General features: G+C 37.2%; 1 protein-coding gene across 1 annotated transcript; it reads left to right on the top strand.

Annotated features, from left to right (window-relative positions):
* Positions 1-43731: 43731 nt before the first annotated feature.
* LOC138884607 (uncharacterized) lies at positions 43732-44190 on the top strand. Its single transcript, XM_070165635.1, has one exon. It carries the CDS (start codon positions 43732-43734, stop codon positions 44188-44190), a length of 459 nt encoding a protein of 152 aa, XP_070021736.1.
* The last annotated feature ends 27899 nt before the right edge of the window (positions 44191-72089 follow it).

Raw genomic sequence — 72089 nt, 5'->3', positions numbered from 1 at the left:
ATTCCTGGGTCATGTTGTATTAGCGGAGGGTATTCAGGTTGATCCGAAGAAGAATGAGTCAGTCAAGAACTGGCCTAGACCAACATCAGCTACAGAGATTAGGAGTTTCTTAGGATTGGCGGGCTACTATCGTCAGTTCGTGGAGGGGTTTTCATCTATCGCAGCCCCAATGATCAGGTTGACCTAGAAGGTTGCCCAGTTTAGATGGTCGGATGAGTGTAAGGCAAGCTTTCAGAAGCTCAAGATAGCTCTAACTACGACACCTATGTTGGTTTTGCCCACAGGATCAGGGCCTTATACAGTTTATTGTGATGCATCTCATATTGGGCTTGGTGCAGTGTTGATGCAGTATGGAAAGGTCACTGCCTATGCTTCATGGCAGTTGAAGATTCATGAGAAGAATTATCCGGTTCATGATTTGGAGTTGGCAGCCATTGTTTACGCATTGAAGATTTGAAGGCATTATCTGTATGGCGTGGCATATGATGTTTTCACGGATCACAAGAGTCTTTAGTATTTGTTCAAGCAAAAGGAGTTAAATTTGAGGCAGATGAGGTGGTTGGAGTTGTTGAAAGATTATGATATCACCATCTTATATCATCCGGGTAAGGCCAATGTGGTGGCCGATGCTTTGAGTAGGAAGTCAGCCAATATGGGTAGTCTTGCTTATATTCCAGTCGACGAGAGACCGCTTGATTTGGATGTTCAGGCTTTGGCCAATCAGTTTGTGAGGTTGGACATTTCTGAGCCCAGCCGTTTGTTATCTTGCACGGTTGCTCGCTCTTCTTTAGTGGAGCGTATCCGTGATCGGCAGTATAATAATCCCCATTTGTGTGTCCTTAGAGACACGGTGCAGTACGAAGGTGCCAAGCAGGTTACCTTAGGTGATGATGGAGTTTTGAGATTGCAGGGTCGAGTTTATGTGCCTAATGTGGATGGGGTCCGAGAGTTGATTTTATAGGAGGCCCATAGTTCCAGGTACTCTATTCATCCGGGCGCCGCTAAGATGTATCAGGATTTGCGGAAACATTATTATTGGCGGAGAATGAAGAAGGATATCATTACATATATGGCTCGGCGTTTGAATTGTCAACAGGTTAAGTACGAGCATCAGAGGTCTGGTGGTCTATTTCAGAGGATTCAGCTTTCTGAGTAGAAGTGGGAGCAGATCACTATGGACTTCGTTGTTAGACTCCCACGGACTCAGAGGAAGTTCGATGCAGTGTGGGTTATTGTTGATAGGCTGACCAAGTCAGCGCATTTTGTTCCTGTGGCAGTCTCATATTCTTCCGAGAGGTTAACTTAGATCTATATCCGGAAGATTGTTCGTCTTCATGGTGTGCCCGAGTCTATCATTTCGGACCGAGGTACGCAGTTTATCTCACGTTTCTAGAGAGCAGTTCAGCGAGAATTAGGCACGTGGGTCGAGTTAAGCATAACATTTCATCCTTAGACGGATGGGGTAGTCTGAGCAGACTATTCAAATTTTGGAGGACATGCTCCGAGCTTGTGTCATTGACTTTGGAAGCTCGTGGGATTAGTTTTTGCCCTTAGTAGAGTTTGCCTACAACAACAGCTACCAGTCAAGTATTTAGATATCTCCGTATGAGGATTTATGTGGTAGGCAGTGTCGGTCTTCGGTTGGATGGTTTGAGCCGGGAGAGGCTCGGTTGTTGGGTACTGATTTGGTTCACGATGCCTCGGACAAGGTCAGGATCATTCAGGATAGGCTTCGTACAGCTCAGTCCAGGCAAAAGAGTTATGCCGACCACAAGGTTTGAGATTTGGCATTCATGGTCGGTGAGCGGGTATTGCTTCGAGTGTCGTCTATGAAGGGCGTGATGAGATTTGGGAAGAAGGGCAAGCTTAGCCCTAGGTTCATTGGCCCGTTTGAGGTTCTTGATCGAGTGGGAGAGGTGGCTTATAGACTTGCGTTGCCGCTGAGTTTATCAGCCGTGCAACTAGTGTTTTATGTGTCAGTGCTTTGGAAGTATCACGGTGATCCATCCCACATGTTAGATTTCAGCACTGTCTAGTTGGACAAGGACTTGTCTTATGAGGAGGAGCTGATAGCTATTCTAGATCGGCAGGTTCGTCAATTGAGATTGAAGAGTTTTCCTTCTGTTCATGTTCAGTGGAGAGGTCAGCCCGCTGAGGCATCGACCTGGGAGTCCGAGTCCGATATGCGGAGCCGTTATCCCCATCTTTTTCCCGACTCAGGTACTTCCTTCTTATGTCTGTTCGAGGACGAACGGTTGTTTTAGAGGTGGAGAATGTGATGACCCAAAAGGTCATCACTTGTGTTGCAAGTGCATTCAGTGTCTTGAGGCCTAAAAACCTCCCTTTTTCCCCACCTTGATTTGCGTGCATGGTCCGGACCTAAATCCGGAAATCCTTCTATGTGAAAATAAGAGAAATAGAAATTCTAGAGTTAAAAATATGATTATGGTTGAGTTTGGTCAATATTTTGAGAAAACGGACTCGTATCAGTGTTTTGACGATCCCGGGAGGTCCGTAGTAAAATATGGGACTTGGGCGTATGCCCGGAAATGAATTCCGAGGTCCAAAGCCTTGGAAATCAATTTTTGAAATAAATTATTTTACTGAATTATCTAAGAAATAATGAAAAGAATTAATGTTTGAAACCATTGTTATCGGGCCCGTATTTTGGTTCCGGAGCCCAATACAAACTTGTTATAGTATTTGAAAGAAAACTGTGAAATTTGGTGAAAACGGAGTTTATTTGACATGAGTTGGACTGCCGGTTGAAGATATGAACTTTGAGAGTTCGTGACGAAAATATTGAGTTTTGAGGTTTAATTCATGATTTTACATGTTATTTTGATGATGTTATTGCACGAGTAGGTTCATATGATGTTTTTGAGTTAGTATGCACACTTGGTTTTGAGTTCTGAGGGCTCGAGTGCGTTTCAGGTAGCTTCCGTGATGTTGTAGGCTTAAAAACATAGCTGTTGCAGGTTCAGAGAGGTGGAAGGCCTCTGAACAGACCAGTGTAGTCCGCACAAAGAGTAATGCTGCCGCGCAGGGGCTTGTGCGGACTGCGGTGAGGGATTTGCGGCCGAACTAGATTCTGTGCGGTCCGCGGTGAGGAACATTTCACTGGTCCGACTTCGGAAGCCTATATCTTTTGATCTACAAGGCATTTTGAGATGATTCAAAAACGAAAGTTGTAGTACTTCGTGTCTAGTTTCAATAAAGGTAAAGAATACATAATTTGGATATCTATAGAGAAAGTTATGGCCAAAATACTAGAATATATATTACTGTAGTCAACCTGGTGAGCGTGCGGCCACACTCCATTTTGTGCGGTCCACACAGGGGGTCTGAGAGGGGTATATTAACATAGGATTTTCAGTTATTTTTTATTTTTCAAAACCCCAAAAACATAAGAGGCGATTTTTCAAATAGCCTTTCTTCTCCAAAACATTGGTTAGTGATTTCTAAATCATTTTCTTCAATCATTAAAATCTTTTCACATGATTTCAACTCAAAATCAATTATTTTCATGGGGGAAATTGGGTGTTTTGGGTAGAACCTAGGTTTTTCAAAAATTGGGGATTTGGACCTCGATTTGAGGTCCGATTTCAAAACAAATCATATATTTGGGTTTGTGGGGGAATGGGTAATTGGGTTTTGGTTCGAACCTTGGGTTTCGACCATGTGGGCCCGGGGGTGATTTTTGGGTAAAACTTTGGAAAACTCATTTTCATGCATTATGGTCGATTCAGTTAGCATTTATTGATGTAATTAAGTAATTTGTGACCAGATACGAGCGCATTGGCGGTGGAATCAAGGGGTAAAGCTACAATTGAATCGTGAATTGTGTTCGTGGCATCAAGGTAAGTGTTTGGTCTAACCTTATCTTGAGGTATTAGGAGTCGTGCCCTATTTGTTAATTGCTTCTTGTTGAGTACGACGTATAGGCACGGTGACGAGTATCTATACGTTGTTGTCGAGCATGACCGTGAGTCTTAAATTGATATGTGTTATGTCCTTGAATGATTTTACGGATGTTCTGACTGGTGATTCTCGATGTTGAGCAAGGCTTTAGTTTATTTACGTGGAAATTAATTAAGGTTGAGTATTGGTGTTAGCTGAGATGAGTAGGGATTGAGTTGAGATTGGTTATAGCTGATTCTCCCTTGTCGGGACGTATATACTTCACTGTTGAATTCCCTTGTGGGATAGTGTAGTTTATTGTTGATCCCTTGCCGGGACTCGTTGTACAATTGAGTTTAAGGTATATAAAAATATTGGATCGGGTTGCACGCCACAACAATATTATATATATTGGATTGGGTTGCACGCCGCAACAATGTTATATATATTGGATCGGGTTGCACGCCCCAACAATGTTATATATATTGGATCGGGTTGCACACTGCAACAATGCTATATATATTGGATCGGGTTGCACGTCGCAAAAATGCTATATATATTGGATCGGGTTGTACGCCGCAACTATGTTAGATATATATTGGATCGGGTTGCGCGCCGCAACAGTGTTATTATTACTTGTTGTAGATTTTGAGTTGTTTCTCTCATATTTCTCTTTATTTCTGTTGGATTTGATATGTTCCCCGAAGTATGTACCCCCCTCCCATTTAAACTGCTTATTCCTGTTTATTTTTCCCCATATATTATGTAATTGCACAGGTTTATCTAGAGTCTGGTCCTAGCCTCGTCATTACCTCGCCGGGGTTAGGCCAGGCACTTACCAGCACATGGGGTCGGTTGTGCTTATACTACACTTTGCACTCTGTGCAGATACCGGAGCAGCACTAGGACAGTAGCACTTGGGGAGCTAGCCTTCAGTCCACAGAGATCCCGAGGTAGTCTTGCAGGCGTCCGCAGGCGCGATGTCTCTTCTATCTACTTATCTATTCTGTTTTCATTTGTATTTGAAAGAAACTGTATTTCTTTACTTCAGACATCTGTATGTAGTATTCATAGATAGTCCGTGAATGTTGTGACACCGGTTTCTGGGTAGAGACACATGTTGGCATTTCCATACTTATTTTGGGTATTATATTAATCTAAGTCTTCCGCTTAATTTTATCTTTTGCTATTATTTAAATGTTGATTATTTGTTATTACATGTTGTTAAAAAGGACTAAAACAAAAGAGTTAAAAATTTCTAAATTTTGTGGCTTGCCTAGCTTCTACGAGTAGGCGCCATTACGACTCTCGAGGGTGGAAAATTTCGGGTCGTGACATCACAGTCCCGACGGTGGAAAATTTGGGTCATGACACGCAGGTGAGGGAAATGGACTTGTTCTTGGTGAAGCTAATGTCCAAAGCCTCTTCTTCTCAAGATGACCCTTCTACTCCCGTTAATGATGCTCCCGAAAATGATACCCCTTAGTTTTTTTTTCTTTTCATGTTTACTCAACTTTTGGGAAGTTTATTTTGTTTTTTGGAATGTTGTTTTTGGGTTACCCCTATCTTGTTTTTGGGTTTAATGAAAAACAAATACTTCTGTTTTTCCCAAAGTTTAATATATGTGTTTTGGTTACTTTATGAGCTTTTATTTTGCTCTTTGATATTTGAACTTGCATTTAGAAATGCTTTAATAATCTATGATTTTGATAAACACAATTTTTATAAAAGAGGGACCTTTTATATAAGCAACACTGATGAAGATGAAGTCTCATATTCATTTTGGTTTAAATATATGAAAGATGAAATAGAAAAAAGGAAATAAGTTAAAGAAGTTTCATGCTTTGAACTTTCAAATAAATTTCATATATGATTTTCTCGTACATTACTTTCACAACTGCTTTCTTTGTAGCAGATTTTTTGATACAAAATCGGGTTTGTCATCCCGTGACTAATAGAAAATCGGGTTTATTATCCCGTGACTAATTTTCGGCCTTAACCTAAAAATTCGTAGTAACTTGGAGCGTATCTTGAGTCCTTATTGAGAGTTCACACCTTCTCAAGGTTGCTTCAAGGCTTTTTATCGGGCTTGATTTGTGATTTCTAGGCTTGAGTTTTGACTCTTCGCTTTCTTGCCTATATGTATAGTCCCTCCAGTGTTAGAGCTTTGAAGTATGAAATTTCGAACACTGGATTGTTCCTTCCTTTTGGTCCATTCCCTGAAAAGGAAAATACATACAGGACTCGGAGGTATATATTTAGATGATGACTGCTTAACCTTTTTTTTCCATCAGAAAGGTTGTAACCTAGACATGGAATAATTTAGTATTCTGCGTGTCTTTCGGGTCTAATATCATCATTTGGTACGAGTTAGCTTTTTGCCTATCATTTAAAATTGTTAGTGAACTTCAAAAGAACGAAATAAAATTATATCTGAGTGATACCTGACCGTGGGTACTTCCTTGTCCTAGAAATAATACTTCTTCAAATGAACAATGTTCTAATGTGATGGTAGTATGCTTCCATCCATGGTTTCCAACTCATACGCCCATTTTCCAGCGATGCCTCGAACCCTATAAGGGTCTTCCCAATTTGGAATTAACTTACCAGTATTAGTTGTTTTCATTGACGGAAACACCTTTTTGAGGACAAAGTCCCCAATCTTGAAGTATCTCAAATTTGCTTTCCTATTTTAATATCGTTCAATCATCTGCTTTTGAGCCTCCATCCTTATTATAGGAGCTTCCCTCCTTTCCTCGAATAGTTCATGACTCGCCTGCATTTCTTCTTCATTTGCTTCCTCAGTAGCATGGGTGTATCTCATACTTGGTTCACCTATTTCAACTAGAAGTAGGGATTCAGTGCCATCAACGAGCGAAAATGGAGTCTCGCCCGTACTTGTTGTTGCTGTTGTTCGATAAGCCCACAATACTCCTGGTAACACTTCTGGCCAATTACCCTTTAGCTCCTCTAATATTTTCTTCAAGCTATTAATAATATTTTTGTTTGTTGACTCGGCTTGCCCACTAGCTACGGGATGGTAAGGCGCGGATGTGATCCGTTTAATCTGCCAACTCTAAAAGAACTCTATGATTTTCGTGCCTATGAATTGTAGGTCGTTGTCACACACGATTTATTTTGGAACTCCAAAACGACAAATAATGTTTCGGCAAATAAAGTCCCTGACTTCTTTATCTCGAACCTGTTTGAAAGCTCCTGCTTCTACCCATTTTGAAAAATAATCTGTTAAAACCAATAGAAATCGTACCTTTCCTTTGGCTTAAGTTAACAGATCTACCATATCCATGCCTCACTTCATGAAAGGCCATGGCGAGATAACTAAATGTAACAATTCTACTGGTCGATGCATGTTGTTGGCATATCGTTGACATTTATCGCACTTGGCTACAAAGTTTTTTGCTTCTTCTTTCATTTTTGGCCAATAGTATCCCGCTCTTATTAAAGTCTTCACCAACGATCTTCCCCCAGCATGATTGACATAGTGACCTTTGTGTACTTCCCTCATTACTAATTCTGTTTGTGAAGGACCAAGGTACGGTGCTAAAGGTCCGCCGAACATTTTTCGGTATAAGTTTCCATGAATTAAGCAATATTGGGCAGCTTTTTGTCGAAGTACCTGGGACTTCTTCTTGTCTTCGGGAAATATCTTGTACTACAACAAAAACGACAAACTCATTCCTCTAATCCCAAGTTAAATTATTAAAATTTACCTCGTTCTTGTCTTGATCGAGTGCCGAATGAAACAAATGTATTACAATAGCATTTTCTTCGTTTGTTACTTCTGTAACAGATGCGAGATTGGCCAACGCATCTGCCTCTACATTCTACTCCCTGGGTATTTGAACAGCCTTCCATGATTGAAATTGCTTGATTAATTTCCGTACCCTTTCCAGGTATTGTTGCATTCATGCCTCTCTCACTATTTAAGTCCCCAACATTTGGTTAACTACTCGTTGCGAACCACTTTTGATTACAACCTATTCTATGCCAAGTTCTCGTTCTAATTCCAGACCTGCAATCACAACTTCGTACTCTGTTTCATTATTAGTGTTAGGATGACATATTATTGCTTGTCTTATGATTTCCCCTGATGGTGGAATTAGGACAATACCTAATCCCGCTCCTTTTACATTCAAGGAACTGTTAGTAAATAAAGTCCAAGACCCCGGATTATTTTGGTAAATACCTGTAATTCCTTTTCTACTTCAAGACCTAAATTCGTGCTAAAATCTGCTACGAAATTTACTAAAACCTGTGATTTTATTGCAGTTCTGGGTTGGTATATGATATCATACTCACTGAGTTCTATTTCCCACTTAGTGAACCTACCAGATAATTCTTGATTATGCAATATATTCCTCATGGGGAAAGCAGTTATTACAGAGATTGGATGACATGAAAATAAGGCCTCAATTTTCTAGATGCCATAATTAGTGCTAAAGCAAGTTTTTCTAGATAAAGGTATCGTGTCTCAGCATCTAACAAAGATTTACTAACATAATATATTGGAGATTGTTTACCTTTATCCTCTCGTACAAGTACCGCACTTACCGCCACTACTGACACAGCAAGGTATATAAGAAACATTTCACCGTCTTTTGGTTTGGCTAGAAAAGACGGATTTGACATATACGATTTTAAGTCCTTGAGGGATTGTTGTCATTCATCAGTCCATTCAAATTGATTCTGCTTTTTCAATACTAAAAAGAACTTAAAACTGTTTTCTGATGATTTTGAAATAAATCTTCTCAATGCTGCTATTCTTTTATTAATCTCTGCACTTCCTTTTTTATTGTGAGTACATCGGTTATTTCCTCGATAGCTTTGATTTGTGCCGGATTTACTTCAATTCCCCTGTTAGAAACAAGAAAATCTAAAAACTTACCTGATGATATGCCAAAAGAGAAAACCTAAAAACTTACTTGAAGATATGTCAAAAGCACATTTTTCTGGATTTAGCTTCATATTGTACTTTGCGGGGAATCTAAGAAGTGTCCAACAAATGCCGGAAATGATCTCCTGTCTGCGCCGATTTGAATAGCATATTATCAATATAGACTTCCATAGTCTTTCCCAGATTTTCTTGAAATATTTTAGTTACCAATATTTGGTATGTGGCTCTAGCATTTTTAGACCAAAAGGCATGACTTTATAACAGTAAGCCCCCCTATCTGTGATAAAGGAAGTTTTTATTCATCTATAGGGTCCATCATTATCTGATTATACCCTGAATATGCATCCAAAAAACATAACAACTCATGTCCTACAGTAGATTTAATTAGTTGATCTATATGCGGTAAAGGGAATGAATCTTTAGGACAAGCTTTATTTAATTGAGTATAATCTACACAAACTCGCCATTTCCCATTCTTTTTTGGTACTACTACAGTATTAGCTAGCCAGTTAGGATATTTTACCTCTTGTATTGACCCAATTTTTAAAAGTTTTTGTACCTCATCCCGGATCACCTGATTTTTGAAGGATCTCTGCTTCATTTTCTTCTGCTTGACTAGTGGATATGATGGGTCCTCATTCAGTTTGTGAGTCATCAGCTCCGGTGGTATACCTGTCATGTCTGAATGCGACCAAGCAAAGCAATTTGAATTAGCTTTTAAAAATTCAATTAATTTACCTTTCATTTCTCTTCTCAGGTTTACACCGATGTAAATTTTTCTGTCCGACCAGTGTTTGAATAGCACCATCGCTTTGAGTTCTTCGGTAGTTGTCTTAATATTTTCATTTTCTTCTAGCTCTTGAATAATGTCGGGTCTTGAATCAATGTCAGTTTGTGCTGGAATGCCTTCAGTTGAGGTTTGTACTGCAACATCCTCAACTGAACTCTGTAACTACTATTTCTTGCCTTCCACCTTATTCACCGTACTGGTAGAAACTACTGAATTGATACTCTCGAAGCTTGTTGATCTCCACGAATTTGACCAATTCCCCACTATGAAGGAAATTTGATAACTTGATGCAATATAGACGGTACAACATAATATCCTGAATACAGGGTCTTCCTAGGATTATATTATAAGCCATGTCTGCATCTATCACTTGAAACATTGTATCCTTGATAACTCCTTCTTCAAATGTAGCTAGCACTATTTCTCCTTTCGTGACAAGACTTAAATTATAGAACATGGAGTCTGTGCCTTTGGTATCACTTTGTCATTAGCTTGCATCTCATCTACCATTCTTAGTAAAATGATATTCACGGAGCTACCTGGGTCACTCAAAACTCATTTTACGTTAGTATCGTGTACAAGTAAGGATATTACCAATACGTCATTATGAGGAATCATCAAGCCATCCGAAGCTTCATCATCAAATGTTATACTCTCTCCTTCTAATGTTATACTTTTGACGTCTTCTTTGCTGATGTATAAGTCACACCATTGACCTCATCTCTGCCGGTTATTACATTGATTGTTCTTTTTGGAGATGGGATTTTAGGGGTTCTTGCCTATTCTTATATATGATTGCCTACCTTTCTCGCTGAACAGGTTAGTTAGATAACCTTGTTTCAACATATGCTCAACTTCTCTTTGTAGTAACCTGCAATATATTGTTCTATGGCCATGATCGTTGTGAAATTCACACTAGTTATTTGGGTTTCTTTTGTTTGGTTCTGACCTCATTTCTTTAGGCCACTGTACCTTGTCCCCCATACCTGTTAAAACAGCCACCAACTCGGAAACACTAACATTAAAGCTATGGTCTCTGATTCTCGCATGTGTGTTGGAATTGTCTCCTCACGCATCCCGTTCCTTTCTGAATCTAGATGAGGAATCTGCATCTTTTTGCCTTGGCCTCGATTCATATCATAAGTTTTCTTGTTTGGACAGAGAATCTTGACCTACAGGACCTATATAAGGCTCATACTATTTTTCCTAGTCCTTTTTTCTGATTTTGAACGTCTTGACCCTACTTTTTCATCAACCCTTGGATGTGCGACCATGTATTCCTCTATCCGCAACTTCATGTTGTATTTGTTATATACGTCATTCCAAGTTATTGCTGGAAATTCTTGCAAACTTTCCTTCAATATCCTCATGGATTCTGAACTTTTCTCATTCAGGTTGCTTGCGAACACCATGGTTACCCAATTATCAGGTACTCATGGTAACATCATTCTCACCCGTTAGGATATATCCACAAACTCTCTAAGTAGTTTTGTGTTTCCTTGTTTTACTTTAAAGATGTCTTCCATCCTTTTTTTTCAACTTTTTGAGCTCCCGAATGTTCTTTTATAAATGAATCTGCAAGCTCAGCAAAAGAATCAATAGAGTTTTCAGGTAAGAGAGAATACCACGTTAATGCTCCTTTCATGAGCATTTCACCAATTTTTTTTACCCAAACTGATTCGATTTCTTGCTTGGTTAAATTGTTGCCTTTCACGCCAGTTGTATACGCGGTTATGTGATCTCGTGGGTCAGTTGTTCCATCATAATTTAGAATATCAGGCATTTTAAACTTCTTAGGAATCGGCAAAGGTGTTGCACTTGGCTTCTACGACTGTTGTGAATATTTATCAATATCTACTCCTTTAATCACGAGTGATACGCCAGGTATTTGTTCTATGCGATCATTTTGCTCTTTCAGCTATTTCTGCAAAGTTAGTATCAAACTTTGTAAATTAGAATTATTTTGTGTACCTAACTTTCCATCACGAGATTCGCTGGGACTTCCTCCGCTTCCTGAATTAGCAAGCCTCGAGCATGGGTTTTCTATGGTCGCGGTATTGTTTGGAAGAGGAGTTGGTGGAGCAATTGGAAATCCCTAACAAAAGCATGAAGAGTGCTATTCACGTGTTCTACGATTAATTATTTTAAAGCATCTTGTTTGACAGTTTGCTCGTCCCCTTGATGATTATTCGTGTGTGATGTTGATATTTCAGGTGTCCCCTCTCGGGACTTTCGAGGAGATTCTTGTGGTGAAGGGATTGGTGGAGTTCCTCCCTCCTGTTGATTTAGATTGTTATTTTTGTTGGCAATTGACGTGATTGTTTGTCAGAAAGAGAATTTGCAAAGTGAAAAGATTATCAGATTCCCGATAACGGAACCAATTTATTTAATCAAAAATATGTTTCTTGATCAAAATCTAATTTTAGAAGAAAATGGGTCACTGATAACCAAGTTTTACTTCACTTTTACAATGATATTTAAGGAAAATAATAAGAATGACAAAGGAATTAATTGATGGACAAATTGACAAATCAAGATAGAAAATTTCGAGAAGGTAGAAAAGTAAATATTATATTTCAATAGTGCTTCAGATATATCCCTACAAATAAAATTATGTGCCCTTATATAGGAATACAATTGTAATGGGTTTTCCCACATAATTTGGGTGATTATAGGCATTAATGATATTGATTGCCCATTATCTCGGATATCTATAACTGGCATATTTATTTCTATAAATACCCTATAACTATTCTGATTCCCCTTTCTTATTTACTTCCGGTTCATGTACCTTTCCTTCTTTTTGTTCTTTATTCATTCCGTCCTAGTCTATTCTTTGCCAACTATTAGGCACGGTTCTCTTTTCTGTACCTTCTCGTGGGTGTTTCTCCTTGTACCTTATTTTCTCAATTATTTCTATCAATTGAGAATGCCACTTGTCTCTATATTACTATTCCACGTGTCATGCCATGTCAGCATTCCAATATCCCACGTGTAACGCCATTTCACCACCAATACATACTCGCCTTAAAATTCTGTTAGTTTAGTGGTTAGTTATCCGACGTTTGAGCTAATTATGTTGTTTTATGTGTAGGATCATTGGAAGACAAAGACGAGGAAAGGTTGTACGAAAAGAGGGCGATATTACAAGAAAAGAGCACAAAGGCACGAAATACCCAAGCCTGGCGCCAGGCCAGGCGTCGCCAACTTCAAGACGCACTCCATCGCGCGATAAGCCTCGCCTCATGAGGTCTCAGGCACACTACAAGCCTGGCCCCATGCGGTCAGGATCCCGGTGGCCATCTATTCGCGTATTAAAAGTACTCCAACTCAAATTTGGACTCAAGGACCTCGACCCTAACATATAAATACTCAATAAACGAGTTGAGAAAGGTTAGACATTATTTGGAGGCAAAAGACATTGTAAAGCAATTTCGGAGGAGATAATCAAAAAGTTCTTCATCCTTTCATCCTTTATTTGTAATTTGATTATGCAAAATACTTGGATAATTGTTACTACGAACATGAGTGGCTAAGCACTCTAGTTTCTAAGATTGTGGATGACATGATTATTAATGTTTATTGATTACATCTTCGTTAATTCAAATTATCATCTTGTGGTAGTTTCTTTAATTCTAATTTTAACTTGAGAATTGTTGTAGCTACTGATTCACCCTACTATCTATGCTATGCTTGTGAACGCCGTGTTTATATTAGAGTCGAATTAAAGAAACTTGTTTCTAAACCCGTGGATCGAGGAACGATTTCGTGTTTGGATAAGAATATACCTGACAGCCTCGCTTAGTTGAATGTCGTATTATTTTCGTTCATGATAGACTCAATACCACATGAATATAGGATTGACATATTATGAATAGACGAGTAGTATTGTGGGAACATGTTATTCATATAAATTATCCAGTCAATTAGCAATCATAGATAATCTAGATTACCGAATGTGATTATTGAACTTAATAGGATCGATAAATCGACCACAACAAAGGAATCTCCATCTTCTCTGAGTAAAATCTAACAACAAACTTTTGTATTACTATACATTTAGTTGATTTCTTTTTTAATTTTAGCAACAATAGATTAATATTAAAACAACATTCTTGATTACCTTGAATAGTAAATTATTCTGAATTACCTTAGTTAATGATTAATCTAACTCTCCGTAAGTTCGGCATTCGACTTTCGAGTCACTTTATTACTTGACGGCCACATATGCTTGCCTGTACTTGGAGAACCAACGAGTTTTTGGCGCCGTTATCGGGGACTTAGAAATTGATTGTTTAATTGAGTTAATTTCTTATATGTTTTCTGTCCAAATTTTGATTTGTTTGATTTACATGATCTCTTTGAGGCACTTGGAGGTGAATGTGAGGGAAGAAAGACAAGGATAAAGATAAACTCGAACCCTTTAAATATGAACCGGAAAGACTCTTCCACATAAACAAGAAAGCAACAAAAGAAGCAAAATAGGATGAGGAAGCAACTAGATTGGCAACATAGGCTGAGGGAATAGAAAATCAACACGCAATTGTTGAAATTTTGTAGCCTGTAAAAATGGCAGACAATCAAAAACTACCAGTGATCGCAGCTGCAAGGCCTAACCTTGCGAATATGACACATGCCATTGTCAAACCGGCCATCATAGGCCATTTTGAGCTCAAACAATATATGGTGCAACTAATACACTCCTAGGGTCAATATGTGGGGCTGCCACATTAGGATCCATAGAGGCACATTTGAAATTTTCTGGAGATCACACATACTCACAATTTTCCAAATGTCTCTGCTGATTATGTCAGACTGACATTGTTCCCCTTCTCAATTTTGGGAGAAGCAAATGAGTGGTTACAGAAGGAGCATGTGAATTTAATTCGAACGTAGGATGATCTAGCAAGGAAGTTCTTGATTAAATTCTTCCCATCTAGGATCCAATTTTTTGATTTTAGAATATTACATGACAAGGATTATAACATTACATAACTTTTATTCTAACCAATAGGGTTATAAATCTCTTTTGGTTTATACGATAACTCCATCTTTATTTTTTTATTTTTAAATCACATATATCTTAGTCACTAAAATAACCAAGGTTAAAAATGAAAACAAAAGATCTTCAAGTTTATTTAGTTTCAAACCAAACACAAGTTTTGAGATTATAAACTGTATATCTCATATAAAATGCAACGAACCAAACAAAATATTAGTATTAAATAATCCATGAATTATTAATCCCAGAATTATAATCATGGGATAACTCTTTCCCTGATCCAAATGACCCCTCGGGGTTTTGGTCTAACATATAAGAACATATTACGAGACAAAAGTCCAATATTTAAGTAGAGAAATGTTAAGGAGTGCGCTTATGATCAACTAAATTTCGATCTGAGCGTTACTGACCCTCCGGTGATTGTCATGTTTTGTTCGGAGATGAATCTAATCATATATTTTTTGGTGAATTAAGTAGATAAATAAAAGTAAAACTAAAAAGTATTGCAAATTCAAGCAAGAAAGGAGCATTTAATGGAGAGCATATTGTATTTTCTCATTTATTCTGTAATTTCTTTATTAAAAATTGTATTTCTTTTTTTTTGGCAATCCGCTAGGCAAGCGCCTAGGGCTAGTTTTTATATATATATATAAAATAAAATCAAAAAATACATCGTCAGGTGTTCTAACATAACGAAAGTGATAAAATTTGAATTTTACATGACGCCTAGTATCAATGTTGAGCATTAAACGCAACCTTGATATCACATTTGATCTAAAATGAACAATTCGAAGCCATTTGCTGCATCTTGATCATGTGCTAGTGCTTTTATCCAAAATGACCATTGCCTAGTTCATATTTGTCCTCTTTTACTGTAAAACAGAAGCAGCTGTCAACGAATCACATGCCGCAACATGCTGTACCTACGTTTATGCATTCCAATGTCACCATAAGCCTCTCAATTTTGCAGGACTGCTCGAAGCATCTGCTTCGTAGCTCAAATCACAGCCCTCAAAGTGTTAAACTTCTCGGACGATAGCCATTACAAAGTCTGTTTAGTTGATGGATTATGTCCCCATGCATGTATGCATTTTGGCCATCAAGCTCCACCATTTGCACCCACGCCTGCCTTGGCATTTCCAATATTGTCCATTTCCTCTCTGCTTGCATGACTTAGTCCCTTGATTCAAAGTCCCAAGATAAAGTGGTGTTATACATTGTTTTTCTCCAGATCTCTCTTTAAAAACGTGTGTTGTAATCCCCATGCTCATGCCTTCTTGTTTCCTTCAAAAAAGTTACTTTCACCCCAGCATGCGTGCATTTAAAGGAGCTACTCCTTGTTGTCTGCATGCATTTAAAGGAATAATGCGTGCATTTAAGGTGCTCCATCAGAAGCTGTACCAAGCTTCATGCGTTGCTTTATGTCCCAATGATCAAAAGCTTTAAAATAAACTTAAAAAAACCGTGCTTTTGAGTGTGGAAACCCAATGTAAATGCTGCTCCTCGTTGGCTTCAATGCTTTGCTTGAAAATCGGTCCAGCATAAGCTTTAACAAGAAGAAGGCTTAGCAAGTGGTCCCAAAGAGAATGCTTTAAAATTATAATAAAAGGTTGTGAGGCATGCTTGAAAAGCCTCTTATTTTTGTAAATTGATGCACGCTTCTATGGCTTTTGATTGCCTCAAGACCTCCTTTTTAGTATTTAATATGTAGCTTCCCAAGTATGCAGGCGTGCATATGCTCCAATTTAACAGGCGTGCAATGAAAAAAATAACAAGCTGCGAATGTATGGTCAGGTTTCCTCGAAAACGAGTTTTCCACCACGCTGGTTGATGAGCCCATGTGTGTGTAATTCTTCAGAACGTGAGCTTCCAGCTTATGTCGAGCATTTGGTTTGACTTATGTTTCCAACACGCATTCTGATGTTTGTTCCACTCGTTTGACCAGTTCTCAAGTGCCCTTCATCTTCTAGCATTAAACAATTAAAAACCTGCAAATCCTCGAAATTCCCTAGCATGCTGGTGCAACCTCCGATCCGAATGGCATCTATTTGTGTGCAGAACTTGACATTCCCATCATGTTTTCCATGCTCCCGTTTTGAGGAGGTCTCGATCCATCCCATTTTTCTTTAAACCCCCTTTCACCTGCTTTAATGTCCTCGTAGTGGATTGAAATCTTTTCCTTTTCTTTTTGCTTCTTATCTCCTGTCCACCTTCACCCTTAGACGTGGACATTGCATCTTATCTTCATTAACTAACCTCCTTCCCTTTGCATCCAGATGCCAGAATTGTTGGCATTCTATTTCTCCATGATCTAAAGTATAATTAGCCAAGTGATCTGCCAGCTTGTTGCCCTCCCTATGAATATGAGTAACTGTGTAATTGCCCCCATTTATTAGTTGCATCATTTTCTCTACCTGCTCAGATATGATCCATGGTGGTTTCCAGATCCCATCCATTATCTTTTTTAATAGCAATAAGTCAGTTTGAAGACATACATGAGAGTATTGTTGAAATCCGCAGAACCTTAGTGCTTCTACCATAGCCTTCGCTTCAGCTACTGTGTTTGTTGTCTCCTCAATCTCCTTCCCTACTGACTTGACTATGTCACCATTTTCATTTCTTATACAAAAACCTATTGAACTCCTGCCTGGATTTCCCCTCGATGCACCATCCGTATTAACTTTTAGCCATCCTGCACTTGAAAATTCCCACATGACTTTGGTAACCTTAAGTTTAGGAGTGAAATTTTCAATCATAGCTAATAGATCTTGCCATTTGTGAGGTACCATATCCATCCCAGTCTTTCTCACTTTCACCAATTCCTGGAGATTTGATGAAACTTGATAAATCACCCTGCTAGTTGTCATAGTATCACCATCCTTCATACTATTTCTTCTTTTCCAGAGTTCCCAGACTACACATGAGGGGAGTGCTTGCATTATTGGTTTGAGCCTTAAGCACACATTTGCAGTCCAACATTTTGTATTGTATTTCTGTTATTTTCATCATCATTATTTATTTGGCGATACACAAACCTTGCGGCATTAATTGAAAGAATTAAAGAGTTGTTAGTTAGGGAGTCTCCATGATCTTATCCAAAACATCCATTGCTGCAAAATTAAATACGATCTCTTCCCATACTTCACATGCAGCAGCTAGTCATCTGTATCATCTAGTTAATTGCAAGTATTTTTGTATTGGTGAAAGGAAATTACCATTTTAAAGTTTTTAATTAATTTACTTTGGAAAAGAAAAAATACTTCTCTCCACTAGCCTGCCCAATTACCAAACACTTGAATTGATAAATAGGAATTTTTTCGTTCCTATATAATATTTAAAACTTATTTACTAAAATTGTCCAAGTTTTGTATATTACCTCCATAAACAAGTTTTTCTTACAATTTATATCCAATCTATTATTAGTGCCTTAAATTAGAGGATTCTTTGCTTGAAAAATAGCGTAATTGAAGGGAACGAAGTTCCAATTGTCCTTCCATCTAAGTAAGGCTCTTTCCAATTGTGTGTTACCTATTTTAAGCCATAATTAGCGTAACTCTTCTCTCTCTTTGCCATAATTACCTATTTTAATAAAAGAATAATTTATGGTCCTTCAACATACAAATTTAATGCAATATTTGATATATCTACAATAACATACATACTAAAAATAAATTTTATACAACTAATTATTTAGTATACAACTTATTTACAACTTATCTACAACTTTCATACGTCATTGTTACCCAATTAAATACAACTACAATATTATACAACTTAAAAACGATTTTCATACAATATGTATTTTGTATGTGGTGTGTTCTTTTGCTTCTTCTTCGAATTTCAATATGAAAATCCATCCAAATCAAATCTAATCTTCACCAAATACCCTCAAAATAGAGATATAAACTCTATGAAATATTTCTAATCATTTGTAATAACACCTAATCCAAATAAAAAACATTTCTTGAAAATTCAAATCCGAATTCAAAGCATTGAAGCCTTTTAATGGCTGTTAATGGTGGAGAGTCAAACACCTTCAAAATTTATTGATTGACAATTTCAATTCGAACAATCCATCCAAATAATTAATGTACATCTACTGCTAGCCCTCCATCGGAACACCAACAAGAAAAGGGGAAGCCCAGATGTCATGACCCCAAAACCAACCCGGTCGTGATGGCGCTATCATGGAACTAGGCTAGCCAACACAATCCCAAAACAATTCGACATTTCATAATAAAGATGTTTTAAGGTATTAAATAATAAAATTTCATAGCATAAGTCTAATAACAAAGTGTGAAAAGAAAACAAAAGCCCGACATCGGGGTGTCACAAGTCACGAGCCTCTACTAAGGACTATTCGATAACAACTAAGACTATTACAGTCTGAAAAACACTAATATAGTCTAAGGAAGATAAGAGAGGGAGAAGAGTAAGGCTATGATCGCCATGTAGCTACCTTGCCAACTCCAAATATCCGTGATGGATAGAAGAATCAGCGCTCGCTATCACGTCTACCAACCCCTGAATCTGCACACAAGGTGCAAGGAGTAATGTGAGTACGCCAACTCAGTAAGTAATAAAGATAAATAAAGACTGAGCAATAACAAACACATAAACCCACGTCACGAAATATCAGTAAGTACAACATGCTTTCAAATCAATGTATATGTCAAATCATCTCCTTTAAAATCTAATTCTGGTAAAAATTATTTAAAGATATTTCCAAAAAAAACATATTCAACAGAGGTTCAGTGAAATTTAGAGTAAAAGTGATGAAAATCATAAATAGCCCCTCAAGTAAAACATGTATCATAAAATTCCCCTCGGGCATAACATCACTCAAAATCACCCCCCGAGCAAACCTCACAATCAATCTTAATCAGCCCCTCGGGCACAACATGAATCAAGAACAGCCCCTCGGGAAACATCATATCACTTACTCAAGGTACCTGCTCTCACTGGGGGTGTACACACTCCGGAGGGGCTCCTACAGCCCAAGCGCTATAATAAGCCACCTCGTGACATAATCAATCAGGCCCTCGACCTCTCATGTATCATAAATTAGTACAACATGTTGCGTCGCACAGCCCAATCCCATAATATCCTCACAACACAGGCCCTCGGCCTTACTCAGTTAGAAACCTCTCAAGCCTCTCGGGATTTCAGTAAAACAGGGTGCTCAGCCCAAAATATTATTTTATGTATCTAAACAGAGTAATAAATACTGAGTTATGAAATCGGTAAAACATAACATGACTAAGTACAGATCTTAAGTCAAAACAGTAAGGAAATAATAAGAAAAGCCCCCTAAAGGTCATAACAACTTGGCACGAGGCCCAACTATGGTATTCAACCCAAATTATAGAAGCTCTTTCTAAAACACATAAGTATCATATAGTTTCTAGTAAAATACGCAACTTAATAGTTGCTACGGGACGGACCAAGTCACAATCCCCAATGGTGCATGCCCACACGCTCGTCATCTAGCCTGTGTGTCACCTCAAAATAGTGAAACAGTGTGAAATCCGAGGCTTCGTACCCTTAGGATAAAATTTACAATCATTACTTACCTCAAACCGGTCAAATCCCTACTCCGCGATGCCCTTGCCTCTAGAATCGACCACCAAACGCCTCGAATCTAACCAAAAGCAATACAATACGATCAATATATGCCAAGGGTCAATTCCAAATGAAATACTATCAAATTATACCAAAATCCCAAAATCACCCAAAACCCGCCCCCCGGGCCAACATCTCGAAATCTGACAAAAATCACAAAACTAGAAACTTCTTTCACTCATGAGTCTATACATACCAAAACCATCAAAATCCGACCTCAAATGGTCCCTCAAATCCACAAATTAAACTCTCCAATTTCAAGCTCTAATCCCCTTAATTTCATCCCTAATTTCTACAAATTCCATGATTAATCAAGGGGAAATCATCACATAAACAAGTATTAGGGTACAAGCCACTCACCTTGCTGATAAACCCCTGAATTCGTCATCAAAATCGATCTCAAAAGCTCCAATGCCGACTAAAAATGGGGGAAAATGAACTGAAATTCGCGAAGTCCACCTTATATATCTTATGCCCAGAACTTCTGCATTTGTGGTCCACAAGTAGCTTATGCGATGCTGCACCTGCGGAAAATCCATCGCAGGTGCAGTTTTCACTTAACCCACGAAAATCGCTTTTGCGGTCATGATCCTGCATCTGCGATCTCGCAGGTGCGGTACCATGTGCGCACATGTGGTTCCTGCTTCCTTGGCCTTGGCTGCTTCTGCGGCTGCTCTCTTGCTTCTGCGGACCTCGCACCTACGGTCCCCACTCCGCAGGTGCGGTTATGACAACTGAAGAAAATCTTTGGCACTTTCCTCAAATCCCATCCTTGATCCGTCAACCTCCCGAAATCAACCCGAGGCCCTCAGGACCTCAACCAAACATACAAACAAGTCACATATCACCATTCAAACCTTCGGAACACTCTAAACAACATCAAAACACCAAATCACCCTCGGATTCAAGCCTAAGGATTTCCAAACTTCTGAATTTCGTAAACGATGCCAAAACCTATTAAACCTCATCCGAATGACCTGAAATTTTGCACACACATCAAAAATAACACTACAGACCTTCTCCAATTTCTAGAATTCCATTCCAACCCCGATATCAAGATTTTCACTGCCGACTGAAAAATGCCAAATTTCAATTTTCACCAATTCAAGCCTAATTCTACCACGGATCTCCAAATTACATTCCGAACACTCTCCTAAGTCCAAAATCATCTAATGGAGCTACACGAACCATCAGAATTTACATCCGAGATCTTCTACACATAAGTCAACATCCAGTTGACTTTTCCAACTTAAGCTTCTAAATAAGAGACTAAGTGCCTTATTTCACTCCAAAACTACCCCGGACCTGAACCAACCAACACGATACGATGAAATACAATTTAACAACACATAAAGAATCAGAAATGGGGGAAATGGGGCTATAACTCATGAAACGACCGGCCGGTTCGTTACACCGGAAAAGCTCAAAACTCCAACCATGGAAAAATTTAAATCGATAAAAAATTAATCCATTTCTTCGCCATTGTTAGAGAAAATTATGAGATTTAGAATAAAAAACCTTGTAAAATCAGTGTAGAAAGAGAGTTGAGTTTAAAGAGAGAAAGAGGAAAGTCATTTAGAAAGATTGAGGTTTGTGTGGTTAAGTAAGGAATTATGAGAATTCTTTGGGATTTACTAAAGTAAAAGGCTACAATCAAGGGATACACATTTAAAACTAATTTGTATATAATTAATAAATTGTATATGACCTATAATTAAGTTAAAACTTGATTATGGAAGGTAAATAAATTTTTATGTAGTATAGGTAGGTAAACATCCCCGATTAAAATTTACTCAACCAAATTAAAGCCCACTATTTAGTGTTGGTATTATTCCTCTTTGGGCGTTACTCTAATTTGATAATGCAAAGAACAAAGAACGCTTCTAATCTAAAATTAATCCATGGTTAATTGTCATATCTCTCCACCATTAATTTGTTGTAACATTTTTAGATTTTATGTATATGTAGAGTGGGAGAATGAAGTTACTACTTCATAAATGGTTCACATTCATTCACACAACAGTTTCTTAACTTTTGTGACTTTGTTTGTGAAAAGATACAACTTTTCAGAGGGTTTGAAGTTATTGTCTTTATGCCAATTTTTTCATTAAACCAAAATAAATGTTACATAACATTAACTCTGTCACGACCCAGTTTTCCCTCCGTTGGGTTCCGTGACGGAACCTAGTCTTAGAGACTAGGAAAGCCTAACATCTTTGAATAACAACAATAATAGAAAGAACATCTAACAATTTAAAATGGAAATCTCTACAAAATTTACAATTCCCAAACCCGGCAGTATAAGTCATAAGCTATCATGACCTTAAAACCAACCTGGTCGTGATGACACCTATCGTGAAACTAGGCCAGCCAACACAATTCCTAATTGAACCATTATTCTATAAAAGTAATTTTTAAGTCATTAATTAACAAGGAGTCTTATAATATAAATCAAAACAACTAGTGCGGAATAAATACACAAGTCCGATATCGGGGTGTCACAAGTCACGAGAAACTACAACTCTGTCTCAATACAATAAAGTCTAAACAAGACCGGAAGGCCATACTAAATAAAGCTAGGGAAGATAAGAGGGAGAAGAATAGGGCTGCGAACGCCATGCAGCTACCTTGTCGACTCCAAAATCCTGCTAAGTGGACAATCAATGCTCACTATCGTGACCCACAACTCCTAGATCTGCACACAAGGTGCAGGGAGTAATGTGAGTATGCCAACCCAGTATGTAATAAATGTAAAAGTAGCTGAGCAGTGAGAAAACAAATAATCTCACATCATAGCACTACAACAAATACAATACATTTCCAAAACAGTCCAGAAATCAACTATCTCATAAAAACTAATTCAGTTTTAGTAAAACCCTTTTCTTTTAAAACATCTTTCAATTGTTTCAAACACGTGAGTAAAACAATGAGTAAAATGATAGAAACGTAAACAGCCTCTCGGGAAAACATGTACCATAAACCGCCTCTCGGGCAAAATGTCACAAAACCAGCCCCTCGGGCTACCTCACAATCGCTCGTAATCATCCCCTTGGGCAATAACATGAAACAACAATAGCCTCTCGAGCAATATCACATCACTCACACTGGGTACTCGCGCTCACTGGGGGTGTTCAGACTCCGGAGGAGCTCTTACAGCCCAAGCGCTATCACAAGCCATCTCGTGGCATGATAAATCTAGCCCTCGGCCTCTCATATATCACGAATCAGTACAAAATGTTGTGGCGCTCAGCCTACTCCCATAATATCCTCACAACACAGGCCCTCCGCCTTACTCAGTCAAAACCTCTCAAGCCACTCGGGCAAACAGTGAAACATAATGCTCAGCCCAAAATATCATTTAAAGTATCAAAACAGAGTAAATATGGCTGAGTTATCAAATCGATAAAATACAACATGACTGAGTACAGATATTACGTCAAATCAGTGAGGAATAGTAGTAAAAGACCCTAAGAGTCCAAAACAGTTGGCACGAGGCCCAAATATGACATTCAACCTAAAATATAGTAATACATTCCAAAACACAATGATATCAAATAGTTTTCAATCAAATACGCGACTTAACAGTCGTACGGTACGGACGAAGTCACAATCCCCAATGGAGCACGACCCAACACTCATCATCTAGCATGTGCATCACTTCAAAGTAGCACAACCCAGGGTTTCATACCCTCAGGACAACATTTACAATTATTACTTACCTCAAACCGGTCTAAACTCTAGCTCGCGATGCCTTTGCTTCTTGACTCGGCCTTCGAATGCTCAAAATCTAATCAAAATCATTATCATACCATTAATACGCATTGAAGGAACAAAGCCCAAGAGAAAATAATCAAATTAACTCAAAAATCCTGAAATTGGCAAAACCCGACCCCCGAGACCACGTCTCAGATTTCGATAAAAATCACATCACTAGCATCCTCATCCTCCCACGAGTCTATACATACCAAGAACATCAAAATCGGACCCCAAATGGTCCCTCAAATTTCCAATGAAAACTCTCCAATACCAAGCCCTAATTCTCCAATTTTAACCCTTAATTTCACATAATTTCATGCCTAATTAGTAAATATTGCCATAGGATCGAGTATTGGGTTCAAAAATCTTGCCTCCAAGCATTATCCCTTGAATCCTTCTTCAAATCCTCTCAAAGGCTCTCAAACCATCTCAAAAATGGTGGAACAAGCTAAAATTCGCGAAGGCAAGTTTATATAGTTTCTGCCCAGGCATTTCCGCACCTGCCGACAAATTACCGCATCTGCAAACAAATCTCCGCATCTGTGGATTTTCCCATAAAAGCCCTCATCCACACCTGCGGTTAATCCACCGCACATGCGGGCTCGCAGGTGCGCCTAAACTCCCTTTTCTATGCTGCCCAACCGTATCTCTGGCCCTTTCTCACATCTATGGTCATCGCACCTGCATTCCCCTAACCGCAGGTGCGGTTATGACAGAACCAACAACTTCAGCTGCATTCTCCAACTTCCAAACTTTCCGATAACCATGAAAAATCATCCCCAGGCCTGCGGGGCCTCATCCAAAAATACAAACAAGTCATATACCACTTTTCAAACTTGTACCAATCCTCGGAACACTCAAAATAATGCCGAAACACCAAACCACCCTCGGATTCAAGCCTAAGGATTCCAAAACTTTCAAATTCCGAAAACGATCAAAAAGTCTATCAAACCTCACCCGAATGACCTGAAATTTTGCACGCACGTCACAAATGACACAACGGACCTACTCCAATTTCTGGAATTCCATTCCGACCCCGATATCAAAATTTCCACTACCAATCGAAAAACGCCAAGATCCCAATTTCGCCAACTCAAGCCTAAATCTACCACGGACCTCCAAAATACATTATGATCATGCTCCTAAGTCCCAAATCACCTAATGAAGCTATCCTAACCATAAAAGCAAAATTCCGAGACCATTTACTCACAAGTCAATTTTTGGTTGACTTTTCCAACTAAAAGGCCAACTTAAGAGACTAAGTGTCTCATTCCTTTACGAAACCTATCCAAACCCAAACTAGCCAACACGATGCGGTAAAATACAGCTAAACAACTCATAAAGAAGCAGAGATGGGGAAAATGGAGTGGTAACTCATGAAACAACCGACTGGATCATTACGTCCTCCCCCTCTTAAACAAAAGTTCATCCTCGAACGAGTCAAGAAACATATATGAAGCCTCAAATAGGTGAGAATATCTGCTCCGCATCTCCCACTTAGTCTCCCAGGTAGCCTCCTCCACGGGCCGACCTCTCCACTGCACTTTCAATGAAGCTATATCCTTTTATCTCAACTTTCGAAGTTGCCGCTCCGTAATAGCCACTGGCTCCACATCATAAGTCAAATAACTGTCTAACTGAACCGTGCTAAAATCCAAAACATGAGACGGATCGCCAATATACTTCCGGAGCATAGAAACATGAAATACCGGATGCACACTCGGCAAGCTTGGTGCAAAGCCAGCTCATATGCCACCTCCCTTGTCCTCCGAAGCACCTCAAAAGGCCAAATGAACCGAGGACTCAACTTACCCTTCTTCCCAAATCTTATAACACCCTTCATGGGTGAAACCTTCAATAGAACCTTCTCTCCAACCATGTAGGACACATCATGATCCTTCCTATCAGCATAACTCTTTTGTCTAGACTGCGTTGTACAAAGCCGCTCCTAAATTACCTTCACCTTGTCCAAAGCATCTCGTACAAGTCTGTACCCAAAAGTCTAGCCTCACCCGGCTCAAACCAATCAACTGGAGATCTACACTGTCTCCCATATAAAGCCTCATATGGAGCCATTTGAATACTCGACTGATAACTATTATTATAAGCAAACTCCACGAGTGGTAGAAATTGATCCCACGAACCCCCAAAATCAATGACACAAGCGCGCAATATGTCCTCCAATATCTGAATAGTGCGCTCGGATTGCCCGTATGCCTAAGGGTGAAAATCTGTGCTCAACTCAACCTGAGTACTCAACTCTCTCTGCACGGCCCTCCAAAACTGCAATGTGAACTGAGTACCCCTATCTGAAATGATGGAAACTGGGACATCATGCAAGCGAACAATCTCCCAGATACAAATCTCTACTAACCGCTATGAAGAATAGGTAGTGCATGTAAGCACGTAATTTTTGACCCTCCCCGGGAATTTTTACATTCTTAGCTTAAATATTTAATTTAGGACTAATATAGCTATTTTAACTATTTTTACTTTATTTTTCTCGCAAAAGAAAAAATTACAAAAAAATATATATATAAATTTTAGTTTATGTATCTCTCATAAACTTGAAAAAATCAAAAAATTGCACTTTATTTTTGTACTTTATATAATTTCAAAAATTACAAAAAAATATAATTCTATTAAGGTTTTGTAGTCATTTTAATTTGGAAAAAATGCAAAAATATTACTTTATATTTTATCTTTATATAAAAAAATGAAAATTACAAAAAATAGTTTTATTAATATTTTGTAGCTATTTTAAATCTTGAAAAATATTAAGAAAATAATAATATAGTTTTGTTTTAAATAATTAGTCTTATTTTAGTAGCTATTTTGCTTATATAGGACTAGTTAAGCAACGTCGTGTTCCTATTTCTCGGGTCCGGGCAAAAGAATAATATTCGGGTTCAAACTACCCGGTTTTAGGCCTAATTTTCGGACCTAGCCCATAATAAACCGAGTCCATGACACATGGGGAACCCCACCACGCGTGGGGGACACAAACCTTGAACCCCACCACGCGTGGGGCTCATTTTTCTGGGCATTGTGTATCAAATACACGGACAAGGCCAAAGCATGGGGGGATTTACATTTTTTTTTTGAAAACACGTACTGTAGATCATCTTCTTCCTCAGAAGAAGAAAACCAAGAACCCGAGCAAAAAACTCAACCACCCACCTCCATCTACACTACCCAAACCGTCCGCAACCCCCCAGCTCCGTCGTCGTCGATCACTGGCCACTGTTCCTCCGTCTTCTTCCTAAAAGAAGAAGAACAAAAACAAGCAAAACCCTACTGTGAAAACTAAACCAACGTCGCAACCAACTCCTCCTCCCACCTTCACCACCGAGCAACCAGCCCCCCTCGTCGTCATTTCCAGACGACAACCAAACAACCCATCACCTCCACGTCCAAACACCATCGCCCAAACACCACATCCATCAACACCCTGAAACCACCATCGGACAGTCCCGACCGTAGCGGCTTCACCATTTTTAGTCCGACGAGCAGCTGTTGCTGCGTGCCAAGCAGCTGTGGCTGCGTTTCTGAGCAGCTGTCGTTGCGCGTCTTAACCTTCCCATCGTGACCCATCTCCGACCTGCTGCATCGTCCAACCAGCTTCCCCCCGTTGTCGCTGTCCTCCACCAAACAGACCATCGACCATCTTAGCCCAGTTCCCTCCATCTCGTCACCTTGGTTGTTCCCCGTCGATAGCCCAGTTCCCTCCGTAGCAACCAAACAATCCTTGGTTGTTGACAGTTGTGGGTCCGAGCTTTCTATTTCCATCGAGGTCGTCTTTGGTTCATCGAGGTCCGGTACGTCGAGGTGTTCGTCCGAGGTTTCATCATTGTTCCTCGTCGAGTGAGGTCCAGTTCGAGTTCCGTAGGAGGCACTGTTGTCGTTCTAGGATTGTCGAGGTTCGAAGGTTGGTGTTCTTCGTCCTTTGTTTCATTTCGTTCGTTTCGCATATTATGGTTCAAGGCGAATGAGAGTATTTGATATTGAGGAATGTCAACAATGCAACTTTTGTTGTTGTGTTAAAAATGCTTATTCTATGTTTAGTTACTGCATGTTTAAAGTAAATGTGAGCATATGAACGGTTTGTTTGTCATCTTTGTTAAATCAATTTTTTCTCATTTTTACCATGGATATTATTACCTGTTAGAATCGTTGTTTTTGTTTAACCTCGGATGACTTCATTGGTAGAAAATCGTAGTTTCCTTAAGTTTGCCCTTAAATAATAAAAACGAGACGAGCTTCGTCACATAAAAAATGTACAGATTGCGGAGCCCTCACAAAAATATATGCATTAAATACTTAGATTCCAGGTCGGGCCGTTCAGCGAATTTCACGGCCCTACCCCAAAATAATAAGGCGCTAGTTGCTTCAGACGCGCCTTTAATAATTTAATTTTCCTAAACTCGGGTGCACATTTATGTGACCCAAATCTAAATCTCAACGGAATCGAAATGTGTCACTAATCACGGGTATATTGATTATGGCGTGGCCCGAGATGCATTTCCATGACGTTGTAAATTCCTTTTAATAACAAATGAGACGAGACTCGACAAACAAAATGTAGAAGCTGCGGGGCCCTCTAAATGTATATATATTAGAAAATACTTAGAATTCGGGACATGCCGTTTAGCAAATTTTACGGCCTTCCCCAAAATAAATACGCTAGTCGCTTTAGGCGCGCCTTTAATAATTTTATTCTCCTTAATTCGGGTGCACATTTATGTGACCCAAATCCAACGCCTTTAATAATTTTATTCTCCTTAATTCGGGTGCACATTTATGTGACCCAAATCCAAAACTCAACCGAGTCGAGATATGTCAATAACCACGGGTGCGTTGATGTAACGTGGTTCGAGATATGTTTTCACGACGTTGCAAGTCCTATAAAAATAACAGTAAACCATAAAACGGTTAAAAGTTAAAATTTGCACATAAGTTCATATTCGTATAAAATCAGATAAATAAGCCGAATATAACAGTTGAGCGACCGTGCTAGAACCACGGAACTCGGGAATGCCTAACACCTTATCCCGGGTTAACAGAATTCCTTATCCTGATTTCTGGTACGCAGACTGCAATATGGAGTCATTCTTTTCCTCGATTCGGGATTAAAATTGGTGACTTGGGACACCCTAAATCTCCCAAGTGGCGACTCTGAAATAAATAAACCAATCCCGTTTCGATTGTCCTTTAATTGGGAAAAACTCCCTTGCGCCCTCGCGGGTGCGTAAAAAGGAGGTGTGACAGCTCTGGCGACTCTGCTGGGGACATAACCCAGAACCACTGGTTCAGGGTTAGAAATTCGAGCTTAGATAAATTGTTATATTTGGCTTTATCTGATTTTTACATGTTTTGAGCCTAATGTGCTAAATGTTGCTTTTACCGCTTTGATATTACGTGAACTGTATGTAAACTGTGCCGAAACCCCTATCCTTTCTGAGTCTTCTAAATCATGAAGAAGGGTGTACTTCGTATGACTTCTTTTCTGTATAGTGTCAAATCCCAATTTAGAACGAGGTTCGGATAAGTTGCTAAGCCGGTGAAGCTTCTGTATTCCCGGTACGCTGCCCCCCTCGGCTCGAGCTGTCCGCTCGGGTAAGCCAGGTCTAGAACAAATACCCAGGTTATGAACTTAGTATAACGAAGCCACATGCCGGATCCCTAGTAGGAACGTTTATTTGCATCATGTGCATTTGACTTAGGGGACTCAACACAGGGGTTGGGTCCGTCTAGGACAAGCAACCTGAAAATAATAGACCATCTTTGGCATCCTATGTGCTACATGTTGTATTTATGCAAGGGTGAATGGGTCATTTGGCGGACCAATGATATTTGCGGACAAATGACACTCCTTATCATGTTGATCACGTTAAATAAGAAAGTTGCACTATTTTTGATAAGCATGCCACTATGTTAATTAAGGACATGGGGAACATTGTGGAATTCAAGAAGCCTTGGTATTCCACATGTCCCCCACGCTTCATTTTTTGGGAAAAAGCACACGGGGAACATTTGTGGAATTCAAGAAGTCTTGGAATTCCCTATGTCCCCCATGCTTCACATGTTGGGAAAAGTGCATGGGGAACAGTTGCGGAATCCAAGATGTCTTGGAAATCCTTATGTTTCCCATGCCACATTTTTGAAAAATAATAATAAACATAAAAAAATATATACATATAAAAAAAAAGCATGAAAATTCAAAAGATTTTGTATATTGTCATCATTTTCCACATATTAGAAAACCATGAAAGAGTCCGAGTAGAGTCGTAGCTCTGCCGAAATTTTGAGAAAATGAAAAAAAATGTATCTTATTAAGTTTGTTTTATTAGCAAGTCTTGTTTTGAAAAATGTCAAAAAGTCCAATAAGTTTTATTATGTTATATAAAAAAAAAGGGGAATCGGGCATTGAAAGTGGTTTTATTATTGCAAATATATATATATATAAAATCCAAAAGTTTTTCTTATTTCCAAAAAATGTATATATATCTTTATCTGTTGCAAGAACATTGGTCTTGCCAAAAGTTTTTAGAATCCCAATTTTCAAAACAGATGATCCAAAAATATTTTCCATTATTGACTTCTTTAGAAAGTCTTTCTAATTGTTTTTCTAAAAAAAATAAAATATATATATATATATATATATATATATATATAATAAAAAACCAAATCCGAAAATATTTTGATTCTTCTTTCAAAAATTGAAAAGAAAATTCAAAATTCAAAAAAAAAACATTTTAGAAGCATTTCTTTTATTAAAGGTAAAATTCCAAAAAATATTTTCTTCTTCTTCTTTAGAATAAAAAAAAGCAAATGAAATTCAAAAATGTATCTTAGAAGTATTTCTTTCAAAAAAAATCAATCAAAAATCCAAAAAATATACTTCATTTCTTCTTTTAAAGTAGTTCTTTCACAAATTCACAAAAAAAAGGGTTAGTTCATCTACTTATTCCTGATTGCCCGAACTACGCGGGTTTGATTTTCACCGGATGTGAGATACGTAGGCAACCCTCATCGGGTCCAACCCCACCTTTTGCTAAAAAGCCAAAAAAAAACAAATAATAATAATAATAACAAAAAAATACATGTCAAATTTTAGTTTTTGTCATAAAGAAGTCGGGTGACGCTGTTTTATCAAGACATAGCCGAATGTTCCCGAAAGGGACGCCGGAAGGCTGACTTTGCATAAACAGCCACCTTTGGGTCAATTTCAGATTTGGTCCAGTTGACCCACACAGCCTTAAAAATCTTCGTCCCCGAGACGTTGACAGGCCGTGTTTGCAATATTGAGTTTCCTATTTTTGAAAAACAATAAAAGAGTCATAACTAAGTCAGGAGATGCTGTTTGTCATAAATAGCCGAATGTTCCCGAAAGGGACGCCGGAAGGCTGACTTTCCATAAACAGCCACCTTTGGGTCATTTTGAGATATGGACCCACACAGCCTTAAAAAATCTTCGTCCCCGAGGCGCTGAAGGGCCGTGTTTGCAACACTAAGTTTTTATTATAATTTGAAAAAAAAACAAAGAGTCGGCGGTCAGGTGAATACCGTTTGAATTTTGTCATAATAAGCCGAGCCACCTTCGGCCGCGTCTTAAACTGTTCTTGCCGAAACAACCTTAGAATATCTTTCAGTTGTCGAAAGGTTGTTTTCGTAAAAGAATGGACAAGTTGGTAAAAGTGTCATAAAATAATCCTCCCCGGCCTCAAAATTCATGTGAGAATTGGAAGGGGCCACATTTGCAAAAATAACCATTTGGTTAAAATTAGCAAAACGGAGGAAGGAAGTTGGCCATTTGTTTTGAAGTTTATAAATCTTTTGACTAGAATATGCGGGTTGTTTGATTCTCAAGTTTGTGGGTCATCTTTAAATCCTTGAAACCCAGTTTGTTTAAATTTTTTTTTTTTAAAAAAATGTGTTTAGTATTGTTTATCTTTTATTAGTCCGAACTACGCAAGGTCTGATTCATGCGGGGTCATGATACGTAGGCAATCTCCATAAGATTCGACCAAACAAAATAAGGGAAAAAAAGAGAATGAAAAAACGGAACGAAAAAATGAAAAAAAGAAAAAAAAGGAAAAAGGAAAAACAAAGGTAAAAAAATAATAATAATAATAATAATAAATAAATAAATAAATTTATATATATATATATATATATATATATATATATATATGTTGATAATAATAAGGACCGACTGAGTCCATTCTAACATATTTGGTGTTGAATTGTGAAGAAAGTTGAGGTGGTCGGTTTGTGCCTCAAAGAAAAATGACAACTAACGTCGAAGCTGTTACAAGTGCTCCAGAGACTCAGAGTCGGAGGGTTCCTCGTCATGAGTCACAATTTGCGACACAACAAGAGCAGTACCACTCTCCTGAGTACCACTCGTACTCGTTTGATCTTGCTGCAAAAACTGAGAAGCCTGCCCGAAAGATGGTACAGGAAGAAATGACCCAAAGAGTGAAAAGCTTAGAACAATGGTTGGAAAACATGCAAGGGTTGGCAGGCCAAAAGAGTGTTGCCTTCAAAGATCTATGTATGTTCCCCGATGTCCACTTGCCGCCTGGTTTCAAGACTCCAAAATTTGAAAAGTACGATGGACATGGAGATCCCATAGCCCACCTGAAAAGGTATTGCAATCAACTGAGAGGTGCGGGAAGAAATGAAGAATTGTTGATGGCTTATTTTGTGGAAAGCCTTACGGGAGTAGCCTCCGAATGGTTTATGGATCAAGACACGTCTCGCTGGTATGTCTGGGATGACATGGCACAGGCCTTTGTCAGACAGTTCCAATACAACATCGACATTCCCCCAGACCGCATTTCCCTTTCAAACCTGAAGAAGAAACCAAGTGAAAGTTTCAGGGAATATGCCATAAAATGGAGAGAGCAAGCAGCTCGAGTTAAGCCACCCATGGATGACCACGAGCTAATTACTGTCTTCCTTCAAGCGCAAGAGCCAGATTACTTTCAAAACATGGTGTCCGTAGTTGGCAAAACCTTCTCGGAAGCAATCAAAATTGGAGAAATGGTAGAGAATGGTCTTAAGACAGGCAAAATTATAAGTCAAGCTGTTCTTAAAGCCGCAACTCAGGCTATCCGGGTTGAGTCAGATAATCTTAGCGACACAAATGAGGAGATTGAAGAAATCATGATGACATCAGGGTCTAGAAGAGGTCCCAGGAGAACATCTCGAAGGTATGAGCAGCCTCCTCAGGTTTTCTATGGCTCCCCTGAGCAGTATTATCCACCTCAGGACGCTCAATACTCTGTCGCTCCACCTCAGTATGTTGTCCAGCCACCAAAACACCCCAGGAGGCGAGCACGAGCATCACAAAATCTCCAGAAGTCTCCACAAAATTTTCAGGTGCCCTATAACCCACAGCCAAGCCAGTGGTATAAAGGGGAACAAAGGTTGAAAGATAATTTTACACCAATAGGAGAGTCCTATGAAAGCTTATTTGAGAAATTAAAGAATCATGACATGATTGCACCTATTCCTCCAAATCGTGTGGACCCACGTGCAAGAAGCTTTGACCCTTCTAAAAGGTGTGAATACCATTCCAATGCCCAGGGGCACAATGTTGAAAGCTGTCGGGATTTGAAAAGAGAAATAGAAAGAATGATCCAAGAAGGGCGGATTGTGATCAATAACAGTGACATGGAGCACTCGAACCCTATCGAGGATTTGTTGACAGAGGGTGACGATGTTGAAGCGGGTAATGGTCTTGGCAGTATTGATGCAAAGCTCAGTGGCTAAGATGCCATTTTTTTTGATAAAATGGGAGGACGCTTCGTTCCTTGGTCAGCAAGAGAGAAGCTTGTGGTGGCTTATTTTGTGGTCGTTTCTGTTGTTCGGATTATTAAGGTTGTAATTGGGATTTTGTCTTGTGTCAAACCTTCTTATCTTTCCATTTTGTCATAGCAGTTTGTTTAAATTTTGTCCAGTTTGTGTTAGGATTCTATTCTGGGTTTTGTTTGTTTTATTATTCCAACCATTTCGCCGGTAGTCTAATACAAAGCCGGTCTTTTGTTAGTTTCAGTCGTCTTTTGTTTAGTCCTTTTATCATTTCGTTCAATGCCGATTCTAGGGACATGACATGCGCACACACTTTGGGCCTAATCTTAAAAGTTAATCATAAAACCCCGGAAAGGCGATCAGACCATTTAAAGAAAATAGGGACAGTTTGAGATTATTCAGAGTTCGAGTCATGTGGAACTGTGGCAAGTTAAGCACACATAAAACCGTTAAAAGCAAGATTCGCCAAATTGGCATGAGGGTCATGCATGATAATGAGAGTATCGCCCAATGGTGCTTTAGAAATGACAAAGAAAAAAGCAAATGTTTAACATAATTGTCAAGTCCAGCACCATCGGAAGAGACTATAAATCTATTGTGTAATTGTGTTGTTTGCACTTGGCATGTTTTGAAGACTGGAATGACGAAGGCATTTTGTTCTGCTACCTAAACACGCTATCCTTCGTTACCCCTTTTGAGCCTTATTTATCTTCTTTTATACCCCTCGTTCGGAATCAGTAGCAACGGAAAAAAAAAACAACAAAACGAAAAAAAAGAGAAAAAGAAAAAAAGAAAAGAAAAGAAAAATGATAACAAAAAGCAAAAAAGGAAAGTCAAATGAAAAAGAGGAATTGGGAACTACGTTTGACCTGATTCCTCAAAGAGGATACGTAGGCGCTTCACGGCTCGGTCATAGTTTTGAAAAATGAAAAAAAAACAATTAAGATATCCCCAAGCAAGAAACTGGGGCAGAGGTTGCGGTCGTTGTAAATAAATCTAATTCCGAAGGTTGTAACTAATAACCCAAAACTAATGCATTTTTTGAGCGTTTAATACCCTTTTTTAGCCCTATCCAAAAACCCACATTACGGTCCAAAGAAAGACCTTCTGATCAGTTTTCAAAAAATGCCAAGTCAGACAAATGAAGAGTCTTACCGGCGAACATAACATTCTGTTCCACAGCAGAAAGGACTCTAATCTCCAACAGAAAGAGTCATACCAGCAACACTCCAAATCCCCAGCTGGAGAGAGATATAAAACGAGAGAGTCTTATTGGTGAAAACCTTCACAGGCACCATAAGGCGATGAAAGCTGAGAGAAGAACCCAAAAATGAGAGAGACTTGATAGTGAAAACCCTTCGGGCACTACAAGTCGAATAAGATTGAGAATCAGAGGGGGAATCGCCAATTGAAGATCTTAAAAGATGATTGACGGCAGAGGATAGGCCACATACGCATGTCATGGCCATTAGAGTCGGTATCTGCGTTTGATAGATTTTTATTTATAGTTTCTTTTGTAAAAGAGTCATTCGTTTCCTTTGTCTTTTATTTTGTTTCTTTTATCTTTCTCCTTTCATAGAAAAATTCCCCAATAGAGTCTGTCGGGCCAGAACAAGTATGAAATGACTTCAAATATGCCATCAGCTTTTCAAGATGAGATCTGACTAGTACATCCAAATGGTATAGTCAGCAAGGAACAAGCGCGAGGCCAGTGTCAATAAAGATATCCCCAGCAAAAGGGAATTGACAAAAGGATTGACGAGCGTCAAGAGGGATATCCTTGCCAAAACCAAGGTTATAAACCTCAAAGACAAGGCCCGTGAACAAAGCAAGGAGAGCAGTGAGCATGATTCGGCGAAATCCATACTAGACTAAAAGGTCGGGGAAATGCCAGTTTCCAAGCTATGCCACAAAAGAAGAGGGATATCCCCGGCAGGAAGGGAATATCCCCAGCACATAATATCATCCCCAACAAGTCGTGGAGCACAGCGCAATGAAGGAGAAAGGGAAAGCAATCCCAATAGGAGTATCACAGCCAACCACCATGTTTTAAACTAACAAATTTTGTTTGATTTGAAACAGGTAAAGGAAATGGCATTGATGCAGAAACGCATGCCACAAGGGATATTATCAAACTGGGGCAGAAAATTTTCCTTCCATTTAGAAAATTTTCTGGAAGTCAGGTACCCCCAGCTGATAACATTTTACCCCCCAACAGGTAAGTAAATCAAGGGAGGTAGTCTTTGAAGGAAGAAGCTATGCAAAAAAAAAAAGAATAAAAAGATAATAATGAAAAAAAGGGTAAAAAGTCATCCCCATCTAAATAATCCCCAACAGTTTCGAGGGAGGACAACACAGGTAAGTAAATAATTCAAAAAAAAACGAAGGTTTCATTAATAGGAGACGCAATCATTAGAGTTCTACCCATAGGAGATGCATTTCCTCCCAAGATTGTTTTAGTTTCACCCCATAGGAGATGCATTTCCTCCTAAGTTTAAGTTTTACCCATAGGAGACGCATTTCCTCCTAAGTTTAAGTTTCACCCATAGGAGATGCATTTCCTCCTAAGTTCGTTTTTACCCATAGGAGACGCATTTCCTCCTAAGTTTATGTTTTACCCATAGGAGATGCATTTACTCTTAAGTGGTTGTTAAAGATATAAAAAAAAAAAAAAATGACCTAGTCTGATGAACCTTCTCCTAGGATCAAAATCTTAGTCTGATGAATTTTTCTCCTAAGATAGAGACCTAGTCTGACGAACCTTCTCCTAGGATCAAAATCTTAGTCTGATGAATCTTTCTCCTAAGATACCAAAAACAAAAAATGACCTAGTCTGATGAACCTTCTCCTAGGATCAAAATCTTAGTCTGACGAATTTTTCTCCTAAGATAGAGACCTAGTCTGACGAACCTTCTCCTAGGATCCAAATCTTAGTCTGACGAATTTTTCTCCTAAGATAGAGACCTAGTCTGACGAACCTTCTCCTAGGATCAAAATCTTAGTCTGATGAATCTTTCTCCTAAGATACCAAAAAACAAAAAATGACCTAGTCTGATGAACTTTCTCCTAGGATCAAAATCTTAGTCTGACGAATTTTTCTCCTAAGATAGAGACCTAGTCTGACGAACCTTCTCCTAGGATCAAAATCTTAGTCTGATGAATTTTTCTCCTAAGATACCAAAAAGAAAAGACCTAGTCTGATGAACCTTCTCCTAGGATCCAAATCTTAGTCTGACGAATTTTTCTCCTAAGATAGAGACCTAGTCTGACGAACCTTCTCCTAGGATCAAAATCTTAGTCTGATGAATCTTTCTCCTAAGATACCAAAAAACAAAAAATGACCTAGTCTGATGAACTTTCTCCTAGGATCAAAATCTTAGTCTGACGAATTTTTCTCCTAAGATAGAGACCTAGTCTGACGAACCTTCTCCTAGGATCAAAATCTTAGTCCGATGAATCTTTCTCCTAAGATGCTAAAAAAGAAAACATTTTGAAAAAGAGTAATTTTCCTAAATCCAGGCGCCCACCTGTATAACGAGAGGAATACATTTTAGTCTTTACTTTCAAGTGTTGAAATTGGGAGCCCGCCCATAATAACAGAGGCATACATTCAGTTTTTACTTTCAAGTGTTGAAATTGGGAGCCCGCCCATAATAACAGAGGCATACATTCAGTTTTTACTATCAAGTGTTGAAATTGGGAGCCCGCCCATAATAACAGAGGCATACATTTCAGTCTTTACTTTTCAGGTGTTGAAATTGGGAGCCCGCCCATAATAACAGAGGAATACATTCAGTCTTTACTTTCAAGTGTTGAAATTGGGAGCCCACCCATAGAACAGAGGCATACATTCCAGTCTTTAAATTTCTTGTCAGGCGCCCACCTGTATAACGAGAGGAATACATTTCAGTCTTTTTCATTACAAGTGTTGAAGTTGGGAGCCCGCCCATAGAACAGAGGAATACATTTCAGTCCTTACATTTCAAGCATTGAAGTTAGGCGCCCACCTGTATAACAAGGGAATACATCCTAATCTAGTGTTTAGTTCACTCTCAGCACTGCATCAGTAGTATCAGTGGGCTACGATTTTGCTAACGACTCACAAACCTTCCCAGTGCAAACTGGGTTAGGAAATTTTGTTTGTTTTGTTTGTTTTGATTGTCAGGGACCCAAAATGTAGAACGGAGTTTGTGGTATGTCAAAGATCGAAGAAGTTAGGAGTCCGCCTGTCAAAGATCAAGCAATGACCCACTGGAAAGCAGAAGGATTACAACAGAAATCCCCAGTATTCAATCCAAGTTAGAAGCTCGCCTCAAGAACGCGAATCAATAGTCTGGGATGATCAACAGAAGCTGGTCACAAAAAAAACAAGAAAAAAAAGAAGAAAAAAGAAAGAAAGAGAAGATCCCAAAATACGGAAGTGGAGAACAGATGTGATCTGCTCAGGAACTAGCGCCTACAACTAGCAAGTATCAAGGTTCAAATCCAAAGTCTGTATGAAGCACCATTCAAGACTCAAGATCAAGTTTCAGAAGACTTAGAGATAGGAATCCTTGTAACTAGTAGCTGATAGGCTTAGTTAGTCTTTTTCAGTTTTCATTTTTGTTGTAATGACAGGACCGCGGACCGGAACCTCAACGGAACGGCACCTCGATCGGCTCTTCACCTCGGTACACTTCACTATCTCTCTCATATCCGAACTACACGTGGCCTGATTCCTGTAAAACCAAGGATATGTAGGCAGCTCAGATACCAGGGCTCGGTCACATTCCCTCCCTTTCCTTAAGTGTAGTCCGTCCAAGTAATGGTCGGGTCAAAAACACGTCTAGTCGTTCTTTGTCGGAAAACTCTTCGTGTTTCCAGTCAAAGAGGGGCAGCTGTAAGCACGTGATTTTTGACCCTCCCCGGGAATTTTTACATTCTTAGCTTAAATATTTAATTTAGGACTAATATAGCTATTTTGACTATTTTTACTTTATTTTTCTCGCAAAAGAAAAAATTACAAAAAAATATATATATAAATTTTAGTTTATGTATCCCTCATAAACTTGAAAAAATAAAAAAATTGCACTTTATTTTTGTACTTTATATAATTTCGAAAATTACAAAAAATATAATTCTATTAAGGTTTTGTAGTCATTTTAATTTGGAAAAAATGCAAAAATATTACTTTATATTTTATCTTTATATAAAAAACGAAAATTACAAAAAATAGTTTTATTAATATTTTGTAGCTATTTTAAATCTTGAAAAATATTAAGAAAATAATAATATAGTTTTGTTTTAAATAATTAGTCTTATTTTAGTAGCTATTTTGCTTATATAGGACTAGTTAAGCAACGTCGTGTTCCTATTTCTCGGGTCCGGGCAAAAGAATAATATTCGGGTTCAAACTACCCGGTTTTAGGCCTAATTTTCGGACCTAACCCCTAATAAATCAAGTCCATGACACATGGGGAACCCCACCACGCGTGGGGGACACAAACCTTGAACCCCACCACGCGTGGGGCTCATTTTTCTGGGCATTGTGTATCAAATACACGGACAAGGCCAAAGCATGGGGGGACTTCCATTTTTTTTTTGAAAACACGTACTGTAGATCATCTTCTTCCTCAGAAGAAGAAAACCAAGAACCCGAGCAAAAAACTCAACCACCCACCTCCATCTACACTACCCAAACCGTCCGCAACCCCCCCAGCTCCGTCATCGTCGATCACTGGCCACTGTTCCTCCGTCTTCTTCCTAAAAGAAGAAGAACAAAAACAAGCAAAACCCTACTGTGAAAACCAAACCAACGTCGCAACCAACTCCTCCTCCCACCTTCACCACCGAGAAACCAGCCCCCCTCGTCGTCATTTCCAGACGACAACCAAACAACCCGTCACCTCCACGTCCAAACACCATCGCCCAAACACCACATCCATCAACACCCTGAAACCACCACCGGACAGTCCCGACCGTAGCGGCTTCACCATTTTTAGTCCGACGAGCAGCTGTTGCTGCGTGCCAAGCAGTTGTGGCTGCGTTTCTGAGCAGCTGTCATTGCGCGTCTTAACCTTCCCATCATGACCCATCTCCGACCTGCTGCATCGTCCAACCAGCTTCCCCCCGTTGTTGCTGTCCTCCACCAAACAGACCATCGACCATCTTAGCCCAGTTCCCTCCATCTCGTCACCTTGGTTGTTCCCCGTCGATAGCCCAGTTCCTTCCGCAGCAACCAAACAATCCTTGGTTGTTGACAGTTGTGGGTCCGAGCTTTCTATTTCCATCGAGGTCGTCTTTGGTTCATCGAGGTCCGGTACGTCGAGGTGTTCGTCCGAGGTTTCATCATTGTTCCTCGTCGAGTGAGGTCCGGTTCGAGTTCCGTAGGAGGCACTGTTGTCGTTCTAGGATTGTCGAGGTTCGAAGGTTGGTGTTCTTCGTACTTTGTTTCATTTCGTTCGTTTCGCATATTATGGTTCAAGGCGAATGAGAGTATTTGATATTGAGGAATGTCAACAATGCAACTTTTGTTGTTGTGTTAAAAATGCTTATTCTATGTTTAGTTACTGCATGTTTAAAGTAAATGTGAGCATATGAACGGTTTGTTTGTCATCTTTGTTAAATCGTTTTTTCTCATTTTTACCATGGATATTATTACCTGTTAGAATCGTTGTTTTTGTTTAACCTCGGATGACTTCATTGGTAGAAAATCGTAGTTGCCTTAAGTTTGCCCTTAAATAATAAAAACGAAACGAGCTTCGTCACATAAAAAATGTACAGATTGCGGAGCCCTCACAAAAATATATGCATTAAATACTTAGATTCCGGGTCGGGCCGTTCAGCGAATTTCATGGCCCTACCCCAAAATAATAATGCGCTAGTTGCTTCAGACGCGCCTTTAATAATTTAATTTTCCTAAACTCGGGTGCACATTTATGTGACCCAAATCTAAATCTCAACGGAATCGAAATGTGTCTCTAATCACGGGTATATTGATTATGGCGTGGCCCGAGATGCATTTCCATGAAGTTGTAAATTCCTTTTAATAACAAATGAGACGAGACTCGACAAACAAAATGTAGAAGCTGCGGGGCCCTCTAAATGTATATATATTAGAAAATACTTAGAATTCGGGACATGCCGTTTAGCAAATTTTACGGCCTTCCCCAAAATAAATACGCTAGTCGCTTTAGGCGCACCTTTAATAATTTTATTCTCCTTAATTCGGGTGCACATTTATGTGACCCAAATCCAACGCCTTTAATAATTTTATTCTCCTTAATTCGGGTGCACATTTATGTGACCCAAATCCAAATCTCAACCGAGTCGAGATATGTCAATAACCACGGGTGTGTTGATGTAACGTGGTTCGAGATATGTTTTCACGATGTTGCAAGTCCTATAAAAATAACAGTAAACGATAAAAGCGGTTAAAAGTTAAAATTTGCACATAAGTTCATATTCGTATAAAATCAGATAAATAAGCCGAATATAACAGTTGAGCGACCGTGCTAGAACCACGGAACTCGGGAATGCCTAACACCTTCTCCCGGGTTAACAGAATTCCTTATCCGGATTTCTGGTACGCAGACTGCAATATGGAGTCATTCTTTTCCTCGATTCGGGATTAAAATTGGTGACTTGGGACACCCTAAATCTCCCAAGTGGCGACTCTGAAATAAATAAACCAATCCCGTTTCGATTGTCCTTTAATTGGGAAAAACTCCCTTGCGCCCTCGCGGGTGCGTAAAAAGGAGGTGTGACAGTACACATAGGAATGAAGTGTGCGGACTTGGTCAGCCGATCCACAAACACCCAAATAGCATCGAACTTCTTCAAAGTCCGTAGGAGTCCAACTACAAAGTCCATGGTGATCCGCTCCCAATTCCACTCTGGAATATCTATCTACTAAAGCAAGCCACCTGGTCTCTGATGCTCATTTTTCACCAGCTGACAATTGAGACACCAAGCTACAAATCCCACAATATCCTTCTTCATTCTCCTCCACCAATATATTGTCTCAGATCCTAATACATCTTCACGGCACCCGAATGGATGGAATACCACGAGCTATGGGCCTCCTCCAGAATCAACTCCCGAAGCACATCTACATTGGGCACACATATCCGGCCATGCATCCTCAATACCCCGTCATCACAAATAGTCACATCTCTGGCATCGTCGTTCTGAACTTTATCCTTAAGGACAAGAAAATGAGGATCATCATATTGCATGCGATCAAACAAGAAAGACCGAGAAACCACACATGTTAAGACCCGACTAGGCTCCGAAATATCCAACCTCACAAACCGATTGTCCAAGGCCTGAACATCAACTGCAAGAGGTTCCTCCCCAACAAAAATATATGCCAAACTACCCATACTCACCGCCTTCCTACTCAAAGCATCGGCCACTACATTGTCCTTCCCTGGATGATACAAGATAGTGATATCATAGTCCTTTAGCAGCTCCAACCATCTCCACTACCTCAAGTTGAGATCCTTTTACTTGAATAAGTGATGGAGGCTACGATGATCAGTAAACACCTCACAAGACACACCATACGGATAATGCCTCCAAATCTTCAATGCGTGAACAATGGAAGCCAACTCAAGATCATGAACATGGTAGTTCTTCTCATAGGGCTTCAACTGACGAGAAGCATAATCAATCACCCTACCCTGCTACATCACCACACACCCAATACCAACTCTTGATGCATCATAATACACTGTATATGAACCAGAAGCTGATGGAAATACTAACACTAGAGCTGTGATCAAGGCAGTCTTGAGCTTCTGAAAGCTCGCCTCACACTCATCCGACCACATGAAAGGCGTACCCTTTTGAGTCAATTTGGTCAAGGGTGATGCTATAGATGAAAATTCCTGAATGAACCGATGGTAATAACCTGCCAAACCAAGAAAGCTGCGAATATCTGTGGCTGAGGACGGTCTGGGCCAACTCTAAACTTCCTCTATCTTCTTCGGATCAACCTGAATACCCTCACTGGACACCATGTGCCCCAAAAAAGCCACTAAACTAAGCCAAAACTCACATTTGGAGAACTTTGCCTAAAGCTTCTCCTCCCTCAACCGCTGCAATACAACTCTCAAATGCTCGGCGTGCTCCTTCTGACTACGTGAGTATACCAGAATATCATTAATGAATGCAATGACAAAAGAGTCGAGATAAGGCCGAAACACGCTGTTCATCAAATGCATGAACGTTGTTGGGGCATTGTCAGCCCAAAAGATATCACAAGGAACTCATAATGACCATATCGGGTCCTGAAAGTTGTCTTAAGAATATCCAAGTCCCTGATCTTCAATTGATGATACCCTAAACGGACATTAATCTTGGAGAACACCCTTGCTGCCTGAAGTTGGTCAAATAAATCTTCAATACGAGGCAAAGGATACTTGTTCTTGATTATGGCCTTGTTCAACTACCTATAATCAATGCACATCCTCGTAGTGCCATCCTTCTTCTTCACAAATAGAACTGGCACACCCAAAGGTGAAACACTAGGTGAAATAAAGCCCTTATCAAGGAGTTCCTGAAGTTGCTCCTTAAACTCCTTCAACTCTGCTGGTGCCATATACTCCTTCAACTCTGCTCCTTAAATATCAACAAATAATGAGTTAATTACAGAAAAAGGCATATTAAAATAACTAAAAAATCAAGGAAAATAAGAAAGAAACTATACCTAGAATATGAATACCTAAGTATTACAAAAATAGACAAAGCTAGGCTATCTGGATTAATTGATACAATATCTAAAATAGAATACAAATATATTTACTATCTTAAAAATAAAAGATGAATAAATAAGAGTTCGCACTAGAAGAGAAGACATATGAAAATCCAGAAGGATTAAAAATAACAATAATATTTTCCAACTTAGGAAGAAGATACAATAAAATAGGAAATAACCTAAACTTAATGTTAGAAAAAGAAACGGTAAAACTAGAAGATAGTTTAACCGCAATGATTAGAATAAAAAAAGAAAACGAAGAAATAGATAGAAAACGAGAGATTAAAGAAATACAACAGCAAGCTAAAGAAAAAATACAACAGATAGAGGAAGTAAAGAACACTAAAATAACAGAATTAGAAAAAGAATTAGAAATGCTAAAACAGCTATATACAGATAAACTAAAAGAAAAAGAAAAACGTAAAGAAGAAGAACAAGAGCTAAGACTGACAAATGAGATAGAAAAATTTAAATTACAGTTAGAAGAGGTACAGGATAATCCACCAAATATAAGCATAAACGAAATAAATGACCAAAGGGATAATGACAAAGATCTAGGAGAAGACTATTCAGAAACAAGTGAGACGTACACAGAACTTATAGAAAAAACAGAAAAGATAAAAACAAATCTAGAAATAAATACATGAGATATGACCGAGGATAAACCAAGCACATCAGGAGTAAAAAATCCAAGACAACTAAACTCAACCTATTACAGAGTAAGTTATGATTCATATGATAGGAACAAAACATTATGGGATAAAAGGCTAAATAGGAAATGGGCACCAAGATAGATAACTGAACAATGTAATTTTTTAGATCTAAATTGTGTAGCAGATATAAATAAAACAATCCAATTTTGGATAGGATATATCTCAAAACAACTAATAGATAATAAAATAGTAATAACTGAAACACCAGGATATATAGAAAGAACACTCATAGGAACGGTAAAACTATGGTTACAAAATTTAACAAGTGAAAGCTTAGATACATTAAGAAGTAATAAAAAACTTGATGGTACAGCTGCAACAACAGTTACAGATATATTGAATAAATATGAAATAGCAATAAGAAATGAATTTAGTAGTATGACAACAGAAGTAGAAGAACAAAATAAAGAAAAAACTACAAATAGAAGTTTAATGACAAAATTAGCAATATGTAATATGTGTTATATAGACGAATATACTTGTGCATTTAGAAACTATTATTATAAAGGAACATATAGTCCGGATGAAAGTAAGGAAATAAGAAAATTATATTTTACCAAATTACCAGAACCTTTTAGCTCAAAAATAATAAAAAATTGGAATGAAGCAGAACTAGCAGATACTCTAGGAGCTCGAATAAAATTTCTACAAAACTGGTTTATAGAATTATGTGAAAAATATAAAGAAAATATTAAAATGAATAAAATATTAGTAAAAAATTTGGCATGCTGCGAAAATAGAATAGCACCCCAATTTGGTTGCACAGATAAATATTACAAAAAGGAAGGAAAGAGAAAAAGATATAAATCCAAATATAAGCATAAGAAACCAAAAGGAAGATATTATGTAAAAAATTACAAACATAAAAAACCATATAGAAAAAAGAAAAAACTAACAGAATGTACTTGTTACAATTGTGGAAAGCTATGACACTTAGCTAAAGATTGCAAATTACCAAAAAACCAAAAGAAGAAACAAATTACCGAAATAATAATAGACAATGATAAATATACACAAATAGAATATATAGATTATGAATTAGGCAGTGAATACAGTATATATGAAATATCAGAAAATGAATTATCAGAAAATGAAAAGTATATAAATAATGATATAATAGAAGAATCAGACGAAGATAATTATGACTGAAAAAGATATACAAATCATACAACAAGAAGAACACCAAGATGAACAATCTTCAGAACAAAAAATAATATTTGATACCACCATATTTGAACAAATAAAAGGAAAAGAATTGGATCTAAGCATAAACAAAATACTAGAAGTACCAACAATAAAGAATTGGTTTAAAAGACAAAAAGAAGAATATTATGTAGTAAGCCAAAGAGAACATATAATAGACTGTAAATACATTAAAGGTAAAGCAAAAAACCCAATAAAATACGTACATTTAGGAGGAACAGAGATACTAATAAAAATATGTTTTAGAGAGGGAATAGATACCCCTATAGAAATATACTTGGCGGACGATAGAATTGTACAACCTAAAGAAAAGAGTATAATAAGTGCAGTAAGGGGTAACTTAATATACCAAAAATTTAAATTCATAATAAGTGCCAACTATTCAGTGGCAATAGATAGATAAATCATCAGTGCTATACTGGAAAATGTTTGGAATAGAACTAGCACCAGGAAGTAAGATATTCACAGCAAGATGTAAAAATCTATATGTCTTAACAACAAAACATAAGATAACAGCTAAAAATAAAATAAATAAGATTAAAATAGAAAATCCGTTCGAAAGGATGTATCAGTTATAGACAACAATGATTATAGTTATAAGGAAATGGATATAGAAGAAGACTTAGAAATAGTAAAAGAAAGATTGAGCACGTCAAACGAACAAGTAATGAGATACCAGAGACATCATCAAGAATAAGTACATCAAGAAGAATAGATTACATAACTCCACAAAAATTAATAGAACAAAAAATAGAAGAAATAAACCCACGTCATTATTATATAACAAGAATAATGGACCAAAGAAAATATTTAATATTAATAAATACAGGACAAGAAGAGAATTATGTTATAAGAGAATTAATACCAGAACAAGAGATAGTAACAATAGAACAGCAAAATTCAGAATTACCAAAAGCACTAAGAAAAAATGAAGAAACAACTGAAAAGGAATTAATTATTGGCGGAATACCAATATTAATAAATTTTAAAATATATCAAGGAGATAAAAACATTACACTAGGAATAAAATGGTTAGAAAAGGTCAAACCATATAAATTAGAAGATAGGCAATTAACAATAAGTTATGAAAATAAAAAGATAATAATCAAAAGAACCTTAATATAATGCCAAAAATATATATACATGCCAAAATAATAGTAGAAGGATATTATAATAGATATTATACACCTATGATGGATACAGGAGCAGAAGCTAACATGTGCAAACATAATTGTCTACCAAAAAATAAATGGGAAAAGCTAAGAACCCCTAGTAGTAACAGGATTTAACAATGAGGGAAGTATGATAACATACAAAGCAAGGAATCTAAAAATACAAATATGGGATAAAATATTAACCATAGAAGAAATATATAGTTATGAATTCACAAATAAAGATATATTATTAGGAATGCCATTTTTAGATAAGTTATTCCCTCATGTTATAACAAAAGCACATTGGTGGTTTACTACCCCGTGTAAGCAATGGATAGGAGCAAAAAGAGTAAATAATAAATTGAGAAAAACAACACTCTGGATTAAGAGAAGTGAGAAAATTACCCAGAAATTAGAAAATATGACACAAAGCAACCATAATATAGAAATAATCATTTTCTCAATAAACAAGATAAAACTACTCCAAGATAAATTAGAACTACTATATAATGATAATCCCCTACATGGATGGGAAAAACATAAAACAAAAATAAAAATTGAACTAATAGATGAAAATAGTATAATAACGCAAAAACCGTTAAAATACAATTTTAATGATCTAACAGAATTTAAAATACATATACAAGAATTATTAGACAATAAGTACATACAAGAAAGTAATAGCAAATACACCAGCCCAACATTTATAGTGAATAAACATAGTGAACAAAAACGAGAAAAAAATCGAATGGTTGTAGATTATAGAAATTTAAATGCAAAAACAAAAACATATAATTATCCGATACCAAATAAAATACTAAAAATCAGACAAATACAAGGATATAACTATTTTAGTAAATTTGACTGTAAATCAGAATTTTACCATTTAAAACTAGAAGATGAATCTAAAAAGTTAACAGCATTCACAGTACCACAAGGATTTTACGAATGGAACGTATTACCATTTGGATATAAAAATGTACCAGGTAGATACCAACATTTTATGGATAACTACTTCAACCAATTAGAAAATTGTATAATATATATAGATGATATACTATTATATTCTAGAACGGAGAACGAACATATAAAACTACTAGAAAAATTCATACACATTGTAAAAATATCAGGAATTAGTTTAAGTAAAAAGAAAGCAGAAGTAATGAAAAATCAAATAGAATTCTTAGGTATACAAATAGATAAAATGTAATAAAAATGCAAACTCATATAGTACAAAAAATAATTAACTTAAACGAAACACTTGATACGAAAAAGAAGTTACAATCATTTTTAGGATTAGTTAACCAAGTAAGGGAATATATCCCTAAATTAGCAGAAAACTTAAAACCATTACAGAAAAAATTAAAAAAGGATGTAGAATACCATTGTGACGAAAAAGATAAAATACATATAAAGAAGATCAAAAATATGTGTAAAAAATTACCAAAACTATATTTTCCAGATGAAATAAGACAGTTCACATACATAGTAGAAACTGATTCTAGTGACCACAACTATGGAGGAGTTCTAAGATATAAATATGATAATGAAAAAATTGAACACCATTGTAGATATTATTCAGGATCATGCACGGAACCACAATTAAAATGGGAGATAAATAGGAAAGAACTATTTGGATTATATAAATGTTTGTTAGCATTTGAGCCATATATCGTTTATAACAAGTTTATTGTAAGAACAGATAATACACAAGTAAAATGGTGGATAACACGGAAAGTACAAGATTCAGTAACTACGAAGGAAATAAGAAGGCTTGTATTAAATATACAAAATTTTACATTTACAATTGAAGTAATAAGGACTGACAAAAATGTTATTGCAGACTACCTGTCAAGACAAAGGTACCCAAACTGTTGAAAGCCAAGAAACAAAAGATTTATTTGCAATCCTTACTACTCTATCTTTACAGATGGATGGTATGGGAAAAAGATTACAACAACTAGAGAAAAGCCAACCAAGTCAGCAGCATGACTATAAAGATGCGGAGCTAAGTCGATCGGAAGACTCAAAACTTCCAGAGTTAGAAAGAGACGTTGGGAAACTCCAAAAAACCCATAACAAAGTTTGTTTATATACAGTTGCAGGTACAAGTAAACAAGTTAACAAGAAGCCATATACCAATGTCAATTTAAATAACATATTTGATAAACCAATTATACCGAAAAGGCCAAAAGAAACAATAGTTACGACACCACAAGCCTCAACCTATGCCAACAGCCTACACCAAAATATCAAAATATACAATCATATTACCCAGACCTATATTGAAAATATATACAAAATCCAAACATTTCTAAACCTTAACCCCAGAGCAACTACTACAACAGATCCAACACAGGACTATATAACCCAAAAACTCCAAGGATATAATAGATTTATTGCACAGCCAAAAACTAAAGCCAATTTAGTAAAAACATGTTACAATTATGGATTACTTAGCACAATATATACCTATGATGGGGAAGAGATAAGTGGAATACCAGAGCTATATAAAGTATTTATTACATTTAAAAGAATTACAAAACGAAACCTATTTTTTATAAAATTCTATACAGCACCCGCTGAGATACTATACGATGAAATAAAACCTATTATACAGGTTGTAAAAATAGGATTGACACGAGATATGATAATACCAGAAGAAATAGAACAACAACCAGAAATACCAAAAATCGAGATACCGGGTTTTTACGCCAACAAAAGAATAATTGGAATAGCAACTATTATCCAAGAACTAGCCAACAATTATTTACAAGAAAATGCTATCTGGAGCTACTACTCAAGAGATCAACTAATGATATATGCGAATTCAAGAGAACTACGACAAGGAGATATGGATGAAGTCCAAAAATGGATTTTATCATTACTAAAACTAGAGATACAACCAACTACAAGATCACTAAAGAAAGGATTTATTTCCAATAAATTATTGACAAGATACTGCAAATTAGTAGGACGCAAATACCCAGATCATATATGTTCAAAATACAACGGAGAAGATAATCATGTACTAGAAGTACAACTGGAATGAAGATATCAGCCCAAAGACAAAGGAAGAAGACAGCTATTGCAAACAGACAATGTGAAAAGTCATAAAGTAAATAGTACAAGTCATATTCTGTAACAACCCGACCGGTCGTTTTGAGCTCCGACGCGCCATTCAGTAGTTTGAGGCCATGAGCAGCTTCTTCTCAGGTCGTTTTAACTAGTATTTGAGATATTCGTAGCTGATCATTAATCTGAATATAAGTCTAATTCATATAAATCTAAGATATCTATTTCTTCTGATAAAATTAGTTCTGTATATCCTTGTTCCATTATGTTAATTATTTCAAAAGAAATTAAAATATCGTAAATTTTTCTTCTAATGTCATTATTAAGTTGGTTCAAGGTATATAATATGAGTATTTTGTAATCATTATTGTTATCTAGTAGATAAGTGTGGTTGCTCATAAGATTATTATTTTTCCTTATTCTTATCATGTGTTTACTAAACATATTCCCTCTAACCTCTTTGTTTATCATAGGGTTTATCATTTTTTAATAAGTTATACTGAACAATATTTTCTTGTCACTACCATGTTTTTCTTGCTTCAATCATTTACCCTAACAGCGCCTCAACTCTGTCTACTCCCCTAAACGGCTTCCTTTCCTATCAGTTTCGACCTTAGGATGGCATAGTCTGGGCTTAACTACTCTCAGCATTATTAGACATGACAAACTTTCTCAAGATGTTCTTTATAATAGTATTATAACATGATAAACAGTTATTGTACTTTCCGAGTTATCCAGCTATAATTGTGGAAAGCTAGGACACTTAGCCAAAGATTGTAAATTACCAAAAAACCCAAAGAAGAAACAAATTACCGAAATACTAATTGATAATGATAAATATACACAAATAGAATATGTAGATTATGAATTAAGCAGTGAAGACAGCATATATGAGATATCAGAAAATGAGTTCTCTGAAAATGAAATAAACAAGGATATAGAAGAGTCAGATGAAGAAAATTATGACTGAAAAAGATATACAAATTATACAACAAGAAGAACACCAAGATGAACAATCTTCAGAACAAAAAATAATATTTGACGCTAATATATTTGAACAAATAAAAGGAAAAGAATTGGATCTAAGTATAGACAAAATATTAGAAGTACCAACAATAAAGAATTGGTTTAAAAGACAAAAAGAAGAATACTATGTAGTAAGCCAAAGAGAACATATAATAGATTGTAAATACATCAAAGGTAAAGCACAAATACCAATTTTAAATAAAAGACTACTAAATAAAGAAATACAAGATATAAAAGCAAAAAATCCAATAAAATATGTACACTTAGGAGGAACGGAGATCCTAATAAAAGCATGTTTTAGGGAAGGAATAGATACCCCTATAGAAATATACTTGGCAGATGATAGGATTGTACAACCTATAGAAAAGAGTATAATAAGTGCTGTAAGAGGTAACTTAATATACCAAAAATTTAAATTTATAGTAAGTGCTTAACTATTCAGTAGCAGTAGATGATAAAAATATAGATAAATCATTAGTTTTATACTGGAAAATGTCTGGAATAGAATTAGCACCAGGAAGTAAAATATTCACAGCAAGATGTAAAAATCTATATGTCTTAACAACAAAACATAAGATAACAGCTAAAAATAAAATAAATAAAATAAAAATAGAAAATCCATTCGAAAGAATAGTATCAGTTATAGACAACAATGATTACAGTTATACAGAAATAGACATGGATGAAGATTTAGAAATAGTAAAAGAAAGATTAAGCACATCAAAACGAATAAATAATGAAATGCCAGAAACATCATCAAGAAGTACATCAAGAAGTACATCAAAAAGAATAAATTATACCACTCCACAAAAATTAATAGAACAAAAAATAGAAGAAATAAACCCACATCATTATTATATAACAGGAATAATGGACCAAAGAAAATATTTAATACTAATAAATACAGGGCAGGAAGAGAATTATGTTATAAGAGAACTAATACCAGAACAAGAGATAGTAACAATAGAACAACAAAATTCAGAACTACCAAAAGCGTTAAGAAAAAACGAAGAAACAACTGAAAAAGAATTAATTATTGGAGGAATACCAATATTAATAAATTTTAAAATATATCAAGGAGATAAAAATATTACACTAGGGATAAAATGGTTAGAAAAAGTCAAACCATATAAATTAGAAGATAGGCAATTAACAATAAGTTATGAAAATAAGAAAATAATAATAAAAAGAACTTTGATATAATGCCAAAGATATACATACTTGCCAAAATAATAGTAGAAGGATATTATAATAGATATTATACACCTATGGTGGATACAGGAGCAGAAGCTAATATGTGTAGACATAATTGTTTACCAGAAAGTAAATGGGAAAAGCTAAAAACCCCCATAGTAGTAACAGGATTTAATAATGAAGGAAGTATGATAACATATAAAGCAAGAAATATAAAAATACAAATATGGGATAAAATATTAACCATAGAAGAAATATATAGTTACGAATTCACAAATAAAGATATATTATTAGGAATGCCATTTTTAGATAAATTATACCCACATATTATAACAAAAATACATTGGTGGTTTACTACCCCGTGTAAACAAAAATTAGGAGCAAAAAGAGTAAATAATAAAGTAAGAAAAACAACACCCTGGATTAAAGGAAGTGAAAAGATTACCCAAAAATTAGAAAATGTAATACAAAGTAACCATAATATAGAGATAATCATTTTCTCAATAAATAAGATAAAACCACTACAAGATAAACTAGAATTACTATATAATGATAATCCACTCCAAGGATGGGAAAAACATCAAACAAAAATAAAGATTGAACTAATAGATGAAAATAGCATAATAACACAAAAACCTTTAAAATACAATTTTAATGATTTAACAGAATTTAAAATGCATATAAAAGAATTATTAGATAATAACTACATACAAGAAAGTAATAGTAAACATACTAGCCCAGCATTTATAGTAAATAAGCATAGTGAACAAAAAAGAGGAAAAAGCCGTATGGTTATAGATTATAGAAATTTAAATGCAAAAACAAAAACATATAATTATCCGATACCAAATAAAATACTAAAAATTAGACAAATACAAGGATATAACTATTTTAGTAAATTTGACTGTAAATCAGGATTTTACCATTTAAAACTAGAAGATGAATCTAAAAAGTTAACAGCATTCACAGTACCACAAGGATTTTACGAATGGAACGTATTACCTTTTGGATATAAAAATGCACCAGGTAGGTATCAACATTTTATGGATAATTACTTCAACCAATTAGAAAATTGTATAATATATATAGATGATATATTGCTATATTCTAGAACAGAGAACGAACATATAAAACTACTAGAAAAATTCATACACATTGTAGAAATATCAGGAATAAGTTTAAGTAAAAAGAAAGCAGAAGTAATGAAAAATCAAATAGAATTTTTAGGTATACAAATAGATAAAAACGGGATAAAAATGCAAACCCATGTAGTACAAAAAATAATTAACTTGAATGAAACACTTGATACAAAAAAGAAGTTACAATCATTTTTAGGATTGGTTAACCAAGTAAGAGAATATATTCCTAAATTAGCAGAAAACTTAAAACCATTACAGAAAAAATTAAAAAAGGACATAGAATATCATTTTGACGAAAAAGATAAAATACATATACAGAAGATAAAAAATATGTGTAAAAAATTACCAAAACTATATTTTCCAGATGAAAAGAAACAATTTACATATATTGTAGAAACTGATTCTAGTGATCACAGCTACGGAGGAGTTCTAAAATATAAATATGATAATGAAAAAATTGAACACCATTGTAGATATTATTCCGGATCATACACGGAACCACAATTAAAATGGGAAATAAATAGGAAAGAACTATTTGGATTATATAAATGTTTGTTAGCATTTGAGCCATATATTGTTTATAACAAATTTATAGTAAGAACAGATAATACACAAGTAAAATGGTGGATAACTCGGAAAGTACAGGATTCAGTAACTACAAAGGAAATAAGGAGACTTGTATTAAATATACAAAATTTTACATTTACAATTGAAGTAATACGAACTGACAAGAATGTTATTGCAGACTACCTATCAAGACAAAGGTACCCAAACAGATGAAAGCCAAGAATCAAAAGACATATTTACAATCCTTACTACTCTATCCTTACAGATGGAGAGTATGGGAAAAAGATTACAACAGCTAGAAAGTCAGCAGCATGACTATAAAAATGCGGAGCTAAGTCGATCGGAAGACTCTAAACTTCCAGAGGTAGAAGGAGACGTTGGGAAACTCCAAAAAACCCATAACACAGTTGCTTTATATACAGCTGCAGGTACAAGCAAACAAGTTAACAAAAAGCCACATATCAATGTAAACCTAAACAACGTATTTGATAAGCCATTTACATCAAAAAAGCCAAGAGAAGCAATAGTTATAGCCCCACAAACTACAACCTATGCCAATAGCCTACACCACAACAAAAAGGTATATAACCATATTACTCAAACATATATTGAGAATATATATAAAATTCAGACATTCTTGAACCTAAACCCTAGATCAACTACTACTACAGATCCAACACAGGATTATGTAACCCAAAAACTACAGGGATATAATAGGCTTATAGCCCAGCCAAAAACAAAAGCAAACCTAGTAAAAACATGTTACAACTACGGACTACTTAGCACAGTATATACCCATGACGGAGAAGAAATAATTGGAATACCAGAGCTATACAAAGCATTTGTCACCTTCAAGAGAATTACAAAAGGCAACCTATTCTTCATCAAATTCTATACAGCACCAGCGAAAATACTATATGATGAAATAAAACCCATAATACAGGTGATAAAGATAGGACTAACACGAGATATGATAATACCGGAAGAGATAGAGAAACAACCGGAGATACAGAAAATGGAGATACCAAGTTTCTATGCCAATAAAAGAATAATTGGTATAGCAACTATTATTCAAGAACTAGCTAACAATTATCTACAAGGAAATGCTATCTGGAGCTACTATTCCAGAGACCAGTTGATGATATATGCCAACTCGAAGGAACTACGACAAGGAGATATGGATGAAGTCCAGAAATGGATTTTATCATTATTAAAACCAGAAATGCAACCAACTACCAGAGCATTGAAAAAAGAATTTATTTCAAACGAGTTATTAACAAGATACTGCAAACTAGTAGGACACAAATATCCAGACCACATATGTTCAAAGTGCAACGGAGATGATAACTATGTACCAGAAGTCCAACTAGAATGAAGGTATCAACAAGAAGACAAAAGAAGAAGACAGCTACTGGAAACATATAATGTAAAGTAAATAGTACTAGTCGCATTCATGAACAGTAAAGGTCGTTCATGAATAGTAAGAGTCATAAAGTAAATAGTATATGTCATAATCATGAACAGTAAAGGTCGTTCATGAATAGTAAGAGTCATAAAGTAAATAGTATATGTCATAATCATGAACAGTAAAGGTCGTTCATGAATAGTAGGAGTCATTTGTAAACAGTAAGAGTCGTTTTAATTTTCTTTATATAGAATGTAAATCCGAGGAAGGAAGGACATCCTCAGACATCCTCATCCTCACTCTCTCTCTTATCTTCTCTCAATAAAATATCTAATTATATACAAACTTCAGAAAGCTATGGAGCATTCAAACGAGTTACAAAACCAGGTAAGTTTATTCATAATCATGTTTAACTAAACTCATATATTCCTTATAATCTCTTGAATATCATAATTGTTTATCATGTTATAGTACTGTTATAAAGAACATCTTGAGAAAGTTTGCCTGTCTAATAATGCTGAGAGTAGTTAAGCCCAGACTATGCCATCCTAAAGTGGAAACCAGTAGGCAAGGAAGCCGTTTAGGGGAGTACACAGAGTTGAGGCGCTGTTAGGGTAAATGATTGAAGCATGAAAAACATGGTAGTGACCAGAAAAGATTGTTCAGTATAACTTATTAAAATATGATAAACTCTATGATAAACAAAGAGGTTAGAGGGAATATGTTTAGTAAACACATGATAAGGATAAATAATAAATCTAAATGAACAACCACACGTATTTATTAGAAGAAAATATTGACTACAAAATACTTATGTTATATATCTTTAAGAGACTTAATAACGATGTTAAAAGAAAAATTTACGATATTTTAGTTACTTTTGAAATAATATATGTAATGGAACAAGCATTTACGGAACTAATTGTATCACATGAAATAGATATATTAGATCTATATGAACTAGATTTATATTCAGACTAATGATCACATATCAAGTTAATAAAATCTTTTTATAAATGAAACATAACACTTTTCATTATATAAGATTCTATAATACCCAGAAATGGAAACTTCTTAAAAACCTCAGTAACATAAATAGAAAAATAGATTGTGTTAAATACAATATTAAAACCTGCAAAGATATTATTAGATATAATAAATTACGTAATAAAGCTTTACTAACTATAGAAAATGAAATTGAATTTTATGAAAATAAACTTGAAAGTTATCAACACAGAAAAGAAATAACACTGAGAAATATAGAAACCATGGATATATGTATCAACAGGTATACATCTCAGTATTAATATGAACAAATCAAAAATTGATAGTTACAAATATTTTAAGTACTGGTTAGAAATTCTAAAACATATAAATATGTCAAAAATAATATTAGAAAAAAATATAGAAGAATATCAGAGCGGCTTCATCTCAGGTATATTGACTTGTGTGTATGGTCAGAATTAAAATTCAGGAAGTTTGGAGTCAAATCTAAATAGAAATTCTCATTTTGAAAGCTTAAAATTGAAGAAATGAACTAGGATTAGAATTTTGAGAAAACGACCTTGGAATTGGGATTTGAAAGTTTCAGCATATTCGTATGATGATTTCGGACTTGGGCGTATGTCCGGATTTGGTTTTGGGTAACCCGTGAGCATTTCAGCGTATATTGTAAAAGTTAGTACTTTAGAAGAATTTCATAAATTTGGGTTGGAAGGCATTTCAGTGTTATAGAAGTTCTTTTGGTATTCCGAGTATGGGAATAGCTCCGTATGGTGATTCTGGAGTTGGGAGCGCGATCGGAAGTGAATTCGGATGTCCGGAGGTCATTTTGAAGTCATTTGGCTAAATATAGAATTTTGAAGGTTTTTGAGAAAATTCGACCGGAAGTGGAAATTTTGATATCAGGGTCGAAATGCGGTTCCGAAATATGGGGCAAGTCCGTAATGTCGAATGTGACTTGTGTGCAAAATTTGAAGTCATTCCGGAATGATTTTGGTAAGGTTTGAGACACTTAGTCTCTTTTAAGGAAGCTTAAGTTGGAAAAGTCAACCGGATATTGACTTATGTGTTAGAGAGCTCGAAATGCAAATTTTATAGTTCGGATAGCTTCGTTAGGTGATTTGGGACTTAGGAGTGTGTCCGAAATATTTTTGTGATGACCGGTGTAGAATTAAGCTTGAATTGGCAAAGTTAGTATTTTGGCGAATTCCGGTTGATAGGTGAGATTTTGATCCGATGGTCGAAATGGAATTCCGAGAGTTGATGGAGCTTCGTTATGTCATTTTGGACTTGTCTGCAAAATTTGAGGTCATTCGGACGTGGTTTGGTTGGGTTTTTGATCAAAAATGGAATTTGGAAGTTCGTGAGATTCATAGGCTTGAATCCGATGATGATTTGATGTTTTGATGTTATTTTGGGTGTTTCGAAGGTTGGGACAAGTTTGAATGATATTGTGGGACATGTTTATATAATTGGTTAAGGTCCCGAGGGCCTCGAGTGGATTTCGGAAGGTTAACGGAATGAAATTCGGACCAAAAAGAAAAGAAAAAGCTGCAGAAATTTCTGCTGCAATTTTCTGCAGAAGGTCTTTGGACTGCAATCGTGAAGTGTACTTCGGAGGCCTATATCTTTTTATCTACAATGGATTTTGAGATGGTTCAAAAATGAAAGTTGTAGCCTTTCGTATCTAGTTTCTAGAAAGATAAAGAAATCGTAATTTGGACATATGTAGAGAAGTTATGATTGATTAAAGATGACTGGTGGAGCAGTTTCTCCAGAAATTTTCTGATTTCACGGAGCCGATTTAGAAGATCATATCTCGGGATATATAAAGAGTTATATGGTTTACAACCTATCAAATTAAAGATCTTTGAGCTTAGTTGCTAAATCTTCAAACCGTTTGTCATTTGGATATTTATACAAGACGTTATGGGTGTTTAAATAGAAGGTGTCCGACAAGGAACAATTTTAATAGGATGTACAACTTGTATAGCACAAGAGCAAGGTACAACTCGACGAAGCACGGGCAGATTCTTTTAAACACGGATTTGGTTTATTTCTTTCATTTCTTTCATTTGGCTTGGAATATTTTGGAGAGAATTTCAAGGGGGATTTCATCAAGCATCAAAGGTGAGTTGTTTCTACATATTTCCAAGTTAAATACATGGATTAGAGCTAAAAACTCAAGTAATTTATGGACAAAAATGGTGGTTTAGGGCTTGAAACTTAAGAGAATTAAATGGTGATTTGAGGGGTCAAATGAACTCCGATTTTTATGAATTTGGTATGTATAGACTCGTGACGAGATAAGGGTCGTATTGATGTAAAAATTTCTGAATTTCGTGACGTGGGCCTGGGGCTCGGGTTTTGCTAATTTCGGGATTTTCGACATTTTTCGAGTCTTTTCGATTGGGTTATATTCCCTTAGTCTATTGTAACGTATTCATTGTGGTTTTGACTAGATTCGATGCGCGAAGAGGTCGATTCAAGAGGAAAGGGCGTTGCGGACTAGTCTACGGCCGGTTAGAGGTGAGTAATAGATGTAAATGCTATTCTGAGGGTTTGAAACCCCGGATATTCATATCGTAATGCTATATTGAGGCGTGACATGCATTCCATGGTGAGTGCGGGGTCGGATACTATTGGGGATTGTGACTTGGTCCATCCCGTGTGATGTTTATACTATACTGGTGATTGATACACACACTTTATTGATATTACTGGGCTTGATGCCATGTTTGGGGCCTTGTGCCGATTTGTAAAATCCTTCGAGGATTGATATTACTGCTTAGCATGATTTGCATATCATTTAATTTCAGTCCAAGGTTTTAAATGTTGTTTTGCAAACTCAGCCATAATTCTAAGTGTTGAAAACTTAAATGATATTTTTAAATGTATTCCGGGCTGGGAACTTCTGTTTTGTAAATGCCCAAGGGGCTTATTATATTATTTTCTGGACTGATTATAAAGTGACATGAAACAGTGGTAACAATGACACTGTGTGATATACTTGAAACAGTGGTAACAATGACACTGTGTGATATACTTGAAACAGTGGTAACAATGACACTGTGTGATATACTTGAAATAGTGGTAACAATGACACTGGATGATATACTTGAACAGTGGTAACAATGGCACTGTATGATATAAATTGGTCAGGTAACAATGGCTGACCGGTCAGGTAACAATGACTGACCAAGATATTGCGCTTGGGCTGTAGGAGCCCCTCCGGAGTCTGTACACACCCCCAGTGAGCGCCGTCGACGATAAATAAATATGGATGGCTCGGGCTGCACGCCGCAGTGGGTACTGGAATGTACCATCATATGCATTGCATTGCATTCATGTATTTGTATTTATACTGGTGTTTAGCTGCTCAGTTCCATATGTTGTTGTATATTCGGATTGTAGCTTACTTTGTGTATTTACTGGATTTTCTTATCTTCGGACTGTAGTTACTTTTATTACTCACTGGGTCGGAGTACTCACTTTACTCCCTGCACCTTGTGTGCAGATCCAGAGCAGTCTCAGGCTCAGTAGATCCAGTTGATCAGCAGATCCAGCCTTTGGGAGTATCGAGGTAGCTGCACGGCGTTCGCAACCATTGATCTTCTCCCTCATATCCTATCTCTTTATTTCCGCATTATCGGACTTTGGATATACCATGTATTAGGATGATATTCTGTATTCTAGAGGCTCAGATTCGTGACACCAGGTCCTAGTGGGATTATATTGTGTATTTTGTTAAAATCTTCAGTACTTTAATCTTGCTTAATTGATATTTCTTTCCGCTATTTTTGATAAACTGGGTTAAGTGTTGAATAATGGTCGGGCTTGCCTAGTAGTGTGTTGGGCGCCATCACTACCGGGATTTGGGTCGTGACAAAGTTGGTATCAGAGCCTAGGTTACTTGGTCTCACGAGTCATGAGTCGGTTTAGTAGAGTCTCGCGGATCGGTACGGAGACGTCTGTACTTATCCTCGGGAGGCTGCAGAACCTTTAGGAAAACTTCACATTCTTGAATTCTTATCATGCGTCCTCGATTCAGCTTGAAAAGAAACTTTTGAAATTCCTTCCGCGTGATCATATGCACCAACGGGCGCTCAGTATCAGATGTGTCTCGATGGCTTTTGATTCTCCGATCGAGGGGCGAGGTGTAATCTCTGTGAGTTTGAAGTTAGACCAGTCAGGAGGACTTGAGGCCAAATCTTTGTCAATGGCTTGAGCACCGAGGTGCTGATTTTGTGAGCAAGTGTTTTGAACTCATATGTTCATTATTGTCCTTGTTAGCCGGAATGGCGGTTGGATATCCACGTGATGAGTATGTTAGTGTTGCGAGGTGTATTTGTACGACTTAGTAGTGGCGAAGAAGCCTACTGGATAGTAGATGAACTGTTAAGTGATTCGTTTCTTATTGTGATTTGTTGAGTAGCTCGAGTTATGGGCGCGTGAAGAATATTTTTCGTGTCTCCTAGTTAGATAAGTCTGGGAGCTGAGATCGCTTCCGTAAATGTATTATGACGAAATCGTTGAGTCAAGGAGACCACCTTGAAGGTCGAAAATATTAAAGGAAGAATATGTTCCTACTTGGTTGAATAGCCCAATAATGGAGGGTTGAAGGGTATTTTCTATGTGTTATGATTCAAATAGGTGCAACGCATGTCCATGTATCAATTTAGATTTATGTAATTGATATGCATTGTGATGCTTTGTCAAGTTGTGGATGTGTTGTTAGGATGGTTTTGGTGATTCTCTGGCAGGTGGATAGGACCAATTACAAAGGAGGCTCTGCCGAAATTTTTGAAAAATTTAGGACTTAGTAAGTGGGCTTAGCTGTTGTGTGAGTAAATGCAAGAATTGCAGAAGAGTTAAAATTCCAGATGATTCGTGTTTCCACGAGCTTATGATGGAGTGAGTTTAATCTCACCATGATATTACGGCAGCAATAGAGTATATGTGTTGTGATCTATGGCTTCGAGCCAAGTTGGGGAGCTTGTTGTTGATTAGCTGATTGCACGGTTTATTACCTGCGTGAATTCTAGTTATTGGCGTATTGGTGGGTTATTGCAGCTACGGAAAAGGACCATGAGTGGTAATTTGAGTAAATGAATTGTTGGATGCATGCTATGGTTAGCCTTATTGGCTCATGTTCAGACTTGAGGGAAGATTCATGATTTATGCCTCGTATAGGTGCAGGCTTCGAGGGAAGTGATCCCTCTAGGTGCTTTATCGAGAGGGTATTCATATGTTATAAAATTCAGTAGAGTTGGTTGCATTCGGGGCCAAGTCAGAGCTGGGTGGCTCTCAATAGCGGTCCTAGTTAATTCAAGAGGTAAAGTGTGGTGCCTAATGATTTTGAGTCTATAAGTACGGTTAAGAGTCAAGCTTTTGAAGCAGCTTATGAAGAAAGGCACAGAATGTTCTATGATGTTTTGACTTGCGGTGTAGCATTTGAGAGACATGAAATGGTCATGGTATTTGAGACAGCATGGTCTCGTGATTTAAGGTCACTCGGGGTGAGTTTGGTTGAAATAAGTTAGGTGTTAAAGGGAGATATTATTATTTCTAAGGCAATCAAGGATAAATTGGAAGGAAGTAGATTGATTAGCCATAGTTGAGTTGGTATACTGGTGTCAGTGATCGGTTCGTTCAGCGTGATCGAGTTATGCATGTGAGGCTTGTCGGCCGCAGTGATTGATGTTATTCTGAAGCATTCTTTTGTTAGGGCCTATTATGAGTAGGCGGATCCCAGAAAGTGTTATGGTGGCTTGGACAACTACTTAGAGATTGGCATATTCGACGATTATGAGGATTCGCCTGTATGCTGCTATAGTTCTCCTGAAGTGAGTTAAATGGAAAGTCTTATGTGATGAAGTATTAGCCTATCGGCGGTTCCAGAGTTGTGATGGAAATCGCGTCTATCGTATATTGGCACGTGAGGTGCAGTGAGTGGTATGGAATTTGAAGTAAGGACCAAGGTTGCAGTTTGGTCAATGACTGTGATGTCACGATCTCGGATGAGCAGTATATGAGTTTCAGTGTTTTGAGTAAGATGGGTATTGATGTCAGTATCACCTGAGGTCGGTGTTTTGTGAGAAAGGCTTTGCATCCTGGTTAGGGATTCTTGATCGCTTTTCAGCGTTAGTGCAGCTGGTGGTTTGGATGTGCAGACCCGTTAATTATTTCGGAAGATGGTGGGAGCTTGTCCCACAGGAATATTGTATAAGTGTGACATGTAGTCACTTGATTAATTAGAAATTTAAACCAAGTATGAGGATTTTGGTAATATCATCCATTTGAGAATTTATGCCTGGAGGGCACTCTATTTATTGGGTTATGGACCTGTGAAAGATTATTGGCCTAGCTTGGCACGATCAGGATCGACTTGAGGTCGGTGGATAGATTTAAATGTGGAAGTGAGCCTTACGTCAGGCCAGTTGTGTTTATTTCAGCAATGCGCTCTTTATGGAAGGATAGTCGCAGTCTTATTTCGTGGTCAGTTAATTCATGTAAAGATATATTGCACCGTATGAGTTGTGAGACGGCTTGGTAAATTCCTTATGTGTTGAGGTTCCGCTCAGCGGTGATGTTATATGAGCAGGATGAGACTTAGATCATGTATCGCACCTCAGTTGTGCTTGAGTTTGTAGCCTATAGCGCTATATGTTTCCTTGGGAATGATATTATGCACCTTAGTGTGTTTATGACCGATATTCGGTATTTTGATGTGATGAGCTATTCAGCTCGACGTATATCTCCTTATGTGAGTTCTATATGTGGATCGGGTGGCACACCGCCATGGGTATGTTGTTTGGATCGGGTTGCACGCCGCAACAGTGTGATGTTCAGTTCAGTGCCCATATTTGCTTTTGTGTGTTCTGTTTTCCTGTTTTCTAAGGAAGTTTATTTTAGTGTGCGAGTTGAGTATTTCCTTCTAGAGTTTGCCTTCCTTTTGTATTGCGTTCGAATTGATAGCATACTGGCACATTATGGCGCCTTGTGGGATTTTTGATTATATCTGAGGTGGCTTATTGCCTGAGCAGTTCGTACTAGGTGAGACGAGGTTACTAGATTTGGGGTCAGTGCAAACTGATTATATGAAGTATATTATAGAGCAAAGATCATTCTTTGGTTTGGGACAAGGTAATGGAACTTGTCAGGAGTGTAGATCCAATGAATTGTTGATTCAGCAGTTGGTTGTGAATTTCGGCACATCTCTTCAGTCGTATCGGTGTTGAAAAATATATATATATATATATATATAAAAAGCTAGAGCAAGACCTGTGTAGATCATGAGATGCAATGGGAGCATCAGATTCGTGGAATTTCGACCATTATGTTTAAAGAATGTTATTGTGGTTCTATGAGTAAGTGATGCAAAGTGTGAATTCAGCAAAGTTATGCAGTCATGTTTGGGTACAACGTGTGGAGATTGATATGGTGGTCGTATGATGGAAACAGGCTTGGCAGGAAAATTCAGGATGTTGGAATTGGGCCTAATGGCTTATTTGCTTGAATAAATAAGTATATCAACAGAATTATAGAGCTAATATGCTCAACGGATAAGTGGTAGCATGGGAAAGTGCATGATGTGTTAAACAAGTGATTTTGGACTACTTCAGTGTAGTTCTCAGCACGTTCGAGGACGAACGTATGTTTAAGTGGGGGAGATTGTAACGACCCAACCGGTCGTTCTTAGCTCCGGCGCGTCATTCAGCAGTTTGAGGCCATGAGCGGCTTCATCTTAGGTATATTGACTTGTGTGTATGGTCAGAATTAAAATTCAGGAAGTTTGGAGTCAAATCTAAATAGAAATTCTCATTTTGAAAGCTTAAAATTGAAGAAATGAACTAGGATTAGAATTTTGAGTAAACGACCTCGGAATTGGGATCTGAAAGTTTCAGCATGTTCGTATGATGATTTTGGACTAGGGCGTATGTCCGAATTTAGTTTTGGGTAACCCGTGAGCATTTCAGCGTATATTGTGAAAGTTAGTACTTTAGAAGAATTTCATAAATTTGGGTTGGAAGGCATTTCAGTGTTATAGAAGTCCGTTTGGGATTCCGAGTATGGGAATAGCTCCGTATGGTGATTCTGGAGTTGGGAGCGCGATCGAAAGTGAATTCGGATGTCTGGAGGTCATTTTGAAGTCATTTGGCTAAATATAGAAATTTGAAGGTTTTTGAGAAAATTCGACCGGAAGTGGAAATTTTGATATCGGGGTCGGAATGCGGTTCCGAAAGATGGGGCAAGTCCATAATGTTGAATGTGACTTGTGTGCAAAATTTGAAGTCATTCTGGAATGATTTTGGTAAGGTTTGAGACACTTAGTCTCTTTTAAGAAAGCTTAAGTTGGAAAAGTCAACCGAATATTGACTTATGTGTTAGAGAGCTCGAAATGCGAATTTTATGGTTTGGATAGCTTCTTTAGGTGATTTGGGACTTAGGAGTGTGTCCAAAATATTTTTGTGATAACCGGTGTAGAATTAAGCTTGAATTGGCAAAGTTAGTATTTTGGCGAATTCCGGTTGATAGGTGAGATTTTGATCCGAGGGTCGTAATGGAATTCCGAGAGTTGCTGTAGCTTCGTTATGTCATTTTGGACTTGTCTGAAAAATTTGAGGTCATTCGGACGTGATTTGGTTGGGTTTTTGATCAAAAATAGAATTTGAAAGTTCGTGAGATTCATAGGCTTGAATCCGATGATGATTTGATGTTTTGATGTTATTTTGGGTGTTTCGAAGGTTGGGACAAGTTTGAATGATATTGTGGGACATGTTGATATAATTGGTTAAGGTCCCGAGGGCCTCGGGTGGATTTCGGAAGGTTAACGGAATGAAATTCGGACCAAAAAGAAAAAAAAAAGCTGCAGAAATTTCTGCTGCAATTTTCTGCAAAAGGTCTTTGGACTGCAATCGTATAGTGTACTTCGGAGGCCTATATCTTTTGATATACAATGAATTTTGAGATGATTCAAAACCAAAAGTTGTAGCCCTTCGTATCTAGTTTCCAGAAAGATAAAGAAATCGTAATTTGGACATTTGAAGAGAAAGGTATGATTGATTAAAGATGACTGGTGGAGCAGTTTCTCCAGAAATTTTCTGATTTCATGGAGCCGATTTAGAAGCTCATATCTCGGGATATATAAAGAGTTATATGGTGTACAAACTATCAAATTAAATATCTTTGAGTCTAATTTCTAAATCTTCAAACCGTTTGTCATTTGGATATTTATACAAGACGTTATGGGTGTTTAAACAGAAGGTGTCCGACAAAGAGCAATTTTAATAGGATGTACAACTTGTATAGCACAAGTGCAAGGTACAACTCGACGAAGCACGGGCAGATTCTTTTAAACACGGATTTGGTTTATTTCTTTCATTTCTTTCATTTTGGCTTGGATTATTTTGGAGAGAATTTCAAGGGGGATTTCATCAAGTATCAAAGGTGAGTTGTTTCTACTTATTTCCAAGTTAAATACATGGATTAGAGCTGAAAACTCAAGTAATTTATGGACAAAAATGGTGGTTTAGGGCTTGAAACTTAAGAGAATTAAATGGTGATTTGAGGGGTCAAATGAACTCCGATTTTTATGAATTTGGTGTGTATAGACTCGTGGCGAGATAAGGGTCGTATTGATGTAAAAATTTCTGAATTTCGAGATGTGGGCCCGGGGCTCGGGTTTTGCTAATTTCGGGATTTTCGACATTTTTCGAGTCTTTTCGATTGGGTTATATTCCCTTAGCCTATTGTAACGTATTCATTGTGGTTTTGACTATATTCGACGTGCGAAGAGGTCGATTCAAGAGCAAAGGGCATTACGGACTAGTCTACGGCCGGTTAGAGGTGAGTAATAGATGTAAATGCTATTCTGAGGGTTTGAAACCCCGGACTTTCACATCGTAACGCTATATTGAGGCGTGACACGCATTCCATGGTGAGTGCGGGGTCGGATACTATTGGGGATTGTGACTTGGTCCATCCCGTGTGATGTTTATACTATACTGGTGATTGATACACACACTTTATTGATATTACTGGGCTTGATGCCATGTTTGGGGCCTTGTGCCGATTTGTAAAATCCTTCGAGGATTGATATTACTGCTTAGCATGATTTGCATATCATTTAATTTCAGTCCAAGGTTTTAAATGCTGTTTGGCCCTCTGGTTTATTGAAGTAATTCTACTTCTTTACATATCCTTTCTTCTAGCCTTCCTTCTGTTTATCTTTAAACCTTTCTTTCACAAAAGTACTAGCAGATTCTACAAGGTTAGCTTTAGAAGAATTAAGAGAGAGAAATTTTATCTTATCCTTATGTCGTTCTGCCTCCTCATCTTTGAGACAATTTACTTCCTTAGTCCTCATGTGACCGATCAATTCTTGAAGGATTATGTTTTTCTTCTTGTGTTTCAGTTGATTCCTGTAATCACTCCAAGAAGGTGGAAAATTTTCAAGCAGAACATTAGCTTGAAGAATCTCACACATCTACATGCCTTCGTTCAGAACATCAGCAGTCAAATTCTCATACTCGTGAACCTGCTCCATGATTGGCTTATCATCAACCATCTGAAACTTGATCCTCTTTCCAACTACATACTACTTTTTTCCCGCATCATCCGCACCATATTTCTTCTTGAAACTGTCCCATATGACTAGCAGATTTATAATATATTAATAAATCAAAGAGAGTAATAGTCATATGGTTAAGCAGATGCCCTCGAACAGTTTCATTATCCTTTTCAAATTTCTTTTTAGCATCATCATCAGCAACAACAATAGCAGTTATATTAGAACTATCAGCAACATTAATAGTATTGGAAACAACATCAGCAGGAGGTTCATCAAATAAAAATCAACTTCTAGTTGTTCAAAGAAAATTAAAAGTTTCTGGGACCAACGCTTATAATTGTTTCCATCTAAAGGCTCAAGCTTTGACAGACCAGGAAGTGTTTTGTTTAAGGTGGTAGACATTAGTCAATATTATATACGAAATCGCTTTCAAATTGTAAGAAAAAATAGTAGGTAATACTGACCAAGAAGAGAAATAACTTATCGAATAAATACTGTGTCGCGGCAAGCCATGCCTTGAAGCGATTTTGGTATGACTGGGTGCAAATCGTTAAGATCGGTCGCTCCCCAATGTTCCATAGTACTTCCAAACACGTGCACTTGTTGCTGGAAGTTTAGAGTTTGCAAAAGAGAATTTGTCAGGAAAAATAGGAAGAAGAATAGTGTTTTGAAAGGATAAGAGAATAATGGTTTTAGTTGGTATTTTAGCTCACAAATGATTATGTTTATATAGGAAAATCATTTACATTTTCTTCCATCAGAAAATTGTAAGAGGCCAAATATGAGTTTGTAATGACCCGACCGGTCGTTTTGAGAATTTAAGCTTTGTTCGATGGTGTAAGGTCTTTAACAACTCCATAATTATGTGTATAGACTTACGTGCATAGTTGAATTAGTTACCAGAGGATTCAGAGTCAAATTGGAAGAAGGATTTTGGTTTTGGAAGCTTAAGCAGTGAGAATTTGATCGGAATTTGAATTTTGTGTAAAATGAGTGTCCATGGAATGGCTATCCTAATTCAATGTTAGATCTTATCTTAGAGTTACGTGAGCTTCATTTTAAGAAAATCAAATGAATATACATTTTTGATTGGCTGGTATTTACACAAGTCTACAAATGAAAACAACAAAGGCTATGGGCTATGACTTGTTTACTTAATTCACAAATAAAGGGATACAAGTGGGCTCTTGGATGGGACAAAGCCTAAATGTACCAACTCTTTTTGAAAGAAGTCACCTGCAGTGTTATAGGCTTTCCGGGAAGGCGTACATTTGAGCCTAGATGGCTATATGGCCCAAAGTCCACTAATAGAGTTAAAAACAATAAACTAAATTATTCCCATTTAAACCATAGACTGGCATTTCAACAATTCATTAATCAACTTACACTACTCCCGAATGGGTTTGGATGATCTCAACAGCTTCGTATGGTGATTTTGAACTTAGGCGTGTGTCCGGATTTGGATTTGGAGGTCCGTTGGGTAATTTGAGGCATTTTGGCGAAAAGTTGGAAAAAGTTGAAGTTGGAAGATGGAGAAGTTTGACCAACATTTGACTTTTGTGATATTGGGGTCGTAATGCGATTCTAAGAATTGGAACAGTTTCGTGATGTCATTTGGTACTTCTCTGCAAAATTTAGCGTCAATCCGGGTTGAATTGATAGGTTTCGGCACCAAGTTTAGAAGTTGGAATATTTGGAAGTGCATAAGTTTGATTCTTGGCGCGATATGCATTTTTGGCATTGCTTGATGTGATTTGAGACCCCGAGTGAGTCTGTGTTAAGTTATAGAATTTGTTAATGTGTTTAGACGGGGTCCCAGGGGCCTCGGGTGTGTTTCGAGTGGGCACGGGTCAATTCTTCCTATTTTTGAAATGCTGTTCTGTTTTTTGGTGTTCTTCTTCGCGATCGCGAAGCCCATTTCGCGTTCGCAAAGTGTCCCTGCTGACCACCTCGAGATCCTTCTTCGCATTCATGTTCTACCTCTCACATTCGTGACGGTTTGCTTTTCCCTTTCATCACGTTCTTCGATTAGCCACCCGCGCTCGCGTAGGTTCCATTCCTTGTTCTTTGTGTTTGCATTGCTTCCCTTGCATTCGCGAAGGGATTTTTCGGACAGCCTCACTTTCCTTCTTTGCGAACGTGAGCCTTTCTCCGCATTTGTCATGACCCAAACTAAAGGGCCACGATGAGCACCTGGTGACTTACTCAACCGATTACCAACGTAATATATCTTTCTTATCGTACTATCACTGGTAACTTGGCCAACATGGCCACAACTCGTAATGTATAACTATAAGTGGGAAATCACTGTATCAGTAAACCATATTTCTTAAAATATGAATACATATGGTCCGTCAAGGCCTCTGACATACTGTAGAAAATTAACCTATGTCTACAAAGCCTCTAAGAGTATTTGGCATCAAATGGGACAGGGTACTGGCCTACCCATAAGTCTGTAGCAGAATTCAGACACGATGACTCATAGACTCGGCTACACTCCGAATGAGGTGGAGTCTTACCGATCCTTTGCTGAATGTTACCACATCTACTATGAGGGCTCATCAAACTAATTGTCTATACATGCAGGCATGAATGCAACGTCCCCAACAAAAGGATGTTAGTACAAGTAATGTACCGAGTATGTAAGGCACATATATAAGTATATCAAAGACATGGAAGAAACATGGAGTAAATGACTTAACCTATAAGTCTAGATAACTCTGTTGTCACGACCCAACTAATCTTTTCCTTGGACTGATGTCAATTACCTTTCGACAAATTTAACGTAAAATACTGTAGGGTGCAACATCATCGTAACTTATTACTGCAAAGCGTAACATCACCGTAATGTAATACTACAGGGTGCAACTCTGCAGGGTGTAATATTGTTGGATACAACACTGTCGTAACTTAATATGTATGATGTAACATCAACCGTAATATATTACTGCAGAGGGTAACACCATTGTAATATATTACTACAGAGCATAGCATCGTCGTAATATAATACTGTGGGATGTAATATTGACGTAATATTGCGAGGCGTAGCATTATTCCCCCCTAGAAACATTCGTCCTTAAATGTTGACTGATGCTCTTATCATTTTCATAACTTATAGCTCTTGTGAATACCTTAATACTCTTCTTGCCATTTAAGCAGTTGCTCTGTGAATAAATACAAAGTCTAGGGTATTCCCCCATTTAGTATTTTTGCTCATATCATGACATGTGGTCGAAATCTTCCTAATCTTGCAACTTCTGTTACCTCCTGTCATGTAGCCTGTATGACCCTGTCTTTGTAGGTGCACTTATGTGATTCATCTTTCCTTTTTTATCTTTTAGTCAATCTGTAGGCCTTACTTTGTATATACGAGGCTTAATAGGATGCCTCTCTAGGCCTCTATAAGTATACTGAAGTCCTTTGCTCGATACTTTGTAGAATTTGCGAATATGGCCATATCTTATTTCATAGATCTGGCTATCCATTCATATGACTTTATTGCATTTCCATGGGTTATACTATACCATAATTTTTTTTATTTCAATCTATCTTCACTGAGGTATGCTTACCAAGCTCCTAGTTACTTTTGTTACCTATCCTTTAGGTATAAATCTCAGTACTTCAATGCTCATTCATTGTCGTTCGTCTTAAGAATCATGGCCTAATATCATGTCATACTTTGTAACTTGTATCTGACCATTGTTGATTCACCTCAATGTTGATCTATTATACTCTACTTGATGACTTGAAACTTCTAACGTAATACATTATCGCTAGGGCTTACGTTGCATTGAGGAATATTTGAAGTGATTTCCATAATCACATTTCATAGTGTCTCAATGTGATTCACCTTATGGGGGTATCCTAATTTCGGGCCACCAACGAAATCTTTTCTCCTTCTTTTGTTCTATTTTTTCTAAAATCATTATTCAAAGGAAGGCCCAAATTTCATCCTTTATCCGTCATAATTTTACCCTCATTTTATTACTAGGTCAGCATTTCATTCTTTCTAAATGCTATTAATCATAGATTCCTTTGAGTTCATTCAGGCTATACTGAACTTTCAATAACATAGAGAAACCATTATCTCTCTTGTTTTCATGGACTTAATCCTAAGGACTTATCCATTCTCGTCACATTTTCACTTGCCTTTACTCATTCTTACTCACATTTCCTTAAAACTTTGTCGCTCTACCATACTTTAGCTTGCGACCTATACATATTCATATATAAACTTTCATTCAACTTGCTTGCACCATAGATTTCCTTATGTTATTCTGGAATTTCAGGCAAGCATCATATCGTCTCCAAGTTTTCTCTATTCTCTTAACTAGATCTCTCAGTACTTAGAAACCATAGGCTGGAAGACATGCCGTTGATGATCCCGCTATCATTCCCGGTTATTGGACTCCCGTTCTTATAGCCTTCTATCCAAAATATGGACTATTCACAACTTTTTGCATTTGAGTATCTCGTACGTTATTCACTTTTACCATACTGAAAATCTCGTATCATATCTTTTATCTTCTTCATAACCGCCCTTCCACCTAGGTGTAATTCACGTCCATAACTTGAATCTCTATTATAATACTCGCACCTCTTATACATATACAATCCGGTGGGAGCTTCGTACTGACTTCTTATGAGGCTGATACTTCTTCTAACTAGCTTCCTTGTAGAGCCATTATAGATTATGGCTGTTGTGTTATTTCTCTTGAACATCTGATATTAAGAGTGATTCTGTCATGTTCTCCAACACAACTTCTATAATTTTTCTAGGTCCAATAATCAGACTCCTGATTTACTTAGGTGATGTAATGCTTTAGTTTACGTTTCCTTCTGATCAGCCTTTCCATAGGCTTAAGATATCTTCCGATCTGTGGCTCTTGGTATCAGTTATTACCTTAGCCTTTCATGGGTGTTATGGAATATCCATGATACAACCTTCTAACAATTGAATCCTTTATCTATGCCCTGGGCTTAATTCTTTCTTTTAACATATACTGGAGTCTTCTATGGCCGTGTGATTGTCAACAAATATGCTGCCTGTATAATGCTCTAAAATCTTGAGTGTATCCATAACGTACTAACTCTGGATCATTGATCAAATAATTCTTTTGTTCCATTTTAGCTTTATTTTAACGTAAGTTATCACGTTTCCTGGTCTTTCTACCCCCTCGTTGCGTCTATACTTATCTTATCTTAGCGCCCACACTTGCCAGAGTTTTTATACAACTCATATGATCTCGAATATTACTTTTAACTCTTACTTCCTGTTCATTAGCCATGGTAGGTGCCACTTTCCTTTGGAATGTTTACATTGTTGTTACGATAGGTCGTTGTGCTTAGGTTGAAGCCTTCTTTATTATCTCGTCAGCTAGTCTTTCGTTGTAGTACTTAGGGAGAAACCTTGACTATCTTAAAGTTGTGAGCTTATTACGAACCTTTTTTTGATGTGCTTACTAGCCTATAATCATCTTTAGTTGCTTACTTCC

This window comes from Nicotiana sylvestris, unplaced genomic scaffold (genome assembly GCF_000393655.2).
Source record: "Nicotiana sylvestris unplaced genomic scaffold, ASM39365v2 Un00004, whole genome shotgun sequence".
NCBI lineage: Eukaryota > Viridiplantae > Streptophyta > Magnoliopsida > Solanales > Solanaceae > Nicotiana > Nicotiana sylvestris.
Note: the sequence above shows the minus strand (reverse complement) of the source record. Positions and strands in the feature narration are given on the sequence as shown.

Coding starts and splice junctions, on each gene's coding strand:
- LOC138884607 (XM_070165635.1), top strand. CDS start 43,732: ATGTTAGAAAAAGAAACGGTAAAACTAGAAGATAGTTTAACCGCAATG.